Source organism: Silene latifolia, chromosome X, assembly GCF_048544455.1.
Source record: "Silene latifolia isolate original U9 population chromosome X, ASM4854445v1, whole genome shotgun sequence".
Lineage (NCBI taxonomy): Eukaryota > Viridiplantae > Streptophyta > Magnoliopsida > Caryophyllales > Caryophyllaceae > Silene > Silene latifolia.
Window position 1 is genome coordinate 247483966 of NC_133537.1, and position 72089 is coordinate 247556054.

At 39.4% G+C, this 72089-nt stretch overlaps 1 protein-coding gene across 1 annotated transcript; it reads left to right on the forward strand.

Moving 5' to 3' along the window:
* Nucleotides 1-29925: 29925 nt before the first annotated feature.
* On the forward strand, nt 29926-50628 carry LOC141619897 (enoyl-CoA delta isomerase 1, peroxisomal). The gene is given in 2 exon segments (XM_074436911.1): nt 29926-30219; nt 50182-50628. Coding segments are annotated over 2 exon segments (741 nt in total).
* Nucleotides 50629-72089: the final 21461 nt, after the last annotated feature.

A 72089-nucleotide genomic window follows, 5' to 3' on the forward strand; every position in this document is an offset into this window, starting at 1 on the left:
TTCACCTAATAAAGAAAAGAGCGAAATAGGTGATTTTAACCAATTATGATGATCAAGTTTCACAAAACAAGCCTTAAAGATTCACTAAATAAGGTATGAGATTCACAAATTAAGGTCTGAGATTCACTAAATAAGCAAAAGAGCAAAAAAGGTGATTTTAACCACTTATGATGACCAAGTTTCACAAAACAAGCTCTCAGATTCACTGAATAAGGTCTGAGATTCACAAAAGAAGCTCTAGGATTCACAAAACAAGGTCTAGGATTCACAAAACAGGCTGTGAAATTCACAAAATAAGGCCTAAGATTCACAAAATAAGAGAAATAGCAAATGTGAGAGGAAAATGGGTATGCTAATGTGGAACCAGGTACTCCACATGCTTGCTGTTTTGGATCCATTCCCTAACATGATGATACCTTTGTCCTAATAATGTAAAATATACCCATGAACGGTGAATGCACCCTTTGATCTAAATTAGAAGCCATAATCTAAAACTTACCCAACCCACAAACGAGTACCGATTACGCTATATTACTACTTTTGCGGGATAACAGATTCATAATGAGCCATTTGGCCAATAAGAGTGTAAGGTTGTTGAACCAAAATATAACCACCTATTGTATTTGACACCTTTGTTTTAACTACTAACCCAAAAGCTTCATTCTCTGTTGGTCGCAGAACGAGGAGGCTACCACGGTTCTTAGTTAATCTTTGTACCAAATAGGTACAAACTCACAAGTTATAATTAGTTCCAGCAGAAATGCTCCTCCATTCCATTCCTATGATCAACATTCTATCCAATTTTGTTATACACTTATGCAACTTTGTGGGTGCAGTAATGTCATTTGTAAAAAACTCGCAACAAAAAGACAGAGCTCAACCTCGGTTGTTCGAACACAAACAAGTCATGGTCTCATTTTTATGGCTCTAGTAGTGGGTCGTCTTCAATAAGTGGCGTTTATGCAAAGATCTCAAATACATGAAATAACCATCACTAGTGTACCATTTCACAAAAAATTCTTAACAATCTCAAACTCCAATTCTTAACAATATCAAACTCCATGACTGGTGTACCATATCATAAAATTTGAACCTTATATTTTTGGAAATCGCTCAATTTTGATCAATCGAGTCTTATATCATCAATTTATGAGTGAATTAACAGAATTATATGAATATGCTCAATTTTGATCAAAATTATGAAATTACCTGGAAATTAATCAAAATCTTTTTCGAAAATTCTTTGAAATCGCGTTGCTTCATGTCGTTCGATGAAATCTACGAACAATTTTGCCGGAAATCGCAATTGATGATGTTTGATTGGATTTTGGAAACGAGATTTTGAAAGTCGCTAAAACGTTGTGTGTTATATTTTTTAGAGAGAGAGAGTACAGTATTTGTGCTCTTAATTGTTTATTTTAGATAGAGAAAATATTTGGGCCAAATGAAAAGTTAAGAATGACCCCAAATATCCAGCCCAATGAATATTGATAATCAGTCCATGTTAATCAGTCCGCCCAAGTTTAAGGAATTTGGTGAGACCGGCCGCCTCGCCATAATGAGGTGCCTCACCGGATCCGGCCTATATATATATATATATATATATATATATATATATATATATATATATATATATATATATATATATATATATATATATATATATATAGGTGGGATCCGGTGAGTCCACCTAAATATTTGAGTCCATGAGTCCATAAAACAATATCACGCACTATACAAAACAATATTTTTTTTTCAAAATAAAAAGTTTTTTCAAAATTATTTTTTTTTAATTTTTTTTTTTTCAAATTTTTTTTTTTTCAAATTTTTTTTTTGAATTTTTTTTTGAAAATTTTTTTTAACAATTTTTTTTTCGTGTAGGATGTGATATTGTTTAGTATAACGTGTGATATTTTTTAGCATAACTTGTGATATTGTATTACAAAACAATATCACGAAATTTTTTTTTTTCAAAATTTTTTTTTTCGAATTTTTTTTTTTGAAATTTTTTTTAACAATTTTTTTTTTCGTGAAAGTTGTGATATTGTTTAGTATAACGTGTGATATTGTTTAGCATAACGTGTGATATTGTATTACAAAACAATATCACGATTTTTTTTCAATTTTTTTTTTTTTTCAAAAGCTTTTTTTCCAATTTGTGATATTGTTTAGTATAACGTGTGATCAGAGTTGTGATATTATTTAATATAACGTGTGATATTGTATATATATATATATATATATATATATATATATATTTTTATATATATATATATATATATATATATAGAATTAGGATCACATGAGTCCACCCTATCTTTTTGAGTCCGTGAGTCCATATACAATATCACACGTTATATTAAATAATATCACAGCTTATATTCAAAAAAAAAAATTCGAAAAAAAAAATTTGAAAAAAAAGTCGTGATATTGTTTTGTAATACAATATCACACGTTACACTAAACAATATCACATCTTAAATATATTTTTTTTTTAAAAAAAAAAAAAAAAAAAAAAAAAAAACTTTTTCGAAAAAAAAATTTGAAACAAAAAAACGTGATATTGTTTTGTAATAAAATATCACACGTTATACTAAATAATATCACATCTTACATTAAAAAAAAAAAAAAAAAAAAAAAAAAAACCACTTTTTCGAAAAAAAAATCGAAAAAAAATCGTGATATTGTTTTGTAATACAATATCACGCGTTATACTAAACAATATCACAGCTTACAAAAAAAAAAAAAAAAAAAAAAAAACTTTGGAAAAAAAAATTTGAAAAAAAAAATTCCGAAAAAAAAAATCGAAAAAAAAAATTTTGAAAAAAAAAAATTTGAAAAAAAAAATTCGTGATATTGTTTTGTATAGTGCGTGATATTGTTTTATGGACTCATGGACTCAAATATATAGGTGGACTCACCGGATCTTGCCTATATATATATATATATATATATATATATATATATATATATATATATATATATATATATATAATTAGGATTACATGAGTCCACCCTATCTTTTTGAGTCTCGTGAGTCCACTTATGTATCACACGCTCTACACAAAAATATCACGATTTTTTTTACGAATTAAAAAAAAATAAAATTTATGGATACAATATTTTTTTTTTAAGTCTGAGCTATGATATTGTTTAGTATACCTGTGATATTGTATCTGAGTCTGTGAGTCCAGTAAAAGAGTATCACAAGTTATACAAAACAATATCACACCTTACAATAAACAATATCATTGGTTGTACTAAACAATATCACGGGTTATAATATACAATATCACACTCATTGATCTGAACATGTCATATGATGATAGATCAGTCAATTTCCCATCTCCTTGCCTGAAGAAAATCAGTGGATATTTTTCGCATAACAGCTACTCGTACTTAAATAAGTGAATTAATAAATAAAGTAAATGTTCTCTCCCCTATTATATGCTACATTTTTTTTCCTTATTTTGTGAGAAGTAATCAAGAGAGAAAGAACGTGAATAAACTACCCATTATTTGAAGCCTTGAAAGGTTTAAGAGGCATGACGGTTGATACTTGCAATTGCTAATAACGCGTATGCAGTATGCTTTCATGCCACATGGCATTGTGAAAGATTTATAGATTTATTGATCGATGTTACTATGTACTCCATATTTAAAGTCACAACTCACTAGTGAGTAGTGAGTAGGTAAGTAGTGAGTAGTGAGTAGTGAGTAGGGATGGCAATGGACCGGATCTGGGTAGGGCCCCCTAGGATTCAGATCCATATCCGCCATACCAACCTTGGATCCATATCCGACCCATATCCGGCGGATCTAAATTTTTCAGATCCATATCCAGATCCATTTTCAAATAAGTGGATCCATATCCAACCCATATCCACAGGGTCCGAAAAATTAGGATCCATATCCTACCCATCAGGGTCCGGATTCGCGGATCTGGGTAGGGTCCATGATCCATTGCCATCTCTAGACTTACAACTTGTGTACCGTGTTTGTGTAGTGTTAGTAGGGATGACAATGGACCGGAACTGGGTAGGGTCCGATAGGATCCAGATCCATATCCACCACACCAACGTTGGATCCATATCCGACCCATATCCGGCGGATCCAAATTTTCCAGATCCATATCCAGATCCATTTTCAAATAAGTGGATTCATATCCAACCCATATCCACGGGGTCCGAAAAATTAGGATCCATATCCTACCCATCAGGGTCCGGATCCGCGGATCTAGATAGGGTCCTGAATCCGTTGCCATCTCTAGTAGTGAGTAGTGAGTGTTTAATATTCATCGAGAACTAAAAACTTGGACAATTTTAAGATTTGGCACTTTGCTAGTGTTACGGGTTAAACATCTATGCCATATTTTACTTGGGTTTTATTGTTCTAAGTAACCAAAATTTCCATACAATGAGGATATCTGAACATGTCATATGATGATACAATATCACATCCATTATAACCCGTGATATTCTTGTGTATAGTGTCTGATACATAAGTGGACTCATAAACTCAAAAATATAGGTGGACTCACCGGATCTTACCTATATATATATATATATATATATATATATATATATACAATAGGTAGAGTTTTCATAAGATAATATATTTTATAATCCTATAAGATATGAACATCTATATTATACTTCCTCCATTCAACTCCACTCTACCATATTTCCTTTTTCATCCATTCAACTCCACTCTATCACTTTCCATAAAAAGCAAGTAAAATGACCATTTTATCCTCCTGGCAAACAATTATTTACACAAAATGCCACTAGTTGGTCCACATAATTACCCACTTTATGCACAAATTAATCATCCATCCCATTTCCCATTGTACTTTTATTACTACTTTATTATTTTCTTAACATTTGTGCAAATTGTACTATGGTAGATTGGAGTTGAATGGAGGAAGTAATAATATTCATAACACTTCCAAAGGGTGTGTGCTAATAATTTCCACAAGGTTTATCCAATCAACAAATTATGATAGATTAAAAACTTGAATAAAAAGTGCACAAATTCTTGTTTGTGACAGCATATATTCGTCACTCTTGAGTGACGGATACCATTTTATCTCATAAAGTACCCACTTTTTCTCTCTCTGCAATACTATTTATGTGGTCCCCTTTCTCCACTAACCCATTTTGTTACCATTTTAACTCAGAAAATATCCGCTACAAATAGTAACCTGTTACAAGGGAGACCAATTGTAAAAAGTGTTAGTTGTGTCATGTGTGTGGCTTACAGCTATCGTTAACCATGTGAGGCATGGACTTTTAACCAAGGAAATGACAAAATGAAAACATGTGCATAAGTTTGCGAGTTGATAGTCATTGAGCTTCTTCTTGAATTAAAGACTCTTCTAAACAATACTTCCTCTATTTCAATGAATTCTATACATTTATTTTACACAAAAATTTCAGAGAGACGGTCTTTCAATAGCGTATTGAGAGACCTCTCACATGATGGGGGTTAGGGACCCACTGAATATTCTTTTTCCCTATTATATCTCCCACTAAATTAGTGGGAGACGGTCTGTCATGAGACCTACTGCTTTATACATGTATATCAATACTCGTTTCTTTTTGTTCATATCTTTAGTTAAATTACACTAAAAATTATAAAAATTTGATATTCATAATCTACTCGATAAGACAATTTCAACAAGATCTCACATGACTATCTTTTATATTATATATGAGAAGTTGTATAAGAGATTCTCCTCACACATGAATAGTGTCTAAAAAGCAAATGTATAGAATTCATTGGAATGAAGGAAGTACCAAATAATATGATAAGTTATCCAGAACTTTTATCGTTAATATCACCATATGCTAATATTAGCTTTTTATCGATCAAAAAGATACTCCCTCTAAAGCAAGACCTATTATATGCACTGAGTTCCTCTCAGACCATTCTCTTTAAAAACTTTGTTAGATTTAATCCGAATTGAGACAATAAACTTCATACTAAATTATTTGGTAAATACTAGATGCGGAAGCGTACCTGATTACATGACGAAAGGTTAAGATGAACCGCCTGAAGGGACGGTCTTCGGGATTATGTCTTCTAGTAGACACACATACCATAGGGATCTCTCTACTGATGGGATGCGAGGAGATTAGGTTATTGTGTGCTACCAGAGACCATAACTCAGGTAACTTATATATAGTTTCCTTAGTCTAAATAAGACCAAGGTGGGCTAGGCACTAAGTCAGTCATCCAAGCTCTCTTCCCGGCCAGCTCCCATCAGTCTCTGAAATACCTTTCAATCTGCTCCCCAATAATTGGATCATCACAGGCGTACACGAATACACAGGGTCAACCACGAGGTTGAGTAGGGAAAACAATGAAACAACAACAAAAATATATGATATGCATGCTCCCCCGTCACCTCCATCTCCATCTCAACTCATATCTCATAACTCGTCTCATAACTCATAACCCGAACGCCTTGACCATACCGATCCCGGTAGACTATATATATCGACCGTAGCCGATCTGCTACCGAATGCATGGACACCAGGACAAGTCCCGCAGAACCCGCCTGGGCCTTATCACAACATCATCATCACCACACCACATCACCACCACATCCTCCATCTCCAATGCATATGAATGCTCAAAAGAAATTAATGCAATGCAACATGTAAATCATTGAATCGATAAATCATAAAATCATGCCGGTTACCCGATGTTGTGATATCATACTCAATATGATCAATTGATCAATCACCTTCCGTATATGAATCATAACGTAAATCAACAACCATGAATCAAGTCAACACAATTCAACAACAACGATAATAGGTCAAGTGTATTTCCCTACCTCAAAGTGCCAGCAAATCCAATTAAGCGAGCTTCAAGCGATCAGAAAATAAAGCAACGAATCGATTATCGATCCTTCACGAATCAGTCACCTAAAACAATTATAATATTTATAATTACTAACTACTAAATATAGAAATCTACCAAAATAGAAGCTTCCCGAAATACAATCCCGACACCAAACTTATGCCCAACTGATAACTAAAATAACCCGATTAGTATATGACCCAACTTCCCAAAATAGAAAGTTACTAAAGTAGAATTTCTTAAAATGGAAACTTTCCCGATATAGTAGCTTTTTCATTTTAACAAACCCGACTTGAATTACTTAACTGGCTCGGGAATTAAATTAAATAAAGTATTTAAATGACTCGGGAATAAATTAAATAACTAATATGATAAATAAAAGATTAAACGAATTATACGATTAAGAAATACCCGAATCAAACTTTAAACAACTCAAACATCCCGACTCAAACCCGTCTCTAATTATTTAAATGACTCGGAAGTTAAATTAATTAATTAATACGATAAATTAAATAATAAGAAAACGAATCAAAACCCGACTAAACAACACGCGCCTTCACTCTCACCCCCACCCTTCACGCTAGGGGTGGGCATAATCCGGTCCGGACCGGAAAAATGGACCGGTCCGGACCGGAATCTAGTGGACCGGAACCGGAATTAAAAATTCCGGTCCGGTCTCCGGTCCACCATTTTCCAAGATTCCGGTTTCCGGTCCGGTCCGGTCCGGGACCGGTATTTTCCGGTCCGGACCGGTATTTTCCGGTCCGGACCGGTTTGGACCGGAATGTCCGGAATTATTGTTATTTGCATTTTTTTCTTAAAATTGTATTTTTATTCCGGTCCAAACCGGTCCAACCGGTCCGATCCGGCCCAATGGACCGGAATTTTTGGACCGAATTTGAAAAAGTGGGTAATTCCGGTCCACCGGTCCGGTCGTCTTGGACCGAATTTTTCGGTCGGCCCCGGTCCGAATTTTTGTAATCCGGTCGGCCCGGTCCATGAAATTTGTCGATCGGTTCGGCCCAAACGGCCCGGTCCGGTTTTGGACCGGTGCCCACCCCTACTTCACGCGCCACCTACACCACCGCGACAACCACCTGGCCAGCTACCCACTTCGACCCCACCACCAACAACCACCACCAGCCTGGTCGACTGCCGCCGGCAAGTCGAACAGGGTCGGGCAAATCGCCTGGTTCATCATCGTGCCTCACCAAACGCCTCTGTTTCTCGCCACACCACCATCGCAGCCCAACAATCGTCCCTCTGTCAAACCACCATGACACTGGTCGCCACGCCCACGAACCCGGATGACATGGCGCGCAGTTTCGACCTCCCCTAGTCCACGGTGGCGCCACCCCAAATCTAATCACCTAAACTCGCCTGAAAAACGCACATTTTAACCCGTTTGTCTACCCCTCGTCGACAACACCTCCCCGCCATTTCCACCGCCCAAAACCACCATAACCACCACCACAACACTCGTCACTAACCACCCATTTCCCTTACCCCGCCAACAACCACTAGCCTCACCTCCCCAAGTCACGAAACAACCACCAAAAACCCGACATCAAATGCAAAAAACAGAGGAAAGGGTTGAACTCATACCTTTTTCCGCCACCACCACAGCCACCGGGCCACCCACGGTCGTCGACAAACACCCTAAGGTCTTCCTTGTTGCGCCGTCACCACTCACGCTCTCTCTCTCTCTCTCGTTTTGCGTGAGGGTTGAGATTGAAGCTGATGAAAAGAGGGAGGCGGGTTGAGGGAGGCGGGTTGATAGAGCTTAGGGTACTATTAGGTTTAGGGTTTAGGGTTAGGGTTAAATGGGCTTTAGGGTTAATTGGGCTGAACCCGATCTTGGGCCAACTCAATAGGGTCAGCTCACATTTCGAATTCCATATAAACCCGTCTCAATTAACTTACGATAGCTTAACGTAATTATCGACTCAACAATTAACCCGATATAATTAGTAATATAAAATGTATAATAATTAATATATAATAATATCCATTTAATTTATTATATAAAATACGGGGTATTACAGTTTTCCCCCCTTAAAATGAACTTCGTCCCGAAGTTCGCTCCCGTACTCAAACATCAGAAGGGTATTGTATATCGTACATACGGACGCCACGCATTTCTAACACGGTTAACACACACTTTTGACACATCAATTAACATAACAAACACGAAATGTTACATTCTGCCCTCCTAACAATAAACTTCGTCCCGAAGTTTAACTCATCTTCACTTAACTCAACTAACTACAACTAATAACTACCTGAGAATACGAATGTATAACAACTAAATAATCATCTGAGAACACCATCATCTTCCATCTAAATTCCGATCTCTAACTCAAGTAACTCAATAACCATGGTCACACTGGACCGTAAACGTAACTCGGCACAAAGGCCCCACAACTCAACACTAGTGGCCAATCTCAATCTCAATATCAATAGTTTAACTACACTCTCCTTTTACACATCAACCAACTAACAGAAGTAGGAACAAAACATATATAACTCATTTGCATAGGTACCCCACAACGAAACATCAACTTGATCAAAACTACAATCTACAAACAAGTGCAATATAAACATTAAGATTTTACAATCCTACCCGACTAGAAACATGGTTACGTCCTCGTAACCTCTTTTCAATTTTCGTATGCCCATGCAACAAAATCATTATCAACCACATGTGACAGGAAGGAACACATGATAAGAGATTGCGCATCAATATTAAGGTCGAAACAAGGTTTTATTAAGGAATTAACTGATTGTCAACAAGTAACATTTATTACTAGCTCATGCTTAACTTAAAAACGCTACATCAAACTAAAAGGACAACAAGAAAGGAACCAAGGTTTACACGGTTTCACAACTAAACAAATTTGATGATCAATTAAAGATTATGAACGAGCGAGAGCAAAATCAACAAAACAATTTAAAAAAACTTCTCACATTTGTAAACATATCACAGGAAACAGATCTACCACTGCTATCCCTCACAATCACATGATCTTATTGACATGTCTGTACAACCATTTACTCACTCACTGGTTTAGGTCACGAATTAGGCCGATGACTTTAAGCAATCAACAACATACTCATCATTCATATTTTAAATTACCAAAATTGTTTGCACAATATCAATTCTGAAAACATATTTCCCAATAAAAGTAACTACATATGATCTATGACAACAACAACATCACTTTCATATCCCACATATGTTTCACATTTTAGCAATCATATCTTTCATTTGTGTCTAGCAACTTAGTATACTCATTTTCAGCAAAACAAAAGATATCGTATAAATAACTTAGACATATACATTTGCCATCATATACTTTGTAGGACACTAGCTATGATAAAAGATTAACAACTTGAACAGCTTCTCTGATTTGTACGGTTTGGATAATTAGGCAACTCGTAGGCTTAATTAAACGTAACTATAACGACTATCATTTAAACCAATGCATATCATGTGAATCATCAAAGGGTTATCCTATTATAATTGTCAACATAGTTATCATAACAATCTTTATTATAATATAATTGATAGTAACGACTCGAGAATATAGATATGCCAATTGTCGTGTTATATCAAGCAGTTTCCTTTATAGCACACCCATACAATTGTAAGAATCACTTTAGCATTTTATGACATCGTAATAACGAACATATTCAATAAGGAATAACAACACCGTTTATTATCATGTTATAGGTGTAGGTCCAACTGAAATAATTTATTGCGATGACGGTAATAAATATAACGATGGGCACACAACTCATATGAAAGACATTAGAACTCAGATGCATCCTACATGTGTGAACATTTAGACATAATTATTATAATTATTCATGCGTGTATATTAGAACAATCAATTAACTTTTAACGCCATCAACCTACCAAGATATGACAATATAGTTTTATATTTATATATATATCCGACCACTATGCAAATATGATGCACACCAGAGACATTACAACATGCCAAATGTATATAAAGTATGCAAACAACTGGACTCGTATAAACATTTCACCCTCGATTAAGAATCAAATTAAGCTATCCAATTTTACTCATGCTATCATGCCAACAATGTTATCAACTAAGTTTTAATTTTATCACTTGCTAAGATATATATAACTACTGAACATGCGTGCTACTATCGTCATATAAAGCATTATAATTTCACATTACTAAGGTTCATGAATTAATCAAACAACTGTATGAAGCTCAACCTAGAACACACATTTTACAAGTCATGTTTCACGTTGTAACTTTCAAAGATCACGAATAAATAACCGTTCGATTAAAACTTGATTCATATTATTTTTATAAAACACGGAGAGTTAAAAACACAGGGGAAAAAGAATTAGGTCTAAAGCACAAGAATTTCATTTTTAAAGAATTTTACAACTCAGTTGGTCCAAACAAACATGTGACAGCAATTGGTCCAAAACTTGGGTCAGTTTGCAAAACCTACCGTTTAATATAGGGACATCAAGAATTTTTCGTGGCTTATCAATTTGAAAACATATGCAAATTTTATGATCGATGGAGTTGGAATTATGCGAAAACTATTAATACAATTTAAATGAGGATTTTTACAAAATCGTTGGTCAAAACATCACTGCACAGAAACTTCCTAACCACAACTCACTAAAATATTTATTACTCCTAATCCGTATATCATATAAGCATGAAACTATCGCCAAATGAACACTAACTCGCGAGGCTATCTCCCATAAAATTTTCATCCATAGGCAATAAACAGAAAACAAATGACAGTAACGTCAATTAAAGAGTAACATCAACTAAACGAGTTTCAGCACTATGTCGTTCATTTTCTATGTCCCAATTCTTACAATTATACTATCGATACTAATCCATCCTAACTTAAATCCCACACTGTACAATTCGTAACATCTACCCCATAGAATCCCTTCGTATCTCGACCTACTCCGTATATCTAACTCACGATTGTTATGACTATAAACATGCAATTCGATAGTGTTTCTAATTACTATCACAAGACTATACTAGCATGGCTTTGGGATCACATAACCGCATATTACTAGACATAATAGTACTATCAGCACATTATTCAACATCCACCTAGGTAACTATCATCGACTCGCAATTATTTTCATGCTCACGACTAGCACAACACTTCATTGATTATTAATCCTGAACTCGAAAATTTATTTCTCATTTCCACAACATCATATGATCACGTCATCATTCATACAAAATACTTACCGTAGCGTTGTCCTGCAAAATGGTTAGAATATATGGGTCTCAAGGTATACATCAACTCGATTATGCAATAATCAATGTATCAATCGGTTAATACTTAGGCCACGATATTTGAATTTCCTGTTCAACCTCAAGCAACTATTCTACCCTTTCTCTCGTATACACTCGGGGTTTCGGGTCAAACCGAGAGGGGCAGTTCGGTGTGAGGGGGCCCCTAACTCATACCTTACCTTAGTGTGCTCCTAACAGTTCTATCCCGGGGTTCATTTTAATTAGACACATCCTATGTTCATTGGGCTCATTGGTTTAGGCCCGAGGATCGTTCGCTCTGATACCACTTTGTAACATCCCCATTTATTTAAGGGCCTGAACTAGGACTCCTCAGATAAATGACGGTGTTACCATCTCGAAACCCGAGGGTAGATAACAAAGGAAAGAAACACAAGATTACTTTATTAAAATGTTTATAGTGAGATTACAACCGGAATTAAAACAAAGCCTCCAAAAATATGACCAAAAGATAAAGTCTAATAAAACTACTAATAAGACCAAGGTGGGCTAGGCACTAAGTCAGTCATCCAAGCTCTCTTCCCGGCCAGCTCCCATCAGTCTCGAAATACCTGTCAACCGCTCCCAATAATTGGATCATCACAGCGTACACGAATACACGTGGTCAACCACGAGGTTGAGTAGGGAAAACAATGAAACAACAACAAAAAATATATGATATGCATGCTCCCCGTCACCTCCATCTCCATCTGAACTCATATCTCATAACTCGTCTCATAACTCATAACCCGGAACGCCCAGCCATACCGATCCCTTGAGACTATATATATCGACCGTAGCCGATCCGCCACCTTGTTGAGGACACCAGGGCAAGTCTGCAGAACCCGCCCGGGCCTCGATCACAACATCATCATCACCACACCACATCACCACCACATCCTCCATCTCCAATGCATATGAATGCTCAAAAGAAATTAATGCAATGCAACATGTAAATCATTGAACTGATAAATCATAAAATCATGCCATTTACCCGATGTTGTGATATCATACTCAATATGATCAATTGATCAATCACCTTCCGTATATGAATCATAACGTAAATCAACAACCATGAATCAAGTCAACACAATTCAACAACAACGATAATAGGTCAAGTGTATTTCCCTACCTCAAAGTGCCAGCAAATCCAATTAAGCGATTCAAGCGATCCGAGAAAATAAAGCAACGAACGATTATCGATCCTTCACGAATCCGTCACCTAAAACAATTATAATATTTATAATTACTAACTACTAAATATAGAAATCTCCCAAAATAGAAGCTTCCCGAAATACAATCCCGACACCAAACTTATGCCCAACTGATAACTAAAATAACCCGATTAGTATATGACCCAACTTCCCAAAATAGAAAGTTACTAAAGTAGAATTTCTTAAAATGGAAACTTTCCCGATATAGTAGCTTTTTCATTTTAACAAACCCGACTTGAATTACTTAACTGGCTCGTGAATTAAATTAAATAAAGTATTTAAATGACTCGGGAATAAATTAAATAACTAATATGATAAATAAAAGATTAAACGAATTATACGATTAAGAAATACCCGAATCAAACTTTAAACAACTCAAACATCCCGACTCAAACCCGTCTCTAATTATTTAAATGACTCGGAAGTTAAATTAATTAATTAATACGATAAATTAAATAATAAGAAAATGAATCAAAACCCGACTAAACAACACGCGCCTTCACTCTCGCCCCCACCCTTCACGCGCCACCTACACCACCGCGACAACCACCTGGCCAGCTACCCACTTCGACCCCACCACCAACAACCACCACCAGCCTGGTCGACTGCCGCCGGCGAGTCGAACCAGGGCTGGCAACTGGCCTGGTTCATCACCGTGCCTCACCAAACGCCTCTGTTTCTCGCCACACCACCACCGCAGCCAACAACTGTCCCCTGTCAAACCACCACAGACCTGGTCGCCGTCAGCCCACGAACCCAGACGACATGGCGCCGCCGTTTCGACCTCCCCCTAGTCCACGGTGGCGCCACCCCAAATCTAATCACCTAACTCGCCTGAAAACGCACATTTTAACCCGTTTGTCTACCCCTGTCGACAACACCTCTTGCCGCCATTTCCACCGCCCAAAACCACCATAACCACCACCACAACACTCGTCACTAACCACCCATTTCCCTTACCCCGCCAACAACCACTAGCCTCACCTCCCCAAGTTACGAAACAACCACCAAAAACCCGACATCAAATGCGAAAACAGAGGAAAGGGTTGAACTCATACCTTTTTCCGCCACCACCACAGCCACCGGGCCACCCACGGTCGTCGACAAACACCCTAAGGTCTTCCTTGCTGCGCCGTCACCACCCACGCTCTCTCTCTCTCTCTCTCTCTCGTTTTGCGTGAGGGTTGAGATTGAAGCTGATGAAAAGAGGGAGGCGGGTTGAGGGAGGCGGGTTGATAGAGCTTAGGGTACTATTAGGTTTAGGGTTTAGGGTTAGGGTTAAATGGGCTTTAGGGTTAATTGGGCTGAACCCGATCTTGGGCCAACTCAATAGGGTCAGCTCACATTTCGAATTCCATATAAACCCGTCTCAATTAACTTACGATAGCTTAACGTAATTATCGACTCAACAATTAACCCGATATAATTAGTAATATAAAATGTATAATAATTAATATATAATAATATCCATTTAATTTATTATATAAAATACGGGGTATTACAATGCATTAACATACCTAATGGTTATCTACACTTAGATAATAGACTGACCCATACTTTTTAAGACGTAAATAAGCCCGTATTTAATACACCGTAGTGGATCACTTTATATTTGAGTTTAACTTAATAGATAGCACATAAATACTATTAATACTAGCACATAAATACTATTAATACCGAACTAATAATTTGTCTACATATATTGTTCTATTAGGCCCATATTTCTTACAATCTCCCACTTTGGCCAAATACATTCATATATGTGTGACACCTCATAATTGTATTTACAATAACCTTAGTGAGCTCAAGATGCTATCAAACATCCAACCGTCTTAAGAATTCGGTCCATCAATAATATTAACATAGGATCAAAGCGACCTTTGCTCCAGTTTGTTGTAGCAGGACCCTCAATGGTCACATATGTCAATATAACCAACGACATGAATTAAACATGGGAGTGCATCATGAAAATAGCATCCGAATGTGATCAAAATATGCATATTTCCAACTGGTCCACCTTAGTGAGATCAACTAAAAATAAGACAGAGTGAAACTATAAACCGAAAACCGAAAACCTTATATCTGCAGAACTTAATAACCGTAAACTTAATGTGTCTAACATGACAAACTCCCACTTAAACTGAATTTCTTTAAAACCGAAACACCCATGAGCAATGAGCTCAAGAAAGACCGTGGGTGGTAATTCCTTTGTAAGTGGATCCGCGAAATGGAGTTTGTATCAACATGTATAATTGACACCTTTTCACTCTGAATTGTTCCTTAAACAATACATCACTTGTATTGTCATTAGAAACTATAATAACTGTCACATTTGTAAAATAATTATTTAAGTGGTCTTTCAATATCATACCGAATTTTGCAGCCTGTGACAAATGTTCATAACCAACTAGGAGTCGAATAACCGAATGATCTCAACCTGAACCGATCTCCTATAAATAATGTTTTGTTCCAAACATAAATAACAAACAATATATTTGGCTGCCTTTAGTGGATCGAAGATCCTAATCTGAATTGCCTTAATATCTGTCAAATAACCTTTAGAATGTATGCGATATCTGAACGAATACAAACTAAATATATACCATAATACTTAAACGAATAAAATAATTACTGACACACATTATTTTAAGCATTGCTGAATTTTCTGAAAATATTTCCTTTAGAGCATTTGAGACTAGATTCGTCTCCTTTACTTAAATGATATTAAACCAAATTCATTTTGTAACACCCTCATACACCAAGTGCCTTACCAGGACCACCTAATGCATGGAAATGCTACCATCTCGGTTACCCGAGGGAATGTATATCAAAAGGACCATAAAAGAACGTATTTTATTAAATAAGTTTAAGGCAATACATGTCCAAATCAAAAATGTCAAATAAAAATACAACTGTTCCAAAAACATGCTAAACCAACTAAAGTGAATAATCGTTTAAAGACACAACGGAAGACTTCTAGACATCTCGTGGTGAGTCAACCCAGCTATCCCATGTGCGTCAATCTCATACCTGCTCAATAACTGCTCACCATCCCCGAATGGATCACCACAGTTTTCAAAACATTTAAACGGAGTCAGTTACTGATTACACAAAAATAATACAACAGATACAATATACAAATTACCCAATCTCCATCACAGCTCCACACACCTGACTACACACTAAAGTGTGTAGTCCTGCCAGAATACCCATCGCAACAGATATTCCTCGCCGCCAGTGGGGGACCGCAACCGTTCCCACCTAAGCCCCGGTCATCTCATCCGTGCGATAACCCATGTTACTTAATGTGCACATCCCCTCCTGTGGCGGGTTCCACAGAGGGCGAATCAAGGGCGTGAAGCCACTCCCGCAAGTGACTCCACTCAAGCGAGGGCGCACCTCGCGAACCACAGACAAACAACGACAATTATGCAAGAACAACTCCAACACAAAAACCAACATGTTATAGATCAACAATAAACACAATCACCATCAACACTTATGTAACCAATAACCGAGTAGGGAAACCCTACCTGGAATAAGCAATCACGAGACCATCACAAAGCAGCTAATCAGTATTGCTCCTCAACGAAACCTCCTCCTATAAGCATATAACCATACAATTACCATCTAATACAACATTATACTCCCAAAACCCCCGATCTACCCAATTAGAGTTTTAAACAAAATCAACGAAACGGTATAAAAATCATACAAGGAACTTACCCACGACACGACGAACTGAATGGTGTAAAGAACACGACTATCCGACAACCTTAGCCTTTGGGATTTGATAGTAATGCGAAGAACAAAAGCAACGTAACTGTTTTCTCTCTTGAAAGGTTTTAGAAAAAGGTAAAAGTGATAAAGAAGGTGACGGAAAGCTTTAAATACCAATCACGCGTTACTAACAAAACCCGGCTAAAATAACCCGCAAAACCAACTTACTCGATCGAGAAAATAACTTACTCGATCGAGTGACCCTTACTCGATCGAGTCCCCAACTTACTCAATCGAGTACCCTTCAGCAGAGCATTGTTTCGTAAACCAAACATACTTACTCGACAGAGTAAGCCCCACTCGATAGAGTAACCATAGACATAGAAAATCGTAGTATTACAGTCTTCCCTCCTTAAAAAGAATTTCGTCCCCGAAGTTCAACCCATACACAAAAACAAAACATACTAACTCAACCACGACACAACAACGCAACTAAAACTCAAAACACAACTCCCAATTAAAACTCAAACCGACTCAAAGCAACTACTAACTGTACTAAAACCAACATAAACCATACCAAAACCTTATGTGATCACCTCCTACCCCCTAAAAGAAACATGGTTACGTCCCCGTAACCACACATACCTGATTAAAAAGAGACGAATACCGCTCCCTCATAGCCTCTTTCGCCTCCCAAGTAGCTTCATCAACCTCATGATTAGACCATAGAACCTTAAGCAACACTGTTTCCCCGGATCTAGTTTTTCGAACCTTGCGATCAAGAATCTGTTTCGGCACCTCAAGATAAGAAAAGGACTCATTCAACTCTATGTTATCCACCTCTAGCACATATGAAGGATCGCTCACATACTTTCGTAACTGAGACACATGAAACACATTATGCACCCTATCCAAAGCCGTTGGTAATGCTAACTGGTAAGCAACCTCTCCCACACGATCCAAGATCTCATATGGTCCGATGAACTTCTGGCTCAGCTTCCCTTTCTTCCCAAACCTCATAACTCCACGCATAGGAGACACTTTCAGAAGAACCTTGTCCCTAACCTGAAACTCTATGTCATGGCAATGTAAGTCTGCATAACTCTTTTGTCGATCCTGGGCCGCTTTTATCTTTTGCCTAATCACCTTAACCTGTTCTATCATCTCTTGTACCATCTATGGTCCTAAAACCACTGCCTCAGCTCTATCATCCAATCAAATTGGACTCCTACACCTCCTCCCATACAAAGCCTCAAACGGTGCCATCCCAATACTCGTGTGATAGTTGTTGTTCTAAGAAAACTCAATCAGATCCAGCCTATCTTCCCAGCTACCACCAAACTCCATCACACAAGCTCTCAACATATCTTCAAAGGTCTTGATAGTTCTCTCTGTCTGTCCATCTTTCGCAGGATGAAAAAAAGTACTCATCTTTAAAATAGTTCCCATCAGATCCTGCAACTCTTGCCAAAACCGTGATATGAGTCTCGCATCTCGATCTGACACAATATCCTTAGGCACCTAATGTAACCGAACCACATGCTTTCTATAACCCAAAGCTAACTGTATCTTGGTCCAAATATCTTTCATTGGAACAAAGTGAGCTGACTTAGTCAAACGGTCAACTATCACCCATATCATGTTGTTACCCTGTTGGCGCCTTGGTAAACCCATCATAAAGTCCATAGAGATAGATTCCCATTTCCACTCAGGTACCTCAAGAGACCGAATCTTACCTTATGGTCGTCGCTGCTCTCCCTTGACCCTCTGATATGTCAAACATCGAGCCACAAACTCAGTTGTTTCCTTCTTCATCCCAGGCCACCAGAAAGTCTTATTCAAATCTTTACACAACTTGTCGCCACCTGGATGTACTGAATATGGTGTGCAATGAGCCTCTGTCATGATTATCTTTTTCAACTCCTCATCATTAGGAACACACCATCTCCCATCAAACCTCACACTGCCATCTGTATGAATAGAGAACCGAGACACTGTCCCTTTCTCCACTTCATCTCTCCACTCCTCAATCTTAGGATCCAAAGCTTGTTTCTTGTGAATGTCATCATATAGATCCGATTCCACTGTCAAGTCCCTTCTAGCATCCCCTTTCTGTATCACATGTATCCCTATCTTCCCCACCTCATCTCTCAACCTCATCAAAGACATAGCTGTGCATAGAGTATGCACACTCTTCCTGCTCAGCGCACCAGCAACCACATTTGCCTTCCCTTCATGTTAATATCCATGTCATAATCCCCTATCAGCTTCATACACCTCCTCTGTCTCATGTTCAGCTCCTTTTGAGTGAAGATGTACTTGAGACTCTTGTGATCTGAAAACACCTTAAAGGTCGCCCCATAAAGATAGTGCCTCCAAATCTTGAGAGCAAACACAACTGCACCTAACTCTAGATCATGTGTCGGATAGTTCTCCTCATAAGGTTTCAATTGCCTAGAAGCATAGGCAATTACTTTCCCATTCTGCATCAACACACACCCTAACCCATTCTTTGAAGCATCTGTATATACCTCAAAGTTCTCACGCCCTTCAGGTAATGCTAAGACTGGAGCTGTGGTCAAACGCTCCTTTAATATTGGGAATGCTGTCTCACAACTTTCATCCCAATGAAACCTGTTCTCTTTCCTCATCAACGCCGTTATAGGTCTGGCTATCTTAGAAAAGTCTTTCACAAACCAACGATAGTACCCTGCCAAACCCAAGAAACTCCTAATCTCTGTCACATTCTTCGGTGCTTCCCACTTAGACACTGCCTCTATCTTTTTTAGATCCACAACTCCACCATCCTTGGAAATCACATGCCCCAGAAAGGCAACTTCCTCTAGCCAGAACTCACACTTAGACAACTTTACATACAGCTGATTGTCACGCAAAGTCTGCAACACCAACTTCAAGTGCTCCTCATGCTCCTCCTTAGTCTTGGAATAGACTAAGATATCATCTATGAACACCATCACAAACCGATCCAAAAAGTGACTGAAGACCCGATTCATCAAATCTATAAACACTGCAGGTGCATTAGGTAACCCAAACGGCATCACCACGTACTCATAGTGACCATACCTGGATTTAAAAGCTGTCTTTGGTATATCCTTATCCCGAATCCTCACCTGATGGTAACCTGATCTCAAATCAATCTTGGAAAAGACTGTTGCCCTACTCAACTGGTAAAACAGATCATCTATCCTTGGCAAAGGATACTTGTTCTTCACTGTAACCCTGTTCAGCTCCCTGTAGTCGATGCACAACCTCAAACTCTCATCTTTCTTCTTCACAAACAGAACTGGTGCTCCCCACGGCGATACACTAGGTCTAATGTATCCCTTATCAATCAAATCATTCAGCTGTTTCTTCATCTCCTCCAACTCCTTAGTACCCATGCGGTTCGGGGCCTTAGAGATTGGTCCCATCCCTGGTTTCAGTTCCACACTGAAATCTAAATCCCTCTTTGCTGACATACCTGGTATCTCCTCCGGAAAAATATCTGTAAACTCTCCCACCACTGGTATCTGATCAGCTGTCGAACTCACCTTACTATGGTCTCTCACATGGCATAGAATCAAAGGACACCCCTTCCTCAGATAAGACTTCAATGTCACTGCTGCAATCACTTTGACTTTAAGTTTGACAACAAACCCACGATAAGACACACTAACTCCCTTAGGACCTCTCAAAGAGATTCTCTTTTGGTGACAATCTATTCTAGCCTTGTACTTACCCAGCCAATCCATACCAACAATCATCTCAAAACCATCCATGGGAAACTCTAACAAATCTACCGGAAGGTCAACCTACCCAACTATCATAGATACACGCTTATACAACCTCCCACAAGTTACAGACTCACCCGACGGTATAAAACTCTCATCTTTTACAGACTCAAACTTACCCAAACCCAAAAGCTTAGCCTGACCTGATGATACAAAAGAATGTGACGCCCCCGAATCAAACAAAACAAAGGTAAAGACACCATTAACAAGAAAAGTACCCGTGATCACGTGAGCATCATCCTCAGCAGCTTTCTTGTCCATCATGAATAACTTGCCACTGGTCTTCTATCCACCTCCCTGGATAGTACTGGCAGAAGTAGACGGCTTGGCAGCCGATCCCTGGTTATTGTTTGTTGCCGGTTTCTGATATGAATTACCGCCATTGCGGTTAGCCCCACTGTTGTTGTTACTCTGACCACCGTGATTGTTCCATGACCCAGCCGACCTCTTGCTAGCATAATACTGAGACGGACCCTGAGAGAAACTCCTCTGTGATGGCCTCTGAAACCCCTCCCCACAGCACTGTTATACTCATATCTCTTGTGGCCTACACCGCCACAATTAAAGCAAGTTAAACCCCAGCTGCTACTACCACTACCTCAACCATGCCCAAAAGAAGCTTCACCGCTAAACCCCGATCCTGATGAGTAAGCCCTCGCTTGGTTATGGTTGCCCCTCTTGTAATTGGACTGACCACCACTCTCACTCTCAGCCTTCCTCTTCTCGGGACTTATCTACCTATTCTCCTTGGCCATTTCGACCAATCTTTCAGCTTTCCCGGCTCGCTTATACACTTCCTTAACATCGGTAAGGACTCCAACTGGTAGTTACTCCATGATCTTATAGGTTAAGCCCTTCTCAAACCTCAGCGCCAAGTTCTCCTGGTTCAACCCCATATCCTCTGTGTATCTAGACTTCTCATTAAACTTATGATAGTACTCAGCCACTGTCATATCCGGAGTCATTTTAAAATCATCAAACTCCTCTCTCAGCTTACTACGGACATGCTCAGGTATAAACTCTCGGCGCATAGCTCTCTTGAACTTACTCCAAGGTATAGCTGACTTCCCCTGTCTTACATACAGATCTAAGGCACTCTCCCTTACCTTATCCCACCATTCTCCAGCCGCATCTCTCAAGTAGAACGCAGCTTGTTCCACTTTGAAGTTCTCAGGGCAGTGAACCACATTCACAATATTCTCCATCTCCCTATGTCAATTGTCGAGCAAAATTGGCGCTCCAGTACCCATGTATTCCTTTGGGTTAAAACGGGCTATGGTAGTACTCATCTTAGCAAAATCTAACCCAGCCTCTTTGTCCTTCCCAAATTTCTTCAAAGCCTCAATAAGCGCCTCTTGATGCTCAAGCATCTTGGCCACTTCATCTATACTCATCATCTCAGCCCTAGCATACAAGGCAGATCTCTTTGGCGGCATCTTTGAACTATATAAGAGAAAAGGTAAACGTAAACACACATCCCTCAACTTAAACATATATATGACCTGAGCAGCTCACACTCGACCGAGCAACACAACCCACTCGATCGAGTTGAGGCCACTCGATCGAGTTTCCCACTTACTCGATCGAGTGCCTCGACTCCAAAACCTGACCAGAACGCATCACATAACCAACTCGATCGAGCCCCTAACATACTCGATCGAGTAGCCCTTGCTCGATCGAGTCCATAGCTTACTCGATCGAGCGCCTAAAAACAGCAGCGATGGTTCCAAAACGTTATACACACCACTCTACCGAGTCCTGCCCACTCGATCGAGTCCCTCACCTACTCGATCGAGTGCCCCCCACTCGATCGAGTCATGATGTCTCGTAAGCTACCCGCATGCTAAACTCAACTACTTTCCACAACAACTATATACATTTAGATATGTATACGTATATACAACAAAACAATATCCTATTCACATGTTTCTAACAAGCCACATTATAAATCATCGTATGTAATCTTGATTATCAACAACAACATACAATCATACAATCTACGTACCTTTCGCCACCACATTCTCCATTCTCCACATTCATTTATCCACTGATCCATACAACACATTTTTAATATATATATATGCAACATAACGTAAATAAACACATAGCGATCCCATGACACACCCCATAGTGACCGGTTCAAATTTGTAGGGCGAGATCGCGACTTTAGGACGTCTCCCAAGCCTTTGCATTAGCTCCTAACCACTCCTACCCGGGTTCATTTTATTTTGACTCCCTATATTCATTGGGTTCATTAGTTACAGGTTCCAAAATCGTCTCTCTGATACCACTTTGTAACACCCCCATACACCAAGTGTCTTACCAGGACCACATAATGCATGAAAATGCTATAATCTCGGTTACCCGAGAAAATGTATATCAAAAGGACCATAAAAGAACGTACTTTATTAAATAAGTTTAAGGCAATACATGTCCAAACCAAAACTGTCAAATAAAAATACAACTGTTCCAAAAACATGCTAAACCAACTAAAGTAAATAATCGTTTAAAGTCATAGCGGAAGACTTCTAGACATCTCGTGGTGACACAACCCAGCTATCTCATGTGCGTCCATCTCATACCTGCTCAATAACTGCTCACCATCCCCGAATGGATCACCACAGTTTTCAAAATATTAAAACGGGGTCAGTTACTGATTACACAAAAATAATACAACAGATACAATACACAAATTACCCAATCTCCATCACAACTCCACACACCTGACTACACACTAAAGTGTGTAGTCCTGCCAGAACACCAGTGGGTGACCGCAGCCATTCCCACCTAAGCCCCGCTCATCTCATCAGAGCGATAAGCCATTTTCCTTAATGTGCACACCTCCCGTGGTGGGTTTCACAGAGGGCGAATCAAGGGCGTGAAGCCACTCCCGCAAATGACTCCACTCAGCCGAGGGCGCACCTCGCGAACCACAGACAAACAACAACAATTATGCAACAACAACTCCAACACAAAAACCAACATGTTATAGATCAACAATAAACACAATCACCAACAACACTTATGTAACCAATAACCGAGTAGGGAAACCCTGCCTGGAATAAGCAATCACGAGACCGTCACAAAGCAGCTAATCAATATTGCTCCTCAACGAAACCTCCTCCTATAAGCATATAACCATACAATTACCATCTAATACAACATTATACTCCCAAAACCCCCGATCTACCCAATTAGGGTTTTAAATAAAATCAACGAAACGGTATAAAAATCATACAAGGAACTTAACCACGACACCGACGAACTCAACAGTGTAAAGAACACGACGATCCGACAACCTTAGCCTTTGGGATTTGATAGTAACGCGAAGAACAAAAGCAACGTAACTGTTTTCTCTCTTGAAAGGTTTTAGAAAAAGGTAAAAGTGATAAAGAAGGTGACGGAAAGTTTTAAATACCAATCACGCGTTACTAACAAAACCCGGCTAAAATAACCCGCAAAACCAACTTACTCGATCGATTAAGTAACTTACTCGATCGAGTGACCCTTACTCGATCGAGTCCCCAACTTACTCGATCGAGTACCCTTCAGCTGAACACTGTTTTGTAAACCAAACATACTTACTCGACAGAGTAAGCCCCACTCGATAGAGTACCCATAGACATATAAAACCGTAGTATTACACATTTTCATACTCCCACTGAAACTTGAGTATCTACAATAATCTACCGCATCCATCTAATATCAAATAAGATGATAGTATTGCAGATTTGTAATCTTTATACCGGAAAACCTGACTTGAAATTTATTGGATGAATTCCCTTATTGTAGAAAATCTACTTTGAATCCATTGAATCAAAGTTCTCGTTACTGAATTGAATATTTCCATCAATGTCACCATTGAAAAGCATATCTATAACATTCATCCAGTATAACTGAAAAACCGAATATGCTAAAATGTCCTTATAGTCAATACCGACAAGATAATTCTGAGTGTCACATTACCTTTTGAACCCTTCTTGGTAACAAATAAATATTTGAAACCAATATATTTCACAACTTTAGGTAATGGAACAATGTCCAAATATCATCGTCCATCAAATGACTAATTTCTTTACGGCACCAAATCCACTTATATGAGTTAGGACCTTCAATGGTTTGGCAAAAGGTGATTAAATCATCTTTACCATTCTATTATCTAACTCTTATTACAACTAGTTAGTCTGTCACTACATTGTTGTCCATTTTTATCTATATAGGAAAACAATGTAATTAATGTAGTTGTATTTACCTTATTATGTGGATCTTCTAATGAATTGGTTATTGAGATATTTGAGTTTGTTCAACCAAATTGATTTTATAATCTTGTATAAGGAGACTTAAAACAATATCAATTACCTTTTCTCCCACTCAAACTCAATATTCTCAATGAACACCTTAATTTCCGTCTTAGATAGCTTTATTGTGGGATCATTACTTTATTACCCTTAAGCCTTAGGTACTATCCAACAAAATAGTCATTAACTATCCTTAAGTCCAACTATTAACCTTATGCTTTTTAAACCTCAACCCTGATTAGTTGGACATACGAGATGTGTACATTATTTACACTTTGATTAAATAGTCAATGATATTGTTAGAACTTTATTCATAGATAGCTGCAATCTTAAGAACTTATAACTAGAGTAATATGGAAAAGAGTATGAATAATCACACTCCTTACCAGGCCTTAGCATCTTGTTTGCATACATATTACACCATCCATATTAAGAATCCTCATATGGTGTAATAATATCAAATATAAGATAAAACTCCTCTAGTAATTCTTTAAAATAACCTTGACGTTGTTATCCTTAATAGTCACCGCCAAAGTATTAACACTTATGATCAAATATGACATAATTATTTCTTTACTGAGTAAAATAACTCAGTCAAATATCAGTGAAAACGTCAAGAACTAAAAATTTCTCACAAATGAGATTTAGATATCCTTGCCTAAATTCCATCTACAAATTAACATAATAATTTAAACCATTAATACTCAGAGTATAGAATGGTTCACCTTTCCGTATATATGTTAATAATGAGACATCAAAAAATAATTTTGATATCTAATCTCTCTTTAGTCTGTCTTTAACCCTTAAATATGAATATCTGAAGTAAAGGAGAACACCAATTTCATTTTGACACAAAACTTTAATTTCCCTTTTAATGTGTCATACCGTCTTCTTTATATCCACTGAACTTTAATACAAATTTACTTAAAATATATTTCAATCTAAACTATACAAAGCTATCAAAAATGATAGATTCACCATTATTTGAATTAGGAAAACACAAAATTGATTATTTCTCAATAGACAATAAACCAAATTTGCTAATACGAAAAATAACCAAACTCCACCTAAGGTAGTACCAAAAGCATTTTCCAAATTAAAATAAAGGAACAAGTCATTAATGATAACTAAGTTAGTTGACTGTCTGAAACTCAGATGACAACATGCCCCAAATAGATGAATCTTTCATCATCACTTGGCTTGTAACATGTTCGTTATACTTGCATAATTATCCTTTTGTAGATGAAAAAACCAAATACACCCACCACACGATTGGATATATAATAATTAACTTTAATTAGACAAACTCAAATAAGAAGTTTAACTTTACCGACACGTCAAGCGTTAAAACTTAAAACTGATACTAGAGTTTCTTTATATGTCAAAACTCTTAACAAACAAATGACTAAAAAAATGTCTAACCTTATGTTTGTTGTTATTTCTTTGAGTTTGACTTTTGCATCTTCTTAATTAACTGAAAAATGCCCTTAAATATTTCCTTAATAATGTCGCCTTAGATAATCACTAAACATCCATTTTGAATGTACTACTCCACAAATCACGTGAGTCCACACGATACTTTAATCCTTATGAGTAGCAATTATACATTCCAAAAGCAATGTTAATATTATCGCTAACCAAAATAAGTATTTACATTCTCTTACCATTCATTAAAAAAATGGTTTCATCCGAATTGAGAATGTAATTAACCGAATATGACAGATAAAATAACCATAAATGTCAAACTGAATGAACAAAACAATATACTTATATTTTGAATAAATTCATAAGTTAAAGTGTCTTTGCGAAACTAATAATTTAGTTGTTAACCATAAATATTAACTAGCTACTCTTAAAGAATTGTAATCAAATATTGACGATAAACTCATGTCGAATACTAAGCCTTCCTTTGGGCCGACTTAATATACACATAAAAATACCGAATAATCGTCACATATTTATTACCCAACGTGTATATGCAATTCGGCCAAATAATGTCTTCCTTTGGGCCGATCATTATTCGCATGAACTACACACACTAGACCAAAAAATTGAATTTATTCATCTTAAAATCTTTATGGGCATAATCCTTATGAGTGTCATAAACATAATGACACTCCCTTAACTTGATTTCAGATTCAATATTGGCATCTCCATCATCACAAGATACCTAGCACAACATCTAACCTTGTCTTTGGACAAGAACTAGACTTGTAAGTGGTACTCTTAGCGTAGTAATCAAATGTTAACAGTAAAATCATGTCAAATATCAATCCTTCCTTTGGGCCGACTTAACATTTACATGAAAACCGAATACTTGTTATACATTTATCACCACAAGTATGATTGAATCTCGGCCAAATAATAGTCTCCCTTTGGGCCGATCACTACCCGCATGAAATCCAAACATACACAATTGTCTTAATATTTTAAATTATTCAATCTACGCAATAGAGGTCACTTTGGCGACTTATTGCTTCAATCAAATAACTCAAAATATTAGACACCTTATATAAAATTCAAGTAGCCAATATTAGTGAATCCAATAACAAATTCATAATTGATAAATCGTTATTCCTTATTTGTCACAATCATAACACAAATTCTTGTTTGTGACGGTCATAAACCTTAACCAAAATATGCTATTATGCATTATCATTACAATTGATTAATATGACAAAAAATTATTGCCCCTAAATTATCCAATGACCAAATCAATAACTATAGAGTAAGTCTTGCTTAAAACGGGTCGGATTTTAAGACGGGTCGTTGTGTGAGAGGAAATGGGTAGAGGGGACAAAGGTGGGACCCCCCATGTGCTTCTCCACTCACCCTAAATGGGTATTTTGTGAGAGAATATGGTATCCGTCTTATTAATAAGACGGATACCTTGGTCTGAAATAAGAATTGGTGATAACTATAAGCTTAAATCATATTATGTGCAAAGTAAACACATAACCGAAGAACATGACATGCAGGCATACAGCATACCAAAATTCACATTGAATTAACAAACCCCAAATCAGGATTATGCATATGAGACGTATGATGGGACTGATTTTAAACCAAATTAAGCACGCATAATGAATTGCATAATCAGACGAAAAATTAAAGGCGTCAGTTTCGTGCACTTGCAACAAAAAAATTACACTAATGGCTGAAACTCTGTGCAATTATGATAATCTAACCATAATAAATTCCAAAACAAAAAACCCATGTGAAATCCAAAGTCACACTCAATGTATCAAGCAACGTCAAATGTAAAAGTTACTACCATCAAAATTGATTCATGCTGTAAGTGATCCATGTGCAACTGAATTTGACCATTCAACTCATAATTACAGAATCTTAATTCAAATCGACGCATAGAATCAATCGAACCCAAATTACAATCACGCTTGAAGAACGAATACCGTATATCTTAAACTAAACCCAAATAATTTAATATGAAGGTGGCTCTGATACCACTTGTTAGATTTAATCCGAATTGAGACCATAAACTTCATACTAAATTATTCGGTAAATACTAGATGCGGAAGCGTACCTGATTACATGACGAAAGGTTGGGATGAACCGCCTGAAGGGACGGGATTAGGTCTTCTAGTAGACACACATACCATAGGGATCTCTCTACTGATGGGATGCGAGGAGATTAGGTTATTGTGTGTTACCAGCACCATAACCCACGTGACTTATATATAATCTCCTTAGTCTAATGCGCCCATCATGCATTAACAAACCTAATAAATATCTACACTTAGATAATAGACTGACCCATACTTTTTAAGACGTAAATAAGCTCGTATTTAATACACCGTATTGGATCACTTTATATTTGGGCTTAACTTAATAGATAACACATAAATACAATTATACCGAACTAATAATTTGTCTACATATATTGTTCTATTAGGCCCATATTTTTTACAAACTTTTCCTTTTTCAAAGTGTCTACCTTACGACGGCGTGTCCTTTATATTGGGCACTATTCTTTTTGGTCTTGTGCTATAGTCTAGGACGGTCATATACTCTATCTGTCCTGATCATTTGTCTTTTTTTATTTATTTATTTATTTATTTATTTATTTATTTATTTATTTATTTACCTTTTATCTTAAGAGTAATTTCATCACATATCATTGTCCACTTGAGAATTCGATTCTTATTCACTACATAATACGTTTATCTGGGAAAAAAAATAACTCAAAGTTAATTTGTATCAAGCAATCTTTTTTGACTAACATATAAAAGTTGCATACGTTTCGTTTTTTCTAATTCCTTTTCTCGCAATCACTGAATCACATGATCATTAATAATACTCCCTCCTATTCTATATATTCTTCCCTATTTCCTAAAACGGATTATTCAGGTTTTCTCCCCCTTTCTTATTTTGAAAACTTTTACTCTTATTTTATTCATTTCCCTCTCCTATCACCAAACTCCACCCAACACTTTTACTCATATTTTATTACTTTTCTTAAAGTTTTGGCCCCACTATTCCTTATTTAACTCATAATTATTCATCTCTCCCTCCAACCACCAAATTCCACCCAACTTTTTACTCTTATTTTATTACTCTCCTTAATTCCCGTGCCCATAAACAAGGGGAAGAATACATAGAATTGAAGGGAGTATAATTGAAGACGACAAATGTTGACTATATATCTTCTCATGACCCACAATATTCAAGCACGATGAAGCAAATCCACAAAAACATGTGCACGGTGAAAAAGCAAGGTAATATCTACATCCTAACTCTAGTAGGCAACGATGAACACCGATTAAACCCAACATTAATCACCTCAATCCGGTCATCTCTTGCCCAAATCAAATCCTAAATTACCCAAACAAAATCAACAGCCGCATTATTAACCACTACTCATGGTAAATTCTTCTCCAACGGGTACGATCTATCATGGGTAAAATAAACGTCCAATCCCGAGCATTCAAAAAGCGTCATGGATTCAGTCTTACGATTACTAATCCGCGATCTGATCAGTTTTCCGATGCCGACTGATGAACTCCTCTTTCTACTAAGTTTTGGCACCATTTTGAGCTCATTTGGTAGCATTTAGGGATGGTTTTCGACGATTTTGACGTTATTTAGCCAATTTCATGTGCTTCACCATTTAGCATAATTTCAAGTGAAGAATAAGAAGCCAAGAGATCGAGAGAAGTGTCCAAGGAAGAGCCAAGAACAAGCATTGAAGAAGTACCATAAGGAAGCCTTTCAAGGACCAAGTAAAGCACGAAAGAAAGACGCGTTCCAGGATCAAACTCGCACCGTGCGAGTTTCCAGACACCAGAACTCACACGGTGTGAAAAATCTGGGTTTGATGGCGTTTTGTATTACGGGCCTTTCCTTTCTTAAGCCCATAATTATTAGGTTAGGTTAGACTATAAATAGGATGTTTGCAAGTAGGTTAAGACATCTTATGCTCTTTTAATTAATCAAGTTGTAATTTTGGGAATTATTCATCTTTTTGAATTGGGTTTAGATCTAAGCATGGAGAACTAATCTCCCTTTCTTAATCCGACTCAAAGGCTTAATCTTTGGTTGTAAGACTCCTTAATCTTTCCTTAATTATTATTATTGTTCTTAATGTCTTGTGTTTAATTGCTTAATTTTGGAATTCTTGTTAGATTATTGTGATTAAGTGTGATTTCCTTGTTACATAATCTTTCCAAGTTCCTTAATTTATATGTTGTTGGGGTTATTAAGTGTGATTTCCTTGTAATCCCATGTTGCAACAACTTGTTATTAGACTAATGAATGTGATTTCTTCTTGGTTTAACCAACATTAGAGAGATTAAGTTGTGATTGCTCATTAATTGTGATTTCATTGTGAGTAATTCCACCTATTAGATTCCTATTGCTTCATCTTCTCGTTAATTAATCTATGTGTGTGATTTCCACTAGAGGAGTTAATAAGTTGGGTCAATTATTAAGTGTGATTTCCTTGTGATTGACTTCTAATTAAGGGAATTTGGAGATTTAAACTCACTAATAGGACAATAATATTAATTAGAAGGATTGATTGAGTGGTTTTGTCAACTAAAGTGCTTAACTTTGGGTTGGATTAAGTCTCTCTTAAAATTGATTAATTTCCATCTTAAAACTCACTTGTTTGATTGCTTGCCTCATACTCTTGTTTGAATTTCTTTTAATTGTCCTTGAAAACTCAACCAAAAACCCCCCTTTTTACATATTTGTTGTTATTGTTGTCACAATTATTCTAATTGCTCTTTTAATTTCACTATTGCAAAACCCATCTTCTCTTGGGTTCGATCCCTTGCTTACTATTTTACTAGTTTATAATTAGTGCTAATTAGTGTGTCTAGTGGTATATAAATTGTTAATTTGGCCGTCTTTTATTGCGACATTTTAGGCGTGTCAAATTTTGGCGCCGTTTCCGGGGAAGGTAACGGTTTTGCTAGTGTGTTTTATTTGTGTTTTAGGATAGTTGTGTTAGTTAATCTTTGTTTCTTGTTGATAGTGTCTTGTTCATCACTTGTGTGAACTTTTTGATTGTGTGCTCTTGTGTAGAGTTGTTTATGGTCAATATTAGGAATTCAAGTGAACCACTTTTTCCATTCAATCCGGAAATTCAAAGATCACTTGCTTGGATAGGAGGAGGTATTAGAAGAGACACCCCGGTTATTGAAGAAGTTAACCCCGTTACTCAACAAGACCAAGAAGAAGAGGACACCCTTTCCTTTGAATCCCAACCCATACCCATTCAAATCATCATGGGTGATCGTGAGTAAGAACAACCACATGGACATGGTGAGAGAGAGAACCCACCAAGGCCTAGAACCATTAAGGAACTTACCGCCCGGATCTCACACAAGTGCCCTTGTGTATCTCCTTTTCGGCCTTGGCGGAAAATGCCACCTTTGAATTGAAGTCCGGGCTCATTCACCAATTGCCCCAATTCCATGGACTTAGCACGGAAGATCCCAACAAGCATCTAAACAAATTTCATGTGGTTTGCTCAAGCATGAAGCCTAATGGGGTTACCGATGAGCAACTTCAACTAAGGGCCTTCCCTTTTTCACTCAAGGACGCGGCAAACGATTGGCTTTATTATCTCCCTACCGGGAGCATCACCACTTGGAATTTAATGAAGAAGGCTTTCTTAGAAAAGTATTTTCCCGCTAGTCTCTCATCTCAATTGAAGAAAGAAATAAGTAATGTTGAACAAATTGTAACACCCCCATACTCCAAGTGCCTTACCAGGACCACTCGGGTATGAAGACATTACCATCTCGGTTACCCGAGGCAATGATAATCAAATAAACAATGAAGAAACAACGTTTAAATATAAATACTTAGCGAAGAGTTACAATTCTCAAAACCAAACCAAATGTGTAATACATGTTCTCAAACTAACTGTTCTAGCTGAAATGTAAATAAACTAATAAGCTACAGCGGAAGACTCCTATCATCATGTCGTGGCAATCCCAGCAATCCAGTACTCATCTCATACCTACTCAATATCTGCCCACCATCCCCGAATGGATCACCGCAGGTTTACAAAACAACACCGGGGTCAGTACTAATCACACAACTCAATATATATTAACAATAAGATAAACAGACAGCTTAACTGTCATACACACACACACACAATCACAATACAATTACTATATCAAACAACCAATCACAACACATCAACAATCATCCCATTATGGGACTAATACTGAGTAGGAAATCCTACATGGAAAGCACACTGTCAGACTGTCTCTACTGCTGTATCAAAAAGCTTCCTCTATGAACCCTTCTCTTATCATACGACATATAAATGCTACCAAATCACATACTATTCAAAAACCCCCAAATCCCTATATTAGGGTTTAACCAAAATAAAGGAAAGATAATAAAAAAGGTACATAGATCTTACCCTCGACGCAAGGAATTCAACGGTATAAACAACGACGAGAACCGACCTCCCAAACTCCAGGAATTGCTAACAATGTGATTAAGATGGTGAACTTGCTTGCTTTCTCTCTTAAACAGTAATTTAGGTTTTGCAAAAATGATTTAGAATAATGACGGCGAAGGTTATATATCTTAATCGCATAATTAACAAAACCCGAGAAAACTCCCCGTAAAACCGGTTACTCGATCGAGTACCCAAGGCACTCGATCGAGTACCCCCTTACTCGATCGAGTATCCTAGTTACTCGATCGAGTACCCAACAGGTCAGAAACTTTTCTAAAACGCATCTTACCCTTACTCGACAGAGTAAGGCCTACTCGATAGAGTACCCAAAGACTCATAAATACAGAGTATTACAGTCTTCCCTCCTTAAAAAGAACTTCGTCCCCAAAGTTCAAACCACTACTAAACAAAGGTACTCCCCCAACGCTTCCGACTCACTAACAAAACAAAACCCAACATAAAACATGGTACTAACCCAACTCATCCCGACAAACATGCCGACACAACATACTAAAAGGGTATAAAAACGGTTTAAAAACTTTTGCGATCATCTCCTACCCCCCTAAAAGAAACAAGGTTACGTCCCCGTAACCATACATACCTGATCAAAAAGGAAAGGGTAACGCTCTTTCATAGCTTCCTCTGGTTCCCATGTAGCTTCCTCAGTCTCGTGGTTAGACCAAAGGATCTTAAGCAAAACTGTCTCACCACTCCTAGTCTTCCTATCCTTTCGGTCAAGAATCTGCTTAGGCACCTCAAGATATGATAAGGACTCATCTAGCTCTAAGTTCTCTGCCTCTAACACATGTGACGGATCACTCACATACTTCCGCAGCTGCGATACATGAAACACATTATGCACTCTCTCTAACGCAGCTGGTAAAGCCAGACGATATGCAACTTCCCCAACTCGCTCTAAGATCTCATAAGGCCCGATAAACTTCTCACTTAACTTGCCTTTCTTCCCAAATCTCATAACCCCATGCATAGGAGACACTTTCAAAAGAACTTTGTCCCCCACTTGAAACTCTATGTCCCTGCGATGTAGATCTGCATAACTATTTTGCCTATCCTGAGCGCCCTCATCCGTTCTCGATCATCTTAACTGTTCCACCATCTCATGCACCATCTCTGGTCCTAAAACCCATTGCCAAAGACTATCGTCCCAACAAATTGGACTCCTACATCTCCTCCCATACAAAGCCTCAAACGGTGCCATACCAATACTAGTGTGATAGTTGTTATTATAAGAAAATTCTATCAAGTCCAACCTCTGTTCCCAGCTACCACCAAAGTCCATCACACAAGCTCGCAACATATCCTCGTCGGAGTCTTGATTGTTCTCTCGTCTGTCCGTCTGTCGCAGGATGAAATGTTGTACTCATCTTCAAAGTTGTTCCCAACGATTCCTGCAATCGCTTCCAAAACCTTGATATAAATCTCGCATCTCTGTCAGACACTATGTCCTTAGGGACTCCATGTAACTTAAGCACGTTCTTTCGATAAGCCATAGCCAATTGTGCCTTAGTCCATGTATCTTTCATTGGAACAAAGTGAGTGACTTAGTCGGTCGATCCACTATTACCCAAATCATGTTGTTACCTTGTTGACTCTTTGGCAAACCCACAATGAAATCCATGGAAATGGATTCCCACTTCCACTCAGGTACCTCTAAAGACTGAATCTTCCCTTGTGGTCGTCATTGTTCCCCTTTAACTCTCTGGCATGTCAAACAACGGGACACAAACTCATCTGTCTCTTTCTTCATCCCAGGCCACCAAAACGTTTTCTTCAAATCCTTGTACAGTTTGTCACCACCGGATGTCCGAGTATGGTGTACAATGCGCCTCTGTCATGATTGTCTTTTTCAACTCCTCATCATTAGGAACACACCACCTACCATCAAACCTCAAACTACCATCTGTATGAATAGAAAATCGGGACACTGTCCCTTTCTCTACTCCAGCTCTCCACTCAACTATCTTAGGATCCAACGCCTGTTTACCTCGAATGTCATCATAAAACTCAAGATGTACTGTCATATCACCCATGGCGTCTCCTTTCTGCATCATATGTATCCCAAACCTCGCTACCTCATCTCTCGGCCTCATCAAAGATAGCTGCATACGAAGAATGTACACTCTTCCTACTCAAAGCATCAGCAACAACATTGGCCTTCCCTTCATGGTAGATGATTTCCATGTCATAATCGCCAATCAACTCCATCCACCTCCTCTGTCTCATGTTCAACTCCTTTTGAGTGAAAATGTACTTGAGACTCTTGTGATCAGAAAATACCTTAAAGATTGCTCCATAAAGGTAATGTCTCCAAATCTTGAGAGCAAACACCACCGCACCCAACTCCAGATCATGAGTAGGGTAGTTCTCCTCATAAGGCTTCAATTGCCTAGAAGCATAGGCAATCACTTTACCGTTCTGCATCAACACACATCCCAACCCATTCTTTGAGGCATCTGTATAAACCTCAAAGTTCTCGCTCCCTTCAGGCAATGCTAAGACAGGAGCTGTGGTCAAACGCTCCTTTAATGTTTGGAACGCCGTCTCACAACTCTCATCCCAACGAAACCTGTTCTCTTTCCTCATCAACGCTGTCATAGGTCTAGCTATCTTGGAGAAATCTTTCACGAATCGTCTGTAGTACCCAGCTAAACCCAGAAAACTCCTGATCTCAGCAACATTCTTTGGTGCTTCCCACTTTGTCACGGCTTCTATTTTTCCGGATCCACAGCTACCCCATCTTTAGAGATCACATGCCCCAGAAAAGCAACTTTCTCTAACCAGAACTCGCACTTGGATAGCTTAGCATACAACTCATGCTCCCTCAAAGTTTGCAACACGATCCTCAGATGCTCCTCATGTTCCTCCTTAGTCTTAGAATAGACTAAGATATCGTCGATAAACACCACTACAAACTTATCCAAAAACGGTCTAAAGATCCTATTCATCAAATCCATAAACACTGCCGGTGCATTAGACAACCCAAACGGCATCACCACATACTCATAATGACCATACCTTGACGTGAAAGCCGTCTTTGGTATGTCCACCTCTCTAATCTTCACCTGATGGTACCCCGACCTCAAATCAATCTTAGAAAAGACTGATGCACCACTCAACTGATCAAACAGGTCATCTATCCTTGGCAAAGGATACTTGTTCTTCACGGTCACTCGGTTCAGCTCTCTGTAGTCTATGCACAGCCTCAGACTCCCATCTTTCTTCTTCACAAAAAGGACTGGTGCTCCCCACGGCGATACACTAGGTCTAATGTATCCCTTCTCTATCAAATCATCCAACTGCTTCCTAAGCTCCTCCATATCCTTAGGACCCATATGGTACGGTGCCTTAGAGATTGGCCCCGTCCCCTGGTTTCAACTCTCTTGTGAAATCTATCTCTTTCCGGTGCAACCCCGGAATCTCCTCTGGAAACACATCCTCGAACTCTCCCACCACTGGTATCTGATCAACTGTCGGACCCTCTATCCGGTCATCTCTCACATGGCACAATATCAAAGGACATCCCTTCCTCAGATATGACTTCAAAGTAACAGCTGCAATCAACTTAACTTTGGGTTTGACTAGAAACCCACGATAAGACACACTAACGCCCTTGGGACCTCTTAAAGACACTTTCTTTTGATGACAGTCTATCTTAGCTTTATACTTTCCCAACCAATCCATCCCGACTATCATCTCAAAACCGTCAAAAGGAAACTCTAGCAAGTCTACAGGGAAATCAACTTGCCCAACTATCATAGATACATCTCTAAACAACCTCCCACATGATACAGACTCACCCGAAGGTATAAAAACTTGCTCACTAACAGACTCATATACCCTCAAACCCAACCGCTTAACATGACTCGAAGATACAAACGACTGAGAAGCCCCGAATCAAACAAAACAAAGGTATGAATACCATTAACAAGAAAAGTACCGGTGATAACGTGAGCATCCTCCTCAGCTGCTTTCTTCTCCATCATGAATTACTTTCCACTGGTCTTCTGTCCACCTCCCGGACAAGATCTTGGCCTGATGTGGTCGGCTTAGCACCCGACCCTTGATTGTTGTTGTTGTTCGTCGGTGGTTTCTGATAAGAATTACCGCCGTTGCGGTTGCCTCCACTGTAACTCGACTTCCCGGTTTGGCCATGACCCAGTAGGTCTGTTGCTCGCGTAGCTCGCGCAGTCTCGGAAAGATCCGGTGCACTTGTACACTCATGTCTCTTGTGGCCTACACCACCACAGCTATAGCAGGTCACTCCCCAACTACCACTAACACTTCCACGGCCACGCCCAAAGGAAGCCCCAAAGATTGAACCACGACCTTAAGAAAACCCCTTAGACCGATTGTGGTTGCCTTTCTTGTGATTAGATTGGCCACCACCCTCGCTCTCGGACTTCCTCTTCTCACCACCCGACCTCTTCGAGCCATCTCCACCAACCTCTCGGCTCTCCCGGCCCTCTCATAGGCTTCCTTAACACCGTAAGGACTCCCACGGGTAACTTATCCATAATCTTAGGGGTCAACCCTCTCTCAAACCTCAATGCCAAATTCTCCTCACTCAAACCCATATCCTCAAAGATACCTAGACTTATCATTGAACCGCTGTAGTACTCGGCCACGACATCTCGGCGGTCATCTTAAAACCTGTCAAACTCTTCTCTCAACTTACTCCTTATATGCTCGGTACAAACTCCTTTCTCACGCCCTACGAAACTCCTCCCAAGGTATAGCAGGTAAGCCTTGGTTTGTATATATCTCCTTAGCACTCACATTCACTGTATCCCACCACTTGCATTTGCCTCCCTCGGATAGAACGCACTGTTCCACTCTCATCTCATCAGGACAGTGAACCAAATCTAGTATGTTCTCCATCTCTCTAAGCCAACTATCGAGAAGGTTAGGCTCCCCAACTCCCTTATACTCTTTCGGGTTAAACCTCGCTATATAGAGGCTGATTTTAGAATGATCAACCTCCTTCTCCTTATCCTTATCCTTATCTTTCCCACAGTCTTTAAAGCCTCAGTGAGAGCATCCTGATGCTCCAACATCTTAACGATGTCATCTATGTTCATAAGCTCAGCTCTCGCATACAAAGCAGTCTTTTTGGGCGGCATCTTGAAACTATCATAGAAAAAGGGGTGGATATAAACATACGCGCCAAAACTTCAAAACAAGAAAACACGCTGCCCAGACCCCTACTCGATCGAGTTCCCAAACATACTCGATCGAGTAACGGGCTACTCGATCGAGTGCCCAACATAATCGATCGAGTGCCCCAACATCAGACCTCAAACAGACCTTCTGATCTCTAACCTACTCTACTCGACCGAGTAGCTAGGCTACTCGATCGAGTGACCCCCTACTCGATCGAGTGCCCGAGGTACTCGATCGAGTGCCCAAAAACACGATTCTGGACTCAAAATCGCCAAAAACCCACCCGATCGAGTCAGTCCCACTCGATCGAGTCATGCTAACTCAGAAACGCTACCCGCATGCTATATCATATGCTAACATGCTAAAAACTTTATAAAACCACATATTATATCATAACTAAGCATATAATGCTACGCATCCTTTCGTACGATCTACGAGATCATTATATCATGTTATTAAATGCCACCTTATAAACATCCAACATGTTATCACTCCAACAACAAGTCTACTTATATCATTAATCCTTCTCTTACATTCTCAACTTTCTACTTCAAACATCCAACAATTACACACACTTCATCACATTCTTACACAAGCTAACCAAACAACACATACGACCTTGACATACCCCCCCCCATGTGACCGATTCAAAATTGTAGGGCAAGTTCGCGACTTTAGGACGTCTCCCAAGCCTTTGCATTAGCTCCTACAACTTTTACCCCGGGTTCATTTTAATTGACTCCCTATGTTCATTAGGTTCATTGGTTACAGGTTTCAGGATCGTCGCTCTGATACCATTTGTAACACCCCCATACTCCAAGTGCCTTACCAGGACCACTCGGGTATGAAGACATTACCATCTCGGTTACCCGAGGCAATGATAATCAAATAAACAATGAAGAAACAATGTTTAAATATAAATACTTAGCGAAGAGTTACAATTCTCAAAACCAAACCAAATGTGTAATACATGTTCTCAAACTAACTGTTCTAGCTGAAATGTAAATAAACTAATAAGCTACAGCGGAAGACTCCTATCATCATGTCGTGGCAATCCCAGATATCCAGTACTCATCTCATACCTACTCAATATCTGCCCACCATCCCCGAATGGATCACCGCAGGTTTACAAAACAACACCGGGGTCAGTACTAATCACACAACTCAATATATATTAACAATAAGATAAACAGACAGCTTAACTGTCATACACACACACACACAATCACAATACAATTACTATATCAAACAACCAATCACAACACATCAACAATCATCCCATTATGGGACTAATACTGAGTAGGAAATCCTAGATGGAAAGCACACTGTCAGACTGTCTCTACTGCTGTATCAAAAAGCTTCCTCTATGAACCCTTCTCTTATCATACGACATATAAATGCTACCAAATCACATACTATTCAAAAACCCCCAAATCCCTATATTAGGGTTTAACCAAAATAAAGGAAAGATAATAAAAAGGGTACATAGATCTTACCCTCGACGCAAGGAATTCAACGGTATAAACAACGACGAGAACCGACCTCCCAAACTCCAGGAATTGCTAACAATGCGATTAAGATGGTGAACTTGCTTGCTTTCTCTCTTAAACAGTAATTTAGGTTTTGCAAAAGTGATTTAGAATAATGACGGCGAAGGTTATATATCTTAATCGCATAATTAACAAAACCCGAGAAAACTCCCCGTAAAACCGGTTACTCGATCGAGTACCCAAGGCACTCGATCGAGTACCCCCTTACTCGATCGAGTATCCTAGTTACTCGATCGAGTACCCAACAGGTCAGAAACTTTTCTAAAACGCATCTTACCCTTACTCGACAGAGTAAGGCCTACTCGATAGAGTACCCAAAGACTCATAAATACGGAGTATTACACAAATGGATGGGGAGAACTTGTATGAGTATTGGGAGAGGTTTAAACAACTTCTTGCTAGTTGCCCATACCATGGGTATACCGACCACGACCTTCTCTTGAACTTTTGTGGTGGTCTACTTGAGGATGATGCTAGGATGATTAAAGCCGCTACCCAAGGAGGGATTGAATATATGTCGGCCCAAGAAGCAAATGAGTTGATTGAAAGATTGGTAGGAAGCTCTAGGAATTTTGGGAGGAGAATTAGGAAGACAAGTGGGACATCCTCTTCAAGGCAAAGCTCCAACCATATGGAGGAGAAAGTTGATTTTCTTACCAATTTGGTGAAGAAACTTACAAAAGGAGGTGGGAGTGCTTCTCATGTGAAATTTTGTGGTCTTTGTAATGATCCAACTCATCCCACCGATGGGTGTCCATCTTTGCAAACGGAGGAGGCAATTGAAGCGGTGAAGGCTATTGGGTTTAGGAAGTTTGACCCCTATTCCAACACTTACAATGAAGGGTGGAAATCTCATCCAAATATGGGTTGGGGTGGAAACCAAAACCAAAACCAAAACCAAAATCAAAATAAAAAAGGGCCTTCAAACTCTTCCTTTCAAAAGCCAAATCAAAATCAAAACCAATCACAAAATTCCTTGGAAGAAATGATGAAAACACTTACCATGAATCAAATGGCAATGCAAAACAATACCAATGAATTTCAAACCGCCGTGCTTCAACAAAACCGACTCACCGACTCTAGGTTTGTTAACCTTGAGACCCAAGTTGGTCAAATCCTCACTACACTCAATTCTCAACCCACCCAAGGAGGGAGTCTCCCTTCTCACACCATTCCTCCACCCACCAAGGAACAAGCAAAAGCGGTCTCTTTGAGGAATGGTAGAGAGTTGGTAGAGGCACCCAAGGCTCCTAAGAAGACAAGACCACCTCCTATTTTTCATGAAGTGGAGGATGTGGTTGAAGATGAAATTGAAGTGGTAGTGGAACAAGGGGAAGCATATACACCTCAACAAGTAAGGGTCAATGAACCGCTTCCGGAATATGAGCCACAAGCTCCATTTCCAAGTGCTTTGAATGATACAAGGATGATTGACAAGAAAACTTCAAGCCTTTATGATATCTTTCGTAAAGTGGAGGTAAACATTCCTCTTATTGATCTTCTTAGTAGTGTGCCAAAGCATGCAAAATTTTTGAAAGAGTTGTGCACTACTAAGAGGACCAATAAGGCAAAAAGCATGAAAAAGGTAAGGGCTAGTGAACATGTGTCGACAATTTTTCAAAAACGTTTGCCACAAAAATGTAGTGATCCGGGCATGTTCACCATCCCTTGTAAAATTGGAGACTTGGATTGTCAACATGCTATGCTTGATTTAGGTGCATCCATTAATGTCTTGCCCAATTACCTTTATGAGTCACTCAAGTTAAGGCCTTTGAAACCGACTCGTACGGTCATTTCTTTGGCCAATAGGTCCAATATATATCCTAAGGGGGTTGTGGAAGATGTCTTGGTGAAGGTGGGGGAAATGCTTTTCCCCGCCGACTTCTATGTGATTGAAATGGAACCCGAGAAAGGCTCCACTCCCATTTTGTTGGGAAGGCCTTTCATGAGAACTTCCAACACCAAGATTGATGTATCTAGTGGACGCCTCACAATGGAATTTGAGGGGGAAAAGATTGAGTATAGCATACATGAGGCTATGAAATACCCATCCGAGACTTCAACTTTGTGTTTTCTTGAAATTTTTGAACCAATTGTGCAAACCGTGTATGAATTGTGCAAAGTTGATGCATTGGATGTTGTTTTGACTAATGAATTAGTTGGAGAGGATACGGGGTATGTTTTGTCTTGTAATTTGCAGGAAACAATCAAGGACCTAGAGGAAAATCCCCCAATGGAAGAATGGGAAGAAAAGGAAGAAATCCGGAAAACAGCAGGGAACTCGCACCGTGCGAGTTTCCCAGTGCCAGAACTCGCACCGTGCGAGTTTGCTCATGTCCAAGATTTTTTCTTCCTTTCTTCCAAATTGTTAGAAGAGCTACCAAAGGAGAAACCCGTTCCCTCTATTGTCAAGCCTCCGATTGTTGAATTGAAGCCCTTACCAAGCCACTTGAAGTATGCATTTCTAGGAAATGAAGAAACTTTACCGGTAATTATTTCAAGCAAGCTTACTAAGGAGCAAGAAGAGGCTCTCATCCGAGTTCTTAAGCAACACAAGGAAGCAATTGGGCGGACAATGGCCGACATCAAAGGCATTAGTCCCACTTTATGCATGCACCGGATTCTTCTTGAAGATGAAGCAAAGCCCGTCCGACAACCACAAAGGCGTTTGAACCCTCCAATGATGGATGTTGTGAAGAAAGAGGTACTCAAACTCCTTCATGTAGGTATGATCTATCCTATCTCCGATAGTCAATGGGTTAGTCCAACCCAAGTTGTCCCAAAGAAATCCGGGCTAACGGTAGTCGAGAATCATGAAGGTGTTTTAACCCCCACTCGAGTTCAAAATGGGTGGCGGGTATGTATCGACTACCGTAGGCTCAATGCCGTGACCCGAAAAGATCACTTCCCGCTTCCCTTCATAGATCAAATGTTGGAGAGGTTAGCGGGAAAAGCTTTTTATTGCTTTTTGGATGGCTACTCGGGTTATTTTCAAATCCCAATTGCACCCGAGGACCAAACAAAAACAACCTTCACATGTCCCTTTGGAACGTTTGCCTATAGAAAGATGCATTTTGGTCTTTGTAATGCTCCGGGAACGTTCCAAAGGTGCATGATGAGTATCTTTTCGGATCATGTTGAGGACTTTATTGAGGTATTCATGGATGACTTTACCGTTCATGGCCAATCTTTTGAGGATTGTTTGAGTCATCTCACTTGGGTTTTGCAAAGATGTATTGATACCAACCTCGTTCTCAACCATGAGAAATGTCATTTCATGGTTGATGAAGGAATAGTCTTGGGACATGTGATTTCCTCTAGGGGGATTGAGGTTGATAAGGCCAAGGTCGATACCATTCGCACCTTGCCTTATCCTACTAATGTGCGTGAAGTGAGATCTTTCCTAGGTCATGCCGGGTTCTACCGGCGTTTTATTAAGGATTTCTCCAAGATTGCCGCTCCTCTATGCAAGCTACTTCAAAAGGATTGTGAATTTATCATGAGTGAAGAATGTAAGGGAGCCTTTGATATGCTCAAGGAGAAGCTTATTTCGGCACCTATAATTCAACCTCCCAATTGGAATGAACCGTTTGAGATAATGTCGGACGCAAGCAATTATGCCCTTGGCGCGGTACTTGGCCAAAGGGTAGGAAGAGCACCTCATGTTATTCAATATGCGTCGACAATGATGAATGAGGCTCAAAGAAATTATACAACTACCGAGAAAGAATTTCTTGCGGTGGTGTTTGCCTTAGAGAAATTTCGACCTTATATTCTTGGAGCCAAGGTCATCATCTTCATGGATCATGCCGCCTTAAGGCATTTGGTGAACAAGAAGGAGTCCAAGCCCCATTTGATGAGATGGGTACTACTTTTGAGTGAGTTTGACGTTGAACTCAAAGACAAGAAGGGCACAACTAACACGGTGGCGGATCACCTAAGTCGAATTATGCAAGAGAAGCCTCAAGAAATCTTGGAATCACCAATACAAGCTTCCTTTCCGGATGACACACTCCTAGCATTGTCCTCCATTGAACCATAGTACGCCCATATAGTCAACTTTTTGGTCTTACAAGAGTTTCCAAAGGGTCTTTCTAGATCCCAACGAGATAAGATCAAGAGTGATGCTAAATACTATGTGTGGGATGACCCATATCTTTGGAAATTTTGTGCCGATCAAGTTATTAGGAGATGTGTCCCGGATACCGAAATCCTTCCAATTCTTAAATTTTGTCACGAGTATGCTTGCGGTGGGCATTTTGGAGCAAAAAAAACGGCTAGAAAAGTCTTGGAAAGCGGTTTCTTTTGGCCCACATTATTCCGAGATGCTCATGCCATGGTGAAGACATGTGATAGATGCCAAAGAGTTGGCAACATTTCAAAAAGAGAAGAAATGCCTCAAACACCCATGATCTATTGTGAAATATTTGATGTGTGGGATATTGACTTCATGGGACCATTTCCCGCATCTTGTGGCAATATTTATATACTTTTGGCGGTGGACTATGTCTCCAAGTGGGTGGAGGTTAAAGCCACCAAGACCGATGATGCAAAGGTAGTTGGAGAATTCATCAAAACCAACATCTTTTCTCGGTTTGGCTTCCCAAAAGCCTTGATAAGCGATCGTGGCACTCACTTTTGCAACAAAGCCATTGGAGCTCTTCTCAAAAAGTATGGGGTACTTCATAAAGTATCAACCGCCTATCACCCTCAAACCAACGGTCAAGCCGAGGTTTCTAATAGGGAGATTAAGGCTATCCTTGAGAAGACGGTGAATCCCGACCGCAAGGATTGGAGCTTGAGGTTGGATGATGCCGTGTGGGCCTATCGCACGGCTTACAAAACGCCAATCGGGATATCACCTTACCGCTTACTTTTTGGGAAACCATGTCATCTACCCGTGGAGGTTGAGCATCGAGCTTATTGGGCGGTCAAGTCGTTCAACTTGCAAATGAATGAAGCGGGCCTTCATAGGAAAATTCAACTTCAAGAATTGGAAGAAATTCGAAATGATGCTTATGAGAATGCTTTCATTTACAAGGCAAGAACAAGAGCATGGCACGATAACATGATTTCAAGAAGAGTGTTTCAAGTGGGAGATAAAGTCTTACTCTTTCAAAATCGGCTTAGACTTTTCTCCGGGAAATTGAGGTCTAGGTGGATGGGACCATATGAAGTGGTTCGTGTCTTCCCATATGGAGCAATTGAAATCAAATGCTTGAAATCCGGGAAAGTTTTAAAAGTGAATGGTCAAAGGCTTAAGCATTATCATGAAGGGATTGAAGTGGGTGAAGTGGAAACACTCCACCTTGTTGATCCAATTTACTCAAATTAATGAAGATGCAACTTTGTCGAGCCATCAACGTTAAATAAACGGAAAAAGTTTGTAAATATTTCTTTCCCTTGCATATTTAAATTCCGTATTGCATTGTCTTTATTGCATTTTTCATGTTTAAATTAATTGCATCCTTTAATTCTCGCATTATAAATTAAATGATTTGCATTTTCATTAATGTTTTTGGCATGTTAGGACGGTTTAATGTGTGTTTTAGTGATAGGATATAAACTCAAGGGCATATGTGAAGAAAAGAAGGAAGAATGATGTGTAAAAGGATTGGCTAGAGTGGAGAATTAAGCAACAAAAAAGCCGCTTCCAGCAGCAAAGCCGCACGGTGCGACTTTTCTGAGTGCCTTTCTCGCACCGTGCGAGAAACCGTGAAGACACACATTTCAGCTTCAATTCCCACGACAACCCTCATTGTTCTTCCCCAATTCCTTTAACATTCAACCTCTCTCTTCACACTAACCCTAATCCCCCTCAAAATCACTCATCAAACCCTTCTCAAATCATCAAAATCAAGCAATTAACCTTCAAGTTTTATCAACTTTCATTACCCAACATCAATTTGGGCAAGGTAATTGCAGAAAATTCACAACACCATCAACTATTCGACCTAGGGTTTCGAAGAATTGAAGAATTGAAGATTTTTGGGTTGCAAATTGGATTGAAGGGACGAATTTAAGCAATTTTGGTTAGCATTCATCAACCAACAACACAAACAAGGATCAAAGGGAGGTATAACACCTTATTCTTCTCCTTGTCATTCATAGTTACCTAAATTTCGAATTTGAGTGCTTCAAAATCGAAATTTAGTTGTTTAATTGTGTTGAAGTTTGTTCTTAAACAATGTTTTAACTTGTGAGGTGTTTTTATTCCAACAAATAACTAATTAGCACATCAATTTTGTAGTGCATATTAGGTGTTTGTTCTTTTGCCTCACCCAAAAATCAATTCCAAAAATTATGTTTTTCTGGAAAGTAATTATTCTACAATGGGAAAAGGTAAAGCTACCGAGGCTTCCTCCTCAAAAGGACCCAAGGGAGCCTCGGATTATGATGAAAATGAATACTCGGGTAAGGAGGGCCTTCGGGACAAGGCCCTCGCGAATTGGAAGAAGTTTTCTTCGTTGTCAATCGTGACACAAACTAAGTTCCTTGACCACGACGTTCTTTCTGAATTGGGAATGCTTGACATGACCCGAATGCTCTTGGAAAAAGTCGGACTTGAGGCCTACACTAACATGGCCGCACACACCCGAAGGGGTGTTACCTTTGAGTTTCTTTCTTCGTTGGAAAAAGTGAAATTGGGGAGGGACAAGGCCCCGGGGATCAAATTTCGGGCATGCCGCCTTACCTATACCTTGACTTATGATGAGGTATGAGAGGCCCTACATATCACCAAAGCCCCCATCAAAGAAAACCTTGACAAAAAAATGATGAGTGCCTTTTGGAATGATATTACGGGAGATGTGCGTCATGGAAACTCAAAGAATATCACCATCCCCAACCCGGTCTTGCGCCTCCTAAGCCGTCATATAAACACCAACTTCTTGGTCATGACCGAACCAACAAAAATGCAATATCAACAAATTCAATGTCTATGGTCGATGACTCCGGAAGGGAGGGGAGTACCGGATTGGGTGGACTTGTTTGTGAGTGGTTGCCTTGAACTACAAAAGAATCCAAAAGGGACCATTTTTATTGGGGGAATGATCGAATTGATTGTGCAAAAGACGGGTGTACCATTTCCACCCAATATTTATGAACTTGATGATAGTGGTCGCATTGACTTCCATTACTTGAAGCACGCACACATGATTGAGGTGGTTGACAAAATCACCCCCTTGGTCATTTGGTGCATGGGTGGGCAAAACTCCAAGCATTACATGTTCCTACCCCGTCCCTCTAACTCACCCTTAGGTTGGGGGAGTGCACAAGATTTCTACATGCCTCCCGACGATGCCTTTGTGTACCTTTGGGTTGATAGAGCCCAAGTAGTTGAGCCGGATGAGGATGAGGGAGGAGAGCAACCGCAAGTGGGGGGAGCTTTGACTTTTGGTGACATGCCTCATAATGATGCACCATTTGATGAACCCATGCCTAATGCCCCGTATGATGAACCCCATTTCACTCCTCCCCAAATGCCACAACAACAACAACAATATCCTTTTTCGGACTCTCAATTCAACTACCCGGCCTTCCAAACATGGCAAACCAACATCACAAACCGTGTCACCAACCTTGAGTCTACCCTTTCTCAAATGCAACTTACGGAGAATGCTCGGTGGGGAATCACCAAAAACCGCTACCACCACTACCAAGAGGATTTGGAAGAGATGCGTTATACTTCAAACGCAACTTTTGAGATGGTGGCCGCGATGAATGCTCAATTCATGCAACAATTCCCCACCCAATACCAAGGGTATGGTGAGACTAAGGTTGAGGAAACAAGAGCCGAAATGGCTAGGTTTAGAAGAAGAAGAGAATCAAGAAGAAGGGGAGGACCTCCGGACTATGGAGGTGCCTCAAGCTCACACTCTTGAGTGAGTTTAGGGTGTTCACCTCACACTTTGGGGACAAAGTGAAGATTTAAGTGTGGGGTGGGCATGAGTTGGTATCATGTATATATTGTAATATATTCAATTCCATGCATTGTATTTCTTTTCTTAAAAAAAAAAAAAAAAAGAAGAAAGAAAAGAAAAAAGAAAAAAGAAAAACCCGGCTAGGATGAAAACCCGAAAGGGCATCATAGGCAAAAGTGGGAAAGTGGCCGAGGCCGGAGTGAAAACCCGAAAGGGCGCTCCGGGAAAAATGAAAAAAAGAGTGCGAGCCACGAGAGTAGAGGTGAGGAAAAGAGCTAAACCGAAAACCCGAAAGGGCGGTTTAGGCAAAATGAGAGAAGTAAGAAAAAATTGAAAAATCTTGTGACCTCTTTGAAACCTTGAAATCGTGTCACATACATGACTACTTCCATTTGGAGTTGGTGACATAAGTGGCGGAGCTCTAGAAGGCCGGAAGGGTAGGATAGTAGTGTGCCAAGACTAGGAGGGGGGTTCGGAAGCTTACTTTGTTACTAGTGCTTGGCATACTTGTTGTGTGGGATTGTGTTGACTTGTCCTATGTATTGTTGGAGAGTTTGTGTTGAGTTGTTGAGTTGTTAAAGAATTATTGAAGAATGGAGGTGTTTGAGGTTGCCTAATTGATAGGTTAGGAGAGGCTTTGATGACCAAGGTAGCCTTGTGTGAACCAAGTGAAGTAATAAGGAGGATGTGTTGAGTTTTGGGAAAGGATGAATGGATGAATTGGTGGACTTAGGATCATCATAGAAGAGGGATGACATAAGGAGGGGGAGTGAGAGAAGAGAGGTTCGTATTGGTCGAATTTGGGTCACTTACTCACTTATTGGAGCTATGAAGGAAAGTGACCATGTGCTTAGTCGAGGGATGACATAAGAAGGAAGAAGTGAGATGAAGAGTGGGAAATTAGGAGTGCCCATACTTTCTTGGCCTAGATGGTGATTAGGTTTACTCTAGTTTGCTCGGGACGAGTAAAGGGCTAAGTGTGGGGTGTTTGATGAGCTCCTATTTCTACTAAGTTTTGGCACCATTTTGAGCTCATTTGGTAGCATTTAGGGATGGTTTTCGATGATTTTGACGTTATTTAGCCAATTCCATGTGCTTCACCATTTAGCATAATTTCAAGTGAAGAATAAGAAGCCAAGAGATCAAGAGAAGTGTCCAAGGAAGAGCCAAGAACAAGCATTGAAGAAGTACCATAAGGAAGCCTTTCAAGGACCAAGTAAAGCACGAAAGAAAGACGCGTTCCAGGACCAAACTCGCACCGTGCGAGTTTCCAGACACCAGAACTCGCACGGTGCGAAAAATATGGGTTTGATGGCGTTTTGTATTACGGGCCTTTCCTTTGTTAAGCCCATAATTATTAGGTTATGTTAGACTATAAATAGGATGTTTGCAAGTAGGTTAAGACATCTTATGCTCTTTTAATTAATCAAGTTGTAATTTTGGGAATTATTCATCTTTTTGAATTGGGTTTAGATCTAAGCATGGAGAACTAATCTCCCTTTCTTAATCCGACTCAAAGGCTTAATCTTAGGTTGTAAGACTCCTTAATCTTTCCTTAATTATTATTATTGTTCTTAATCTCTTGTGTTTAATTGGTTAATTTTGGAATCCTTGTTAGATTATTGTGATTAAGTGTGATTTCCTTGTTACATAATCTTTCCAAGTTCCTTAATTTATATGTTATTGGGGTTATTAAGTGTGATTTCCTTGTAATCCCATGTTGCAACAACTTGTTATTAGACTAATGAATGTGATTTCTTCTTGGTTTAACCAACATTAGAGAGATTAAGTTGTGATTGCTCATTAATTGTGATTTCATTGTGAGTAATTCCACCTATTAGATTCCTATTGCTTCATCTTCTTGTTAATTAATCTATGTGTGTGATTTCCACTTAAGGAGTTAATAAGTTGGGTCAATTACTAAGTGTGATTTCCTTGTGATTGACTTCTAATTAAGGGAATTTGGAGATTTAATCTCACTAATAGGACAATAATATTAATTAGAAGGATTGATTGAGTGGTTTTGTCAACTAAAGTGCCTAACTTTGGGTTGGATTAAGTCTCTCTTAAAATTGATTAATTTCCATCTTAAAACTCACTTGTTTGATTGCTTGCCTCATACTCTTGTTTGAATTTCTTTTAATTGTCCTTGAAAACTCAACCAAAACCCCCCCTTTTTACATATTTGTTGTTATTGTTGTCACAATTATTCTAATTGCTCTTTTAATTTCACTATTGCAAAACCCATCTTCTCTTGGGTTCGATCCCTTGCTTACTATTTTACTAGTTTATAATTAGTGCTAATTAGTGTGTCTAGTGGTATATAAATTGTTAATTTGGCCGTCTTTTATTGCGACATTTTAGGCGTGTCACCGACCATCGCGGCAGTGACAGGACACGCATCGGCGGGAGGGATGATACTAGCAATGGCATATGATTACGTGATAATGAGGAGAGAAAGAGGGTACTTTTATATGAGTGAGGTGGATATTGGGTTGGTGATTCCTGAGTGGTTTATGGGGTTGTTGAAGTGTAAGATTGCGGATTCAAGGGCAATGGTGAAGGTGGTATTAGCAGGGGCGAAGGTGACGGGGGAGATGGGGAAGGAGATTGGGATGGTTGATGTGGTGGGCGAAGGGGTTGAGGGGACAGTTGATAAAGCGGTGGAAATGGGAAAGGAGTTAGTTGGGAGAGGGTGGGATGATGTGGTTTATGGGGAGATTATGATAGGTTTGTTTAAGGATATCTTAGATTTGATTGGTGCTATTGATAATATGGGTCTGCTTCAAGTTGATGATCAAGAAAACGGAAAGTCTTGAAGCCAGATCAAAACTATGATGATGGTAAATAATTACGTACATTACAGTCACTGCAACAAAATGGACTCATGAGCTGAAGGTTTTAATGCACGGAACATTTGTATTGTTAGTCATCAACTCATCATCGTCTCGACATTATCATCAGTATTCTTCTTTTTTTAAGGAAAAGACGATCAATTATCACTTATATTCCCCTCCCCCAACAACCCCCCCCCCCCGCCCGAATTCAATTCAAATGTACGAGTAATTAATATCTACTATAAAGTTAGAGGTCATACTTTAACCGGATTTCTTTTCATTTAAACATATAACTGTTTATTTACAAAAGAATTAATATTTCAAATGTTTTGTAACAAATCTAAACATTATGTTAGTTTAAATACTCAAAGTATAAGAAATTTTCTAGTATTACATTTACCACCATATCAAGTTGTCCTTGCTTTCTGGCGAAAGGCGGGGAACTCCAGCATGGGATCTTCAGCGGTAAAACAAGTCTCTTTCTTATGTCGGGGCTTAATTAAAAATATTAACCACTCTGACTGCCCAAACTGGAAGAAGCTTCTGTTTATAGGCCTTGGAGTCGCTACCAAAAACTAAAAGAAGCTTCTTCCTTAATAACCAAGAAGGGGGTTAGGATGAAGACCGTAATAACCGGAGAAGTTTGGTTTCAAACCCCGGTACGAACAGGAGGAGTACGCCATGCCTGATGCCCCTGATGGTAACGCTAAGCCCTGTGAGTCTAACAGAACAGTCGTTGGAGCTCATTTTATATGAGTGGACTTCATAAAGAAATTGGTTATTAGGGAAGACACCGGCATGGAATTAAGAGACTTCTATGAGCTCGGAGTCGGCTTGCTCTTGAAAAAAGTAATTAAATCAAGCTTGTTACAGAACACATTTACCATTAAAATTTGCAAGTTTGAACTTCAACTAGTAGATGTGTGCTAGAAGATGAATCGAGTAGGGCCAATCCCAGAGGCCTGTTTGGTGGGTTTTTTGACAAGGGCCCAAGTCTGATAGGGGCCCAATTGCGGTACTAGAAGTCCACTATGTAGTCTAGTGGTAACCATCTTACCAAATTATAGGTGGTCTTTTGTTCTATCCTTCATGGCTACTTTTCATCATTTTTTTAATACAAGGATACATTCAATGGACTCATCTAATAGAGGTAATATCTATATATTTGAAATAATTTCGATCTTTTGGAGTTTTTTGACGTTAAAAGAATTGAATTATAAGAACTCTACTGAATAACTAAAATGGAGTAATAATATATAGTCGAATTTTCCGATGGTACACATATGTAGATTTTAAGTTTTAACCGTCTTGTAAGGGTCACCACTTGAATATAAAAAAAGGTATTGGTGTGACACACACGTTTTTTAATCAATGTCTCAAAAGATTGAATTGTATTTGAAAATGACACGTGAATTACTTGAACAAAATTTTTAAAGGGGCCCTATTTTAGAATTTTGCCTAGGGCCTTAAAATGTACAAGACCGGCCCTGGTACACCATGCCCCCAACGGTAACGCTAAGCCATGTGAGTCAAACAGAACAGTCATTGGAGCTCATTTTATATGAGTGGATTTCATAAAGAAATTGGTTATTAGGGAAGGCACCGACATGGAATTAAGAGACTTCTATGAGTTCGGAGTAGGCTTGCTCTTGAAAAACGTAATTAAATCAAGCTTGTTACAGAACATATTTACCATTAAAATTTTGCAATTTTGAACTTTGTAGATACCTCATTTCTGCACCTCTCGCAAACCACCCGGTGATGATTGGGCCGCATGTTTGGTACGCGGAACGATTTGTGACAGTTCGTAAGTCTATCGTCAAGTGATTGCTCAAACACTAATGTCTACCTCATAGTTGTCATCTACGCGCCGATACGGTCGTTTTGACAGTAATTAGAGTACATTTGGAGTCCGGGCCTAAAACCGTCTTCATTTTCTGATAACCGTTAAATCCCGAGTCAGAATGTTCTGGAATGTTCCGGATATTTCTATTCCATATTTTATAAATATTTCACAATATTTTAATCTTTGGTAAACAATTTCCCGTAATATTCATACAAGATAATAAGGAAAACCAAATTATTCTGTCATTCCATAACTTAAACACGGAAATCTTTCTTCCGCAGGAGTAAACCACTTGGGAACAGATGCCGCACGTGCTGCGCCTCTTCCAAGAGACGCAGTGACTGCTGCGGCTCTTCCCAGGTCCTTTTCTGCGTATTTCTCGTATCTTTTTCATATCTTTTCGAGATTCACTTCCAAAGTCTCTCCGAAAACCCTATTCCTTCACGTGATTAGTATAAATAGGAGCCTTCGCTCCTCATATTTTTCACGCGAGTGTCCGCCCTTCTCTTCTCCCTTTGCATTCTAGACCTTTGTTCTTACTTTTTGGCGTCTACGTGCTTGAACTTTCGACCACGTAAGCTCGGATCCTTCTGAGTACCAGCCTCGTTTGCATGACCGACCAATTTGACCAACTCCACAACTAATCAACTTAACTAATCTAATCGTTTTCCTCTTATGAGGGCACTTTCGTCTACATTCGAGTCGAGCATCACTAATCGATAACTTAGTTCATCTCGTTTCGTCAAACATGTAAGTCTGAGGGTGTAAATCTCCCTATTTTATTTATTGTTCTTTACTTATTGTAATCATCATTAATGTAAGGTTTATGTCGAAAATACTTGTTAAAACCGATTTCTAAAACCGTGCTTTAAAACCCTTTTACGGATTTCCAGAAGACAGCCCGTCGAGAAAGGACGCAGCAACTGCTGCGCCTCTTCGAAGGAGCGCAGTGCCTGCAGCGCCTCTTCGTGAGGCTGCCGCAGTTCCTGCTTCCTTTCTTCTTCCTTCGTCCTCTGTAATTCGTCAACTTTCATTTGTTTTCTTTATTTCTTTGATACAATAGCATAATAATTTCACCTGTATATTATTGTTCATCATTAACACGTTTAATTCGTTATTAAAATTCGACTTAAATCCCTTATAATCCAATATTTGCGGGTTTTCGTCATTAAAATCAATCCGGGTTGTAGGAATTCGATTTGTTCATATCGGGTTTCTGGAATTCGATCTTTGATATATTTTCATCTGTCTTTTGTCATATTCGTCATTAATTTATCGTTAATTCGTCATGTTTAACCTATTTTGTTCACCCATGTCACTAATCAATCGTTCATTCATGTAAATAATTCGTCTTAATTCCGTTTCATCCGTGTTTTATCGCTTTCATGACCGTTAATCACATGTAAATAATCTATTAATCACTTTCATCCGAGTAAGTATATTAATCAATCCTTAAATTCACCAATTACATTAACGATTTGCAGTTCCGGCTTCACAGCCAGAACTCACCCTTGGAACAGACGCAGCAACTGCTGCGCCTCTTCCAAAGGGCGCAGTCCTGCTGCGTCTGTTCCAGGTTGATTTCTATCTCTGAACTCCGTTGTTGCTTGACCTAGTTTAATTAGTTTACGTATAATTGACTATTAACCGTATTATCACCTACTGACTTGTTCGTTAATTCATTCTTTTATTCTTTTTCTCAAATTATCCGTTTTAAAGGTATTTTCGACATAAATCGCTAAACCCGTTGTAATTACTGAATTTTTATTATTGTAATTTTCCTACTGTATTTATCATTGTATCTTGTATCATTTGTATGCCTTCACATGTAATCGAGCATTAAATCCTACTTTGACATTTATTATATCCTAAATTGCGTGTTCACCAACTTAGTCTATTCTTCACATGTTAGGATTAAAACTTGGATGTTGCATTGCATGTATATAATCAACGATATATCGAGTATAGATGATGTCCCTAATCATTAGTAGAGGCCGCTATCGAGGCGGGCGGGATTAGGTGTTCGATCAAAAGAGCTTCCTAATACGTACCCTCACCCCTTACTCCAGATCTCTGTGAACATCCGTGTTCATTGGCATCCACGAGAGTCATTCTAGACATAGAATGCTAAGGGTAACGATTGCTTAGTGTTCATGTCACTACTTTATGTCTTGACATGGCACGAGGTATTCGAACGGTTCCAATTTCCCCTAAAAATTGGTGGCGACTCCACAAAATGCAAACGCTTGTTCTCCTCCCAAGCGCCCCTGTGGGCCCATTGTCCACAGTTTGGCGACTCCGCTGGGGTTAATACACTTACGTGTAGCCAAGGGTGAAACTTGAACAAGGTTAGGGAATAGTTTGTACAAGAAAATTGTCGGTTTTCATAACTCGGTCTTCCTAGATCGTTTATTCGGCCTTCTTAGGCCCAACCCAACCCATTCGACCAATCGTCCCGTCTAAACGGTCCTAATTTCTATTTGGGCCTAAGGATGGATAGCGATTGACGTCATCCATACCATGATGCTTACTCTTGTTTGTATCAAGGACCTTCACTACTTGAGGAAATGGACTAGGAATCTACCTTACTCTTGTTCGGTACGAGCCTCTCCACAGACTTCGGGTTTGATTGTTCGGTATGGCAACCCACCCTTTAAACCAAAACCCTTTTAAATGCACTCAGCATTTCGTTATAATGCTTGTATAAATGTTTGTACCTTACATGATCACCATTTCTAAACAAAACCATGACGTTTTTTTAAAAAAAAAAATCAAAATCCTTTTTTTAAATGAAAATTTTGAAAAAGAGGCCGTTGGTTAGCGCAAAACCCAGTCAAAACTCTGTCCGTTTGTCGAGTCAAAATTCGGGCCCAAGCCCATTTCAAAACCTCACTTCGAGTCCACTCCTACAACTACACTATAGTTGACTAGGATACACATTTTCAAACCTTTGTCTTTTCTTCAAAGCTCACTCGACACAAGTGGCACACACCCACTTCACAAGTCAAAACATTTCTTCTTTTAGCAAGTGTGTTAGTATGGTTGATCGTGTTTTGATTCGTCGTCGATCTCTTATCCAGTTTTCAAGATGCCTGAAACAAGTGACGCGAACTTCAATCAACTTCAAGATGGTAATGATCGAATCCTAGCCGCACTAGCTCAAATCCAAGTTACCCAAGATCAAGTGTATGATCGCCTCGACACCATCGAAGGCCGGATCTACGCCGTAGAAACGAGGATCCCTCCTCGAGAAAGTGAAATCGTTGATGACTTCGTGAATGACTTTAGGGACGACAGCCCTCCCATGGGTGTGACTGCAGCTGAGAAAAGACTCCAATACTTAGAGGAGCAATTGATGTATCTTAAAGGGGATGACATTTATAGGGAGAATAATCGCAAGTATGAGGCCGTCAATTCCAAATTGCCAACCAATTTCAACATGACGGATATCCCTAAATTCAAGGGGCACGAAAACCCTTTGAACCACATCCGTGCCTTCAAGGATTACATGTCTATCAAAGGCATCAAACCTGAGATGTTCTTAAGGATCTTTCCTTCATCTCTCGACACCATCCCAAAGCAATGGTTCTACTCACTACTATAAATACAGGCAACCATAATGGCCCTTTAATAACGCTTATTCACGAAAATCATCAAAACACGTTGTAGAATTGATTCCGGGAATTTTACCAAACTTAATTACAACGGTTCTGTGTTGTTAACCGTTGTTATTGGTTTTGACAACGGGACATACTTTAAAAACCGTTTTTAATGAAAAAACTAATAACAACGGTTAAAATTTAACCGTCGTTAATGGTTTGGCGCCAAATTAGTGAAAAGTAATCACAATGGTTATATTAGAACCCGTTTTTAATACTTTTTAACAACGGTTGTAGACTCAATAACTGTTGTTATTAATGTTATGAAAATATTAGAACAACAGATTGCTTTATTCTGCTATACGCTACAAAACACAAACACAAGCTAATACTGCTACTATATCATCCTCCATTCCTCCCTGATCATCTCTCTGTCTTCATCTCCATCACTGTTGTCACCGTCTTCTCTCCCTCATCGTGTTTATCAATTAGGTATATATATGTTTCTTAGCAACGCTTATAGATATAGGATTTTTTGGGTTATTATCTAATTTGTTGATAATTTAGCTTAATTGCTTTCCTGAATTTCGTTTATTTGTTTGCCTATTATTGTATTTTCTGAATTAGTTGCATATTATTACGAATGTAGAATAATGACTCGAACTTGAATGATTGATGCAAATATGAGCGACCGCACCTACAAGGATGGTTTAGCTGAATTTTATGAATTCGTTTCGAACAATTTGAAAGGTTCTTCTAGTATTGCATGTCCTTGTGAAAGATGTGGTAATATTAGGTATATGGCTTTTCCGGACGTTAAAATACACCTAGAAAAGTGGAGATTTAGTCGATCCTATACACGTTGGATTTTTCATGGGGAATCATTAGAGAAAGAGAATAACTCTGAAGAAGATGATGTTGAGGTACACGAAAGGCTAACTGATGATCCTGAGTTTGCCGAGTTTTTTGAGTTGGAAGAGTTGGAAGTAGAGAAGTTGAATGTTGGGTCTATAGATAATGAAGAGAATGATGATCAGTCCATTGCTTTTGAAGATGTAGGTGATGACACTAGTAATTGGGATGACCTTAACAACATGTATGAGAAGTTGTGTGAGTCTGAAGCACCTCTGTATCCTGGTTGTAAGTTCACAAAAATGTCGGCTGTGGTGAAGTTGTATAATATCAAGGGGGCAAATGGGGTGAGTGACACGTGTTTCACTAGTTTTTTAGCCTTGATAAAGGAGTTGCTTCCTGATGGTAATGTTCTACCTGTTAAGACATATGAGGCGAAAAAACTAATAAGAGGAGTGGGTATAAAATATGAGAAAATACATGCATGTCCAAATGATTGCATATTGTATCGGAAATTATATCAAAACTTAACCAATTGCCCTAAATGTTTGGAGTGGCGTTATAAGGATAAGGAAGGGATCCCGGCTAAGGTGTTGTGGTATTTTCCATTGATACCAAGAGTCATAAGGATTTATGCGAATCCCGATGATGCAAAAATGTTAACTTGGCATGAAACAGGAAGAATAAATGATGGAAAGCTAAGACACCCTAAGAGATGGTAAGCAATGGAAATCGTTCGACGCTAAGTATCCCGAGTTCGACAATGAACCTAGAAACTTACGCCTAGCGCTGTCCACTGATGGAATGAACCCACACGGAAACATGAGTAGCTAACATAGTACTTGGCCAGTAGTGTTGGCTATTTATAACTTACCTCCATATGTGTGCATGAAAAGAAAGTATTTGATGTTGTCGTTGTTAATTTCCGGCCCTAAACAACCTGGAAATGATATAGATGTATATTTGGAACCTCTTCTAGATGATTTGCGATTATTGTGGGATAGTGGGATAGAAGTATTTGATGCATATAAGAATGAAACTTTCAATTTGAGAGCGATGTTATTGTGTACAATATCTGACTATCCGGCTTATGGCGACCTTTCTGGGCACACAGTTCATGGGAAAGAGGCTTGTCCATTGTGTGGGGAGGATATCGAGTCTGAATACTTGAAGTCTTCTCGTAAGTATGTGTATATGGGAAATAGGAGGTTCTTGTATCATGACCATTGTTATCGCAAGATGCAGAAAGCATTCAATGGAAGACAAGAACTTCGTCAACCTCCTAGAATTTTGAGTGGGCATGAAGTTTATCAGAAAGTAAAGCATATTGAGATAGATTATGGGAAGAAGAGCGGCTCTAAATTGTCTACTCGTGGGTATAAGAAAATATCCATATTTTTTGATAAACTTCCATATTGGCCTGACCTGGAGGTCAGGCATTGCGTTGATTTCATGCACATTGAGAAAAATGTCTGTGATAATATTATCAATACCCTTCTGAATGTTCCTTGTAAAACAAAGGATAACGCCGCAGCTAGGGAAGATATGAAAATGATGGGTATTAGGCTAGAGTTGGCACTACAGAAGAGAGGTAATCGTACATTTTTACCGCCAGCAGCTTATACCCTTTCACGGAATGAGAAAAAAGAGTTATGTGCATGCTTGAATGGAATTAAAGTGCCACATGGTTATTCGTCGAACATCAAAAGCCTAGTGTCGATGCAAGACCTAAAACTCACCGGGTTAAAGTCACATGATTGTCACACTTTGATGCAACAATTACTACCTGTGGCTATTCGTTCCATTTTATCTGAAAAGGTAAGATATGCTATAACTAGATTCTGTCTCTTCTTCCAGTCCATATGCGAGAAAGTCATCGATCCCGATGACGCGGATTTATTGCAGGATCTCGTTGTAACCTCTCTTTGTCAGTTGGAAATGTATTTTCCACCCTCTTTCTTCACTATCATGATTCATCTGACCATTCACTTGGTTAGGGAGATTTTGTACCTTGGGCCCGTGTACTTGAGATACCTGTATCCTTTCGAAAGATTGATGAAAGTCTACAAGGACTATACATCTAATCGATATCGTCCGGAAGGTTGTATTGCTGAACGCGCTATTTTAGACGAAGCTCTTTCATATTGTTATGCTCATCTCTCCCCTGAGGAGTTGATTGGCGTTCTAAGAATCGTCATAGTGATCGGATGACGGAAAAGGTATTAGGGGCCGGGTTGAAAAAATTGTGACACGTGAAATGTTGCATTTAGCACACACGTATGTGCTAAACAACGAAGATGAGGTGCAACCTTATATTCAACAACACAAAGATGAGCTCAAATACGATCACCCAAACAAGACCGAGAAGTGGATTGCGAACGAGCATACGAAGACGTTTGCAGAGTGGTTTAGGAATATTGTCTTAGAGTGTACTGATCAAACTGGTGATGACATCTCTCCTAGGTTACTACGTCTTGGTTTAGTTCCAAATGCCAGGGTCACCTTTTACAACAGTTTTGCCATTAATGGATATACTTTTTACACCCGCGAGCAAGATGAGTTGAGCACAATGCAAAATAGTGGTGTGAGTTCTGAATTTGAGGCAATGCACTTTGCTACTTCAAAAGATAAAAAGCCTATTTGGGGAAAATGCCTTTATTATGGTGTTATTCAAGAAATATTGGTACTAGATTACATTGATTTCACAATGCCTTTGTTTCGATGTAACTGGGTTGATAACAACATCCATTGTGTCCGAAAGGATAAGATGGGATTTACGTTGGTCAATCTGGGTAAGGTTGACAATAATAAGGATGATCCTTTCATAATGGCATCCCAAGCTAAACAAGTGTTCTATGTCACCGATCATATGGATAAGAAGTGGTCTGTTGTACTGTCTATAAGGAGTAGAAGGAGTAGTCCATCCGATAATGGTGATGATGATCAGGATGTCGTTTTTTAGGGAATGGATCGTCTACCACTTTGTATCTTATTTCGACGATGTTGACACTGATCATGAGGACACTGAAAGAATCTATATGCGTGATGACCATGGTGAAGGTATTTGGGTTAACGAAGAAACTATGACATCCAAGAAACGTCCCCGATCCTGAGATAGTTCATCAGGACACAGTGATATGGACGACCAACATTTTGAGTCATTTTCAGACCAATAATTTGATGGTTTAATTTATTGGTAAATCAATAATGGTCATTGTTAAATAAAAATTCCCAAATTTGCATGGCATGGTAAATCCTGTAGCTTAGATATGCAAAAGTATGCATGCATCTTTGGTGTTGTCTTATTTTCTTGATCTTATTATTAGATGTGGATCTTTGGTGTTGAAATTGTGAATAATGTTGCAGTATATGGTGCTTCTGTTACATAAAAGTATGTATTGTTACAGTTTGACTGTAATGGAATTACAGTAATTTAAAAAAAAAGGTTCAACAATAACAACGGTTATATTTAAATTACCCGTTGTTAATACTTTCAACAAAGGTTATAGTTACATTACCCGTTGTTATTACTTTCAACAACGGTTGTAGTACCCCTACCCGTTGTCATTGATTTTTTTGACATATTTCATTTTGGCGCAAATTTGGTGAAAATATATTACAACGGGTATATTTTAACCGTTGTAATAAAGTTTTGACAACGGTTGACTTTTATTGACCCGTTGTTATTAACATATAACAACGGTTTTTCTTTGAGCACCCGTTGTCAATAGTTTGTCTTAATAAAAAACTAATTTACAAACACATACAGCATACCATACACAAACACACACAACATTAGTTCAACCGTTGGTATCCTGAGTTAATTCTTCTCTCTTCCTCGCTTTCTACATTCTCGTTGTAGTGCCGCCCAATTTCCGATGATGCCCAGATTCCGTTGCCTTCCCTTATCATCCTGCTCGTTCTCTTTATCATCATCATCATCAGGTATGTTCACTTTAATTTTGTGTTTCGTCATTAGGGTTTTAAGACGATCATCTTTTTTCTTTTTCATGCATCTGTTTGTTTTTCGTCTTCTTTGTTATCTTTATCATCCCGCATCATCTACTTCACTCCTCTTATTAGGGTTTAGGATTTTAGAAGCTCAATCTGTTGTTTTAAATTTTCATTCCTATTAGGGTTTAGGGCTTTAGATAATACTCTGCATGTACGTTGTTAAGTTGTTCATTTCCTATATCATTCATATTTGGGTTTTAGGATTATCATGGGTGAAAAACGTAAAAGAAGTCAAAAGAATAATCAGCCTGAGGATAATAAGCCTGGTGAGAGGGGTGCTACGAAGTACCAGAAAGTCTTTGCAGCTATAGCCGCTAAACAGCCGTTGGAAATAACATGGAGCTCGAAGGGTTTCCCTACTGGTCCAAATGCGGGTTATTTCTCCAGTTGGATTGGATGTTGCACAAGACAGTTTGTGCCTATCCATTTAGATGATGTTAGAACTTTGAATCCAAAATTGGCGGAGTTATACTTGACTCGTGTAAAGGAAGGCTTTATTATACCCGATGAAAGTCATGATAAGTATTTAATGCATAAGGCAGCGGATGTCCACAGGCAGTGGAGGTGTGACGTTGCTAGGGATTGGTTGTATGTGGACAAGGCAACGGGGGAGATGCGTAAGAGCCCACCGGAAAACAAGTGTCCTACCATCAGTCAGGAACAATGAGATCTTTTCAAAAAGATGAGAACTACTGAGAAGTTTCAGGTTAAATATCCTCGCCTTTTAACGATTTACCTATCATTTTTTTAATTAATGAGTCCTTTATATAATCTTTTTATTATCTCATCTACTTGCGCTTTTATATAATTATTTGAAGGCCGTTAGCAGAAGAAATCGTGCTAACATTTCATGCAAGAAGGGGAAATGGTATGGTTCTCGAGGCGGTTACAGAAAGATAGAAGAGAACCTCGTAAGTAGCATGCATTATTCCCCTGTGAGACTTTATTTTTTAATCACACTTGGACTTGCATTGATACACATTTACGTGTATAAATGTTACCATGTTAATGTGTAGGTGGAAAAGGGAGTGAAAGAGGTGGATCGGCATGTAATTTATAAAGAAGGGCACACGCCTAAAGGATCCCGGTCGCGTGACAAATATGATGAGGAAGTGTTGGCCAACATAGTAAGCATTATTTTATTAAGACGAGTTCATTACTAACTTTATTATTTTAGTCACAAATATAATTTGAAGTTTATTTAATATATTATAGGACAACGTATTGAAAGAGGTAGAAGAAGGGAAATTCACTCCCAGTGGTCGTAATGACGTTCTTGCTAGAGCAATCGGCCGACCCGAACATCCAGGTCGTTTGAGGGGCGTCCCGTTACAGGTTGGAGTAACGAAATATTATGGGACAACTGCCCCGATAAAGAAGAAAAGGAAGACTAAGTCTAAGAAGGCTGCCATGGTACCATTTATTCTATTATTTTCATTTAAGTTCAATTCACATGTTATTGTTGGGATAAAAATTGCTGACACATTACATTCTTGGCACGCAGCTTCAGTTAATGGCATCCGTACTACTAAAGCTGAATGCTAGAGGCAAGCTTTCCGAAGAAGAAGTGAAGATGATGGAGGATGTCATTTCTAAAGGGGGTAATAATAAGGTACAACAGATTGGTCAAGAGGCCGCTACTACCTTGGCAATACATGAGAAGGAAGTATCGGTCAACGAGATTGAAAGATCGGTACCTAATGCTTCAAGTTGTAACAACTAAAGCCGATCAGGTACCTAATACTTCCTTATTTTTTTTTTTTTTTTGGGTAAGATCAGGGGGTGTGTTCCCTGCCAGCTCTAATGCTATAACTTCTGACATGGTGCCATTGGTTAATTTTATTAGGTAAATAATGGGTCTGAAAAGGAGATGCAACTTGAGAAGACGGCTGATGGAAAACAGCATACATCCACTTCAAGTCAGTTCCCTGTTTTCAGTAAGGTATGCATGAAGTGTTTAATTAGTTAAATTTATATGAATTCTATTAAATTTTGGGATATAATAATGTATGTGTATATTCTTCAGGCCGTAAACAAGAGGCCAGTTATTCTTGCTGACCCTAAAACCGAAAAGCCACATGTGCGTGTTGGTCGGGGTCTCGTAGAAATGCACACCAAATCTGCAGCAGCGGAAACTGTAGTTCATGGCGAAAAACTTTTGCCGAATCATACCAAAGTAGAGATAACTACAGTCTTTCCAGGCCATGAAAACTTTCAACTGCTGTCCCGATTCGTGACGACATTACCATTCGGGAGATGCGGTTGGAAGTTTCATCCAATGGCCTGAAACTCACATCTACTTGGCTCGGTCGTCTCCGCCTCAGCAGCGGAAAGCAGTTGGGGTTAGAATAAATACCTTTATATATATGTTAAATTTTTAATTGTTGAATGTTTTTATATGTTAAATTTATATGTTATTTTTTTTGTAGGGAACAAAAAAGCCGGCTTTGGCGGATAAGCCTAAGTCCACAGACATGCCAACGACCTCGTCGAGACAACAACTTGATGAGGTATTTAATTAACTTCTCCATTTTTTTAAAAACCTCGCTCCTTTTATTTATATTTTGTCTGTATTTATAAAAAGCATGGTAATTTTGTGTAGGGGACAAAAAAGACTGATAAGCTTAAGTCCCCGTCTTACTCGCTACTACTACCTCATCATTGAAAGAGCAGTTGACGAGGTATTTAATTAAGTACGCTTTTATTTTTATTACTCCAACTAGGATATGTTACCTTTGGATTTTTTATTATTTTAATTATCTACTACATGTGTAGGCTGGTGGTAGTAGCACAAAATCAAAGACTCGTTCTTTCCGGACTGAAAGAAGTTAGGAGTTTAAACTCCACACAATATCTTCGGGAAGGATTACATGCAAAAAGTAAGAACGGTGACGATGAGGAAACTGCATGAGGAGGCTGGCCATCGCATAGCCACCGAGCAATTGATAGTTATTCCGCTCGAGGAGGATATTCTAGGGGTTGAGCGCGAAGCACTTCTATCATGGGATATGCTAGCCATTTGGGCTGGCCTAGACCAGATTGATGTCCAACACCTATTTGTTTGGATGAAGTAAGTTTCTTAATAAATAATTTCATATTCTAATATTCTGACTACTAGATAGTGTTTTAAATACCGGAATTAATACCGTAATAATGTAGGATATTGAAATTGAGAGTGATCCCCGAGAATAGGATTCCAGGTGATCAATACGGATTCCTGTGCCCCTTTGTTTTATCTTTATTTAAAACGGAATTCTCGTTCGAAGATCGGGTTGATTATATTGCTCAGCAATTGGCGACAACCAAGAAGCTGGTTTTTTCCGCTTATAATGAAAAAGGGTAATAAACAAATTAATACTACGTTTCCCCCTACAATTGCATTTTCATAACAAATATATATATGTACTTGTTAATAATGATGATGTCTCTTGATGTAGGACTCATTGGGTTCTAGCAGCCATCATGCCGACAAGGAATAAAGTTTTCTGGTTGGACTCTTTACATAATCAACCAAGCGAGACTTTTAAGCACTTGATTAATAAGTAAGTTTATAATACTGATTTATTTATAATAACATTAAGTTTCAATTTTTATTTATAGCAAAAAGCTCATTTTTGCCCCTAAAAAAATGAGTGTCTGCCTCCTTTTGTTTCTTTTTTAAGATATATCATTATTCCAGAAAAGGTTAGTAATTTAATAATGTGTTTATTACTTTTTTTAAATTAGACCTAATGTTGTCTTGCTTGCTGCTATATATACCATGATGTTGCTATGCAGTAATTGATGTTGTTACAATAATGTCTTCTCTTTGTTTTTTCCGCAGTATGTAATCAACCCGTCACAACAGATTGAGCAGTACTCAAGTATAGATATAGACGAGGTAAGGGACATGTTGGGCAAATACGTCTTAGAAAATAGAAATGCATGATACTCAGAGTTTAGATCAGCTTATTAGTAAAAATTTTGTTGAAGTTAGGGAATGATTAGTTCATGTAAATTCAACTCCTTGTAAGTATATATATATATATATATATATATATATATATATATATATATATATATATATATATATATATATATATATGATCTTTCTTGTTGTGGTTGAATTGAATCTATTGAGTTCGATGAACCCATTTGTGATTTATCTTTGGTCTTTGGTATATGTCTTTCTTTGATATATGCGAGGTTTTGAATGGCATGAAACAAATATAATTTTTCAAAACATTAGGAGTTCGTAATAAAAACGGTTACTAAAAAAAAACCGTTGTGAAGACCTTTCACAACGGTTAATAAAAAAAACACCGTTGTGAATGACTTTCACAAATACCGCGCATAATATTCAACAACAGGTTTTAAACGAAGAACCGTTGTTAAAAGTCTTCACAATTTTGGAGGTAAAGTTACAACAACGGGTTTTAAACTAAGAACCGTTGTTACTAACAATTTCAACAACGGGTATGTAGCATGAACCCGTTGTTAAAAGACTTCACAATTTTGGAGGGAAAGTTACAACAACGGTTATACATATGACAACCGTTGTTATATTATTCCCTCCAAATTTTTGAAACACTTTCCACAACGGAGAACACCCAACAACAACGGCTTTTAACCGTGGTGAATACTTTCGAGAACGGTTTCATTAAATAACCAAACCGTTGTAAATACCTTCTACAACGGCCGCTTTAACAACGTCCGCTTTTTGTTTTTACAACGGTTTTTACCCGTTGTTATAGCCTGTATCTGTAGTAGTGACTCTTTAGAACACAAGAAGATCGCCAATTGGGAAGATGTCGTAATCGAGTTTTCTAACCAATATGCGGATAATGCCGAGATCCAAGTTAACATGCGCACCTTAGAGGTTCTTACCCAAAATGACAAAGAAGGATTCACCGACTTCCTAAGTAGGTGGAGGAAGACTAGTACCCAACTAGTTGAACGCCCGGATGAGGCTACCCTTGTGGAGAAGTTCGTGGACAATCTCAAACCCATCTATGCCAATCATTTGAGATACCAAAACATCAAAACTTTCAAGGACTTAACCGTACTGGGAACAAGGATTGAAGATGACATCCGTAAAGGGCTCTTGTCCAAAACGGTAGGTCGAGGATATCAAGGATCAACGAGTCGTTCATACGGCTCCACTAGCAAGACCGATGAGGTTAACCTTCTCGGGCCTTCCAAGAAAAGTACCCCACCAAGGAAATTCACAAATCTTGGGGACACTTACTCCAACGCTCTAAAGAGGTTAATAAAGCAAGGCAAACTCCAATCCATAGGACCTACTCCCGAACCCGAAAAGAAATCCAAATTCTGAGACGAGAACTCGTACTGTGAATACCATAGGGGCAAGGGGCATGACACAGAAAAATGCTACAAATTGAAAAATGTGCTTCAAGACATGATTGAGGATGGTCGACTACCAATACCGCCGGGAGGTAAACCCAACAACACTCAGAGTCCTCTTGGGATTCTAGTGATCATAAGTGAAGAATCTACCTTAGATTGTTCACACCTCATTTCTCCAATTGAAAATGAGATCCACGCGATCGAGAATGAAGGGTTCTACTCCACCATCTCCCCTACCATTTCTGACTTCATCACATGGGCAAGGAGTGTGGATAGGCAAGTTTGGGAATTGGAAAATGTGGTGACAACTATACATGACCCCAGCGCGACACCTAAAGAGCATGTGCCACTAATCTTCTCTCAAAATGCTACTATGCAAGAAATAGTCGCCGTGGTTGATAAAATAGTCGACCAAATCACACGACTAGAAGACGAGATCATGAGAATGAGGGAACTAGCTACAATCAATGGAGTATGGGCCGATGATGATGAGGACGAGTATCTCATTGAAAACTCCCTAGTCAAAGAAATAGTCCAAAATGGTGAAGACCAAGATGTGGATCACCTAACTCGTTCGGGCCGTCCATATCAAAATACTACTCAAAATGGTCCAACCAAAGTTGTCACACTAAATAACAACGAAGATGACTCCACTGATCATTTGCTTAAGCAATTACAGAAGACAAAGACTGATCTTTCAATCTGGCAATTAGTAGCAAGCTCTTTCCCACATCGCCAAGCTTTACTGCAAGCTTTGGCCAAGCTAAGTGTAGCGCATAACTCCACACCCGAAGATGTAGTCAACTTGGTCTTCCAATAATCACCAAAGCTAAGTAATCCTATTAATTTCTCAGACGAAGATTTGCCACCCTTTGGCGCTAGTCACAACTTGGCTCTTTACATCACTGTCATTTGTCTAAAGAAGAATGTGCCAATAACCTTGGTAGATGATGGCTCCGCGGTCAACGTTATACCCCTCAAAACGGCATACAAATTAGGCATGAAAGAGTCGGATTGGACCCCTACCAATCAAGGTGTCCGCGCATATGATGGTACACGACGAAAGGTAGTAGGACTCGTTAACCTAACCATAGCCACATGGCCAATTGAGCGAAAGGTTAACTTCCAAATAGTGGACATTGAAGCTTCCTTCAACATACTCCTAGGAAGACCTTGGATTCACGCTTCCAAAGCGGTGACGTCCACCCTTCATCAAAAGATCAAGATCCCACTAGATGGAAAAGTGGTGACGATCACTTCGTCACCCATCAAGGCAATAATCGAAAAGAAGTCAAACAATCAAGTCCTTGCGGATCCAGTATATGAGCTTGGGGGCTTCCAAAGCATAAGCATCATAGAAAGTGAATTGGCACCCTTATACTACGATCCCTACTCTAACTTGGTGGTCAACCACATACTCAAATCCCAGGGATACTTCCCTGGAATGCCTTTAAACCCCATCCGAAGAAACACCTTCGCACCCTACAAGGAAGGCAACTCAAAAAGGATACCACTTGGACTAGGGTACAAACCCGCCAAAGAGGAAGTTCTCGAAATGCTCGCTCAAGTTCAAAACCGTAAGTACGTAGGAGTCCAAATGCGACCCTATCTCCCTACCCTAAATGGATACTTTGTTAAGGAAGGAAGTCTAGAACTCTTTCACGGATTTCCCTAGCCTTGGCATTATCTCGAAAGGAAGCTAGCCGGAATCGAGATCTTTCACGATTGCTACTTCATTCCTCTAGAAAAGGTTCCTACCGTCAAAACCCGTCAAGCACCTTGCTTAGACGAACAAGCTGTTAGTCTATTGTTTGGAGAGGATCGATTTGTTAGAGCCGCGCAGGATGAGATCATTACCATGATACTTCAACCCTACCGCGTTAATCACAGAAACAAACGCAAATCAGCAGAAAGGATGGAGAAAATCAATCAAGTGGACCAACAATCAAGGAAGACTCTTCAAGCTCACCACTGGAGAAGGAGAGATGTTCAAAGGAGAACCAGCAGACGATGAATTCGAGTCAGAGTCGGAGTCGGAGTCAGAGTCGGAGTCTAGAGAAGTCACTAAGGAGTCTCCTCCTGTTGTCATCCCCATTCCCTTTGTTTCTCCTAGCTTAGCCTCGAATAGTAATAGTAGTTCAGGAAATGTCCCAACAACTGTCCCTTTGCCGCCACTGACCACAGATCAGATGGCTTCTTTGTTTCAACTCTTTTCAAACTTTAATATGAATAAATCAGGTTCTGCTTACTCTTTGTGTTATCTTGAGTGCAATTCTGTTTACGATGATACTGAGCATGACCAAGACCCAGACTCAATTGAGATACCTCCCTACGTAGCCAAAGAAATACTACAGGAAGGGGAAGGGGGACCAGTAATAGAGAATACCGAACCCATCAATGTAGGAACCGAACTAGAACCCCAAGAACTTAGGATAGGGACTACCTTGAGCTCTACCGAAAGGGCCGACTTCATAGACCTCCTACACGAGTTCAAGGACGTTTTCGCGTGGTCCTACAAAGACATGCCAGGGATCGACAGGGATATCGCCGAACATAGAATCCCGATTAAGCCAGGTTTCAAGCCTGTGAAACAGAAGCTTCGTCGAATAAGAACGGAATGGGCTCTTAAGATTAAGGAAGAAGTCGATAAGCAATTCAAAGCAGGGTTCATCAAAGTTTCCGAGTATTTTGACTGGGTAGCCAACATAGTACCTGTACCCAAAAAGGATGGGAGAATCCGTGTTTGTGTTGATTTTAGAGACTTAAACAAAGCAAGTCTTAAAGATGACTTCCCTCTACCACACATTGACATATTGGTGGACAATACTGCAGACCACGCATTACTATCCTTCATAGATGGGTATGCGGGCTATAACCAAATCAAGATGGCCATAGAAGACATGCATAAGACCGCCTTTGTCACTCAATGGGGAACCTATTGCTATACGGTAATGCCGTTTGGGTTAATCAACGCCGGAGCTACATATCAACGCACCGCAACTACACTCTTACATGACATGATGCACAAAGAAGTTGAGGTATACGTAGACGACATGATTGTCAAGTCCAAGGATAGAGAGGGGCATATTGTGAACCTTCGCAAATTTTTCGCAAGGCTACGAAAGTACAACATGAGGCTCAATCCCCCAGAAATGCGCATTCGGAGTAACATCTGGTAAACTCCTGGGATATGTCGTTAGCCAACGAGGTATAGAAATAGACCCTTCCAAAATCAAAGCCTTGATTGAAATGCCACAACCTCAAACAGAAAAAGAAGTCAGAGGATTCCTGGGAAAAGTGCAATATATAAGTCAATTCATATCGAAACTCACCATGATTTGTGAGCCTATCTTCAAGAAGCTCAAGAAAACAGACCATACCATGTGGGACGATGACTGTCAGAAGACATTTGATCGAATCAAAGAGATATTAGCCAAACCACCAGTGCTCATGCCACCTCAACGGGATCAACCTCTTGGTTTATATCTCACAGTAACCGAAACAGCCATGGGCGCCATGCTAGCTCAAACCATAGGAAAAGAAGAAAGGGCTATCTACTACCTTAGTAAGAAGTTCTTGGAGTACGAGTGCAAATACTCACAACTCGAAAAGACGTGCCTCGCTCTTGTGTGGGCGACGAAGAAGCTACGCCATTACATGCTTAGCTACTCCGTCAAAATATACTCCAAAATAGATCCAGTCAAATACCTCTTCGAGAAACCCGTCCTCAACGGACGTCTAGCAAGATGGACTTTGATGCTCTCAGAGTTCGATCTCAAATACGTGCCTCTGAAAGTTATAAAAGGGCGCGCCGTCTCCGAATTCTTTGCAGAAAATCCCATCAATGATGCACAAACAATAGATACTTGGTCATTTCCAGACGAGGATATACTCCAAACCGATGTAGACTCCTGGGACCTTTACTTTGATGGAGCATCAAACTTAAGAGGATTTGGAATAGGAGTGTTGCTCATTTCTCCTGAAGGCGAGCATACACCAATCTCTGTCAAACTCGACTTTGAGGTGACAAATAACGATGCAGAATACGAAGCTTGTCTCATTGGACTACAAGCGGCAGTGAGCTTAGGCATTAAAAACCTCCGAGTACATGGGGATTCATCCCTGATCATCAATCAAGTTACGGGATCTTGGAAAATCCGAAGCGAAAGCCTAGCACCTTATCAAGCCAGAATAGACCAAGTTGCCCAATTCTTTGATCACATTACATATCTACACCTACCTCGGGAAGAAAATCAATTTGCAGATGCTCTTGCAAAACTTGCATCTTTGATTAATATGCCAGATGACATGGTAGAAATGCCTTTATGTATCGAACGACGGTCAGAGCCAGCTTATGTCCACCAAATCACCGATGAAGAGGAAATCGCACAGGAACCCTGGTTCCAAGCAATCCTAAATTTCAAGCTCAACGGTACCTATCCACCCGATATGGACAAAAGGGGACAACGTGCTATACGCCTGCTAGCTTCCCAATACGTTCTCATGCAAGGAGAGTTGTACAAAAGAACACCTCTTGGTGTAATCCTACGTTGCCTTGATCATTCACAGGCGCGGAAAGTGATGGAAGAAGTCCACGATGGAGAATGCGGTCCTCACATGAGTGGGCCCATGATGGCAAAGAATATCACACGTTTGGGGTATTATTGGACCACAATGGAATCCGATTGCATCAAATATGTAAGACATTACCACACATGACCCATCGACATCCTCAACAACAGCCGGCTCGAGCTCCTAGGTCGAAGGACCTCAGCCACAAAAGGAGGCGCTCCCGCGTATTCCGCCCAAGGCCTGAGCACCCACTGGGACAAGACAAACAAGGAATCATTCTTATGATCAGTTAAAGGCAATGTAGAAGCAAAATGAATATAAGTGAGATGCTCACGGTGTCCATTTGAAGAGCGTTCATGTCCCCCAGATAGACACCGTGAGAGGAACGCTTGCTCCTCGTCCTGCACATCACCCAATCCCTCACGACGGGATAGGCCTTCTCCAGCGGCTCCGTCCTCTTGGGCGAGAGGCTCGGAAAGTAGGAGTACACCCACACCTATGAAGCAAGGTAGTCAATAACGATCTTTCGTAATTTGATAAGGAAAAGAATTGATTTTAGTCTAAATGAAGGTTCATACCTCCAGCAGTAGTCCAGGGCCGACAGCACCAGGGGAAGTCCCCTTCTCCATCAACTCCGGACGAACCATGGCCCTCATGAAGCGGATGAGGACCGCAAAACCAACAAAGATGACCGGTCCCAACGCCCCAGGAGCTCGGGTCAAAAAGGAAGGGAAGAAGCTTCGTCGTGACCTCTCTCCCTTGTCTCCGAGGTAGATCGAAGACAGAAACCACCAAAGCCACAAACGGGCCCTCTCGCTCACCAGACAGGGAGGAGGAGCCGTCTCTCTCCGTCAATCGTCACCGGCGCCACGGGTCTTCCCGCAAAGTAGTCTCGGACATAGGAACTGGGCACCAAACCAGGCATTGTAACAGCCTTCGGCGACAAGTTCCAGCCGATCAACCTCCTAGCCTCGGCCGAGTCCACCCTCATGGCAGTCTCCAGCCAATCCACAGCCTCAGTCCCACACGGCAGACCAGAAATCATGCCATAGTCCTCCAACGTGACTCCCACCTCACTAAAAGGCATGTGAAAGGTGGAAGTCGTGTCCCAGAATCGGTCCAAGAAAGCGCGGACCAGGCTAAGGTTAGCCCGCAGCTTCCTCTTCGCGATCTCCCTCCAGGCCTGCACCAAGGCACCAAACGCTCCACGCTCG